General features: G+C 42.5%; 1 protein-coding gene across 1 annotated transcript; it reads right to left on the bottom strand.

The window, feature by feature from the left end:
• Positions 1–34,682: 34,682 nt before the first annotated feature.
• On the bottom strand, positions 34,683–53,124 carry dlc (deltaC). The gene is made up of 10 exons (XM_043681021.1): positions 52,824–53,124; positions 52,422–52,673; positions 52,020–52,077; positions 51,542–51,799; positions 50,330–50,390; positions 48,914–49,214; positions 36,203–36,419; positions 35,408–36,089; positions 35,163–35,280; positions 34,683–35,056 (listed from the first exon to the last, which is right to left on the bottom strand). The coding sequence occupies exons 1-10, from the start codon at positions 52,872–52,874 to the stop codon at positions 35,051–35,053; spliced, it is 2,004 nt and encodes a 667-aa protein (XP_043536956.1). The 5' UTR covers positions 52,875–53,124; the 3' UTR covers positions 34,683–35,050.
• Between the last annotated feature and the right edge of the window lie 18,965 nt (positions 53,125–72,089).

The following is a 72,089-nucleotide window of genomic DNA, read 5'->3' as shown; positions in this document are numbered from 1 at the left end:
GTAAATCTGGCATTATTCCAGACTCACTGCGAAGATAGTTTTCCTCATATCACTTTTGCTTCTTTCATTAATCACTTTAAATCCATGACCTCTCGCTTCTTGATTCACAAACAGAAATATTCTCTCCCTTTTAACACTGTCCTGAGCTCTTGAATTTGTATACTTCAATCGGATCTCCATCCACTTTCTCCAATGCATTCTAATACCTGCAATCTAATTCCTAGATCTGTTGTTGTAAACCTCTCCTGCATGCTTTCCAATTCACATCCTTAAAGTGTGGCCCCACTTTAACTGGACTTGTTCTTGGGATATAATCTAACTCATCATTGCACAGCATGAAACCATAATTCTGGTAACTATTCAGTATTATCCTGTTCTGCTAATTGCTAGTATTTATTTTATTGTACACCTGCCCCATTGGAAAGTAAGAACTTGTATTTATAAAGTGCCTTTAATGATCTCAGAACATTCAGAGGAGTTTTATACCAATTAAGTGGTCCTTTTTTGAAGTAGAGCCACTGTTGTAGCATAGAAAATGCAGCAGGCAATTTGCAAACAGCAAGGTCTCACAAACAGCTATGTGGATAATGTGTCGTAATTTGTCTCTCACGGCATTGGTCAAGGGCTAATTGCTGACAAGGACCCTGAGGAAAACTCCCCAGCTATTCTTCTTTGAATTATGCCATCAGACCTTTTGCATCCACCTAAGAGGATAGACAGGACCTCAATTTAGCATCTGAAAGATGCCACCTCCAGTACAACTCTTTCAGTACTGCAGTAGAACTGATAACTTAGATTATGTGCTTGAGTCTCAGGCTCAAAAGAATCGCATTACCATCCAGCATTACTTCACAGTAACTTGGTACTTCCCTTAAAGCAGTTTGAACAGGCTGAGTGGCTTATACTCTACAATTCTGTGACTGGGTGTCTGAGTTGGTGCAGGTGAATGAGCGTGTTGGAGAATGCACATATGTGACAGTGTGTGTCAGTGTTTGTGAGTGTGTGTAAGAGAATTTGCATGTAAGTGAGTGCAGCTTGAGAGTGGGATGTGTGAAAGAGATTAAGAGTGGGTGACTACACTGTGTGCCTGAGTGAATGTGTGTGTATGTGTTTGAGTGTGTTAGAGTACGTCAGTGTGAGTATGTGAGAATTTGTGTGTGTCAGTCTGAGAGTGAGTGCATGTGTGTGAAAGATGGAATGAGTGAAGTGTGAAAATGTGTAAGAGTGAGTGCGAAAGAGTGCGGTTGTGTGTCAGAGAAATTCAGAGTGAGTGAGTGCAATATATGACTGCCTGAGTGTGTGTTTGTGAGAACACGAGTGCCTGTGTATGACATTGAGTATGTGGGTTGGGAAGAATAGTCTGATCTCACCAGGTGGACTTTAATGAAACATTCCTTATTCCTTCATAAAATATTCATTAATGTAAATAGCTAGATTTAGCCAATTTGTTTCCTTATTCAGGAACTGTCAGCCTAATCTCTAGTAATTACTTGTGGTCTGTGCATCAGGAAGCACTTCTGTTTATTTCAACATACTCTGTCACTTCTTTCAGCAGCAAAGAAGTCCCATTTCCCTGAGCACAATTTCTCTGTCCTCCAACTGCCACAACATTCTTGATTGCTCTGTTTAAAATGCTGCTGCTTGCTGGGTTGCAAGGTCACAAGCACTCAGAGTTTTTGCCAGGTGTTGGTCTACAATAGGTGATCCCATGTGTCAAGCATTGAAAGGACACTGGACAGGAGATACAACTTAATTCCTACGAAGGAGACACTGGCTGTCCTCTCAGGCAGCCATCAGCCATTCCTCAACATTGTTTTAAAAAATAGCCATGAATTCTTCCCTGAGTCACGGCCAGTTGATCATTAATGATGGAAGTGTCATCAAAAGTACTATCAAGTGGCACATGCTCAGCAATAAAGCGCTCATTGAAGCCCAGGTTGTATTCCACCAGAGCCACTCAGTTCCTGATCTTTTAACAACCTTGATCCAAACCTGAAAAAAATAGCTGAACTCAAGAAGGAAAGTGTGGGTAACTGCCCTTGACATCGAAGCAGCATCTGATCAAGTGGACTATCAATGAACCCTGGCAAAACCAATGTCATTGAGATTCAGAAGATAAAGTTTCCATTTCTCTGAGTCATAGTTAGCTGAAGGAAAGATGGATATGGCTGATGGAGGTTAGTCTTCTCAGCTCCAGTACATCTTTGCAAGGGTTCCTCACAAGATATTTTCTAACAGACCTCTTCAGAGGTGTTAATACACATCGCTGAAGCATGCAGGACTTGAACCTGTGTCTCCTAGCCCAGAGACAGGAGCATGACCACTGCACCATGACAGCTTCACAGTGTTCATCACTGTAGTGTCCCAGGCCCCCAACTATCTGTGGTTGCTTCATCAGTGACCTTTACCTCTATCATAAAATCAGAGGTGGGCAATGCTCGCTGACAGCTGCACAATGTTCAGGACAATTTGTATTTCCTCAGATACCGAGGAATGTCCAAATGTACAGGACTTGGACAATTTCCAGGTCTGGGCTGGCAAGCGACATTCACACCACATAGGTGGCAAGCAATGACCATCTCCAACAAGACAGAATTTAACATAGCCCTCGACATTCATTGGCATTACCATCACTGAAATCACCCCTATCAATATCCTGGGGCTTCTCAGAAGCTTAACTGGATTTCTTATATAAATACTGTGGTTACAAGAGCAGATAAAGGCTAGAAATCTGGCAGTAACTTACCTCCTGACTTTTCAAAGCATGTTCACTATTTACGACGCACAAGTTAAGAGTGTGGTGGAATACTCTCTATCTTCCTGGATGTGGACAGCTCTAACAATAATCAAGAAGCTTGATACCATCAAGGCCATTACAGCTTGCTGATTAACACCACATCCAAAAACATTAACTCTCTCCACCAGTGGTGCACAGTAACCACAGTGCGTACTATCTAAGAGATGCATTGCAGAATTTCACCAAGGTTTCTTACAGCCTCTTTCAAACCCACAACAGGTACTGTCTAGAAGGACAAGGGCAGCAGATACATGAAAACACCACCATCATCATGTTCCCTTCCAAGACTCTCAAATTTATATCTGACTTGGAAATATATCGCTCTTCTTTTAGTGTCACTCCATAAAAATCCTCAAAATCCTTCCCTAAGAGCATTGTGAGAGGTATCTATACCAAATTCACGGCAGCGGTTCAAGAAGGCCTTGCTCATCGCCTTCCCCTGTTGATTAGGGATTGGCAATACATGCTGGCCTAATCAGTGACACCCATATCCCACATACGAATGAGACAAAAGATTATTACTTGGATAATTGCCCATCCCTAGCTGCCCTTGATGAGCTACCTTCTTGAACCACTGCAATCCATTTTGTTTACATAGATCCACAATGCTATTCTGAGGGGAGTTCCAGGACTTTGACCTAGCGACAGTGAAGGAACAGCAATTACTCTTGAAGTCAGGATGGTAAGTGACTTGGGATGGGAACTTGCAAATTGTGCTGTCCCACGTATCTGCTGCTCTTGTCCTTCTGGGTGGCAGTGGTCATGGGTTTGAAAAAGTACTATCTGAGGAGCTTTGGTGAGTTGCCACAATGGATCTTGTAGATGGTGCACACTGCTACTACTGAGCATGCAGCGCATAAAGACAGGCAGGCACAGACCAGATGGGCAGAATGACCTGCCCTATGCTGTTCATCATTGTCACTTGATGTAATTCAAGTGGCGGAATCTTGTTGTGTGTAAACTGCTAAGTTCTATCTGTATAACCAGGATATCCACACTTCAAAAGCAATTAGGCATGCGAGGTTTGCACGGAGAGGAATGACAGAAACGAGTACAAATTGTGAGGACTTTTTATTTTTCAGTAGGAAAAAATGTGAACAAAACTGACAGGGCCTTGTCAACAGGAACAGCAATTAAATATATACAAAGTTTTTTTTACAAATTTCACTATTGGCATAAACTTTTAGTGATCATACCAAAACTTTAAAACAAAACACACATATATAAAAAGGGGATGAAATAGGTTTGTGGATAATTCAGAAATGCACGAGGAGAACTGCAGCAGATGCCAGTGGTTGAAACAAAGATTAATGAATGATTTCTGGATGAATGGGAGGGGGAATTAGAATTGATAAGTAACTGTTGCAGACAAGAGGAGAAAAAAATATATAAATAAAAAAATAGCTGGGCAGAATGTGTTTAATTCGCCAATCACCTGTCACTGAGGAACAATTAGAATGAACAAGGTCACCGAGGTTGGCCTGTACGACTCCCAGCAGGTTGCCTATTCAATTTACCACCTGCCTGTCTCGAGAGACGGGTCAGACAGACTAGCTCCATTCAAGGGACTGCTAATAATTCCATTGAGGTCCTCCCTCCTCCCTAAATCCACTACAAAAGGAAGCTTCAAGCTGAAGGTACTGGGAAATAACCAGTTTATCCTATTAATAAATCTGAAGTTCGTTGATCTGCGGGAATGGAGAGGGATGTGAATACATAAAACATTCAGATTTTGCAGAGCAGTGAATTATATAGTGATGTTCCGAATGACAGGCAGAATTAAGCAAAGATACATGTTTTTTTCCGCCTCTGTTTGAAGCTTGGTCGACTTGGATTACCATCCTCATTCAACTTTTCTGTAACTTTAACTTAATTTGCTGAATAACATCCCGCAGTGGAAAACAATCAAACTGCAAATGTGTTCAAATTTTCTTTTCTCTTCTCTCCAATGCACTTAAGCAGACGACTGTAATTCGTCTCCAGCTGGTTTATCTCGAAGTCTGGGGCCAGAGTAATCCAGTGTCCCTTTCACACTGAGTCCTCATTAAAGGAGACGGGCTTAATCCATAATCATTTACCTGCCTGGTGTGAGTTTGTCGCAACTGTACTTTCTTGAGGAAAACATATTTTTCATACTAGCCCTCAAGTTTAGGACTGTCTCATTTCCACCATTCACAAAACATTGACCTTCTTTACATCTGTTGTAGATACACATGAGAAAGGAGCAGGAATTGGTCATTGGGCCCCTTCAGGATTGCTCTACCATTTAATAAGATCGTGACTGCTCACATTGTGGCCTCAACTCCTCATTCCTGCCCATCTTCCATACTCCTTGATTCCCTCACTTGTCACGCATTTATCCACCTCTGCTTTAAAACAGTCAATAATTCTGAGTCCACATCCTTCTAGGGAAGAGTTCCAAAGACTCAGTACCCTCAGAGGGAAAACAAATCCACCTCATCTCCATCTTAAATGGGAGACCCCTAATTTTGAAACTGCGTCCCTGCATTCCACAAGAGACCTTAGAGTGCAGGTTCATAGTTCCTTGAAAGTGGAGTCGCAGGTAGGTAGGATAGTGAAGAAAATGTTTGGTATGCTTTCCTTTAATGGTCAGAGTATTGAGTACAAGAGTTGGGAGGTCATGTTGCGGCTGTACAGGACATTGGTCAGGCCACTGTTGGAATATTGCGTGCAATTCTGGTCTCCTTCCTATCGGAAAGATGTTGTGAAACTTGAAAGGGTTCAGAATAGATTTACAAGGATGTTGCCAGGGTTGGAGGATTTGAGCTACAGGGAGAGGCTGAACAGGCTGGGGCTGTTTTCCCTGGAGCGTCGGAGGCTGAGGGGTGACCTTATAGAGTTTTACAACATTATGAGGAGCATAGATAGAATAAATAGACAAAGTCTTTTCCCTGGGGTCAGGGATTCCAGAACTAGAGGGCATAGGTTTAGGGTGAGAGGGGAAAGATATAAAAGAGACCTAAGAGGCAACGTTTTCACGCAGAGGGTGGTACATGTATGGAATGAGCTGCCAGAGGACGTGGTGGAGGCTGGTACAATTGCAACATTTAAGAGGCATTTGGATGGGTATATGAATAGGAAGGGTTTAGAGGGATATGGGCCAGGTGCTGGCAGGTGGGACAAGTTTGGGTTGGGATATCTGGTCGGCATGGATGTGTTGGACCAAAGGGTCTGTTTCCATGCTGTACGTCTCTGTGACTCTATGACTCTCTAAGTAGAAACATCCTTTCAGTATCCACCCTACCAATTCCTTTCAGGTTCTGAAAATGTATCTACTGTTAGATTGCTATACTGCTGTACATATCCTCTGGCTATTTATCATCTGGAGTCACTGAATGACAATAAACAATAAGTGTACACTGTATACACATCCCTTAATGTTCCCAAAGAAACCCAGCATGTTTGCTGCATTTATAAATTAATGAGCAATGACCTGAGGCAGCTTACTGAAAACTTGAGAGATATCAGAAATATTCTCAAAGCATTGTCAAAATAAATCATAACAGAAATCAGAGTTTTCAAGTAACTAGGGAAAATTGTTTCAATTGACAGGATGGTCAGTAACACAGAACTATGATGAAGAAGTAAGGTAATGAAAAGTAGGAGAATATTTTTGAATTTTTAAGATCTGGAATATGCAGTCTGAAATAGTGATAGAAGCAAATTCATTAACAACTTGCAAACGGGATTAGATAAATACTTGGGGGGGGGGGGGGGAGGACTCTGGAGAGCTTTAGGGGTAAGTGCTGGGCAAAAGGACAGATCTTCCAAAAAGACAGCACAGGCATGATGGGCTGAATGGCCTCCCAACGTGTGTTATGATTCCATAGTTCCGTGATTAGCCTTGGGCTGGAAAATTATGACTGTTTAAAGGCAACTACACTGTTTTGAATAAAATGTTTTCCTGAAAATAAAACTTTCAAAGCAGGTCAGATTTTTTTACATTTGGGTAAGAAGCTCAGTAGATGCAGGTAGACTGGTATTTTGATGTCATGATTTGGAGATACTGGTGTTAGACTGGAGTGTACAAAGTTAAAAATCACACAATACCAGGTTATAGTCCAACAGGTTTAATTGGAAACACACTAGCTTTCGGAGCGTCGCCTATCGAATTATCACCTGATGAAGGAGCGATGCTCTGAAAGCTAGTGTGCTTCCAATTAAACCTGTTGGACTATAACCTGGCGTTGTGTGATTTTTAATTTGGTATTTAGATGACAATCAATCATCCTATTTGTCAATTAATGTCAATTATTACTAATACAGATCATTAGTTAGGGCTCTGAAACTTAATCTGACCCTTATTGAGCAAAGATGTTTACAGTGTCTGAAACTTCATTGAAACTGCTTGTCCCTAAGTGGATTGTTGGCAAATCAGCACTGTATTCTGTCTGTCATTAACACTTGCCTACTCCCATACTGCATCATTGCCTTTCTCTGAATCCTGTCTCTGCTGTTGAAATGTACCCATGCGTTGACCTAACTTTACAAAGCCAGAGCTCATGCAAAGTTGGCAGTCACCTAATTCACACCCTAAGTTTCATTCTCGTATAAATATCCTGTTTGCTGACTTAGACTGGCTGCTGGTTCATCAGTGACTCCAATTCTACGTTTAATCTTTTGTTTTAAAATTCCTCCATGGAATCATCTTTCCTCATATTTGTAAATACCTCCACTTGATTGGTCTGTTCCCAATTCTGGCCTCTTGGGCCTTCTCCAATTTCCATTCTTAGAACATAGAAGGTAGAACATTACAGCGCAGTACAGGCCCTTCAGCCCTCAATGTTGCGCCGCCCTGCCATACTATTCTACTACCGATGCAGGCAAAGCATTCCATATCCTTACTATTCTGAGTATATTAGTCTCCTTCCAATTTAGGTGCAATCCGTCCTTCTTGTACAGGTTACTTCTTCCCCAAAAGAGATTCCAATGATCCAAAAATGAGAATCCTTTTCCCATACAACAGCTCCTCAGCCATGCATTTATCTGCTTTCCATCACTACTGGCCATGCCTTCAGCTGCCCAGGCCCCAGGCTCTGAAACCCCCTTTCCCTAAAACCTTCCACCCTCCTCCTTTAAGGCACTTCTTAAAACCTACCAAGCATTTTGTTACCTGTCCTAATATCTCCTTGTGTGTTAGACCTTAGCAGTTTGCACATGTGAAATACTTTGGGACACTGTTCGACATTCAAGGTGTTACATGAATGCAGCTTGTTGTAGTTCAAAATAATTGGTGTCCACTTAGGATACATCCACCAATGAGAAAGCAATGCCAAAAACTGCCCCCTCAGATCCTCCAGATTCATAAAATGTAAACAGTATAAATATTGAGAAAGGGAAACTAAGTGAAGTGAGATTACAGAATCTAATTGTAATTATTTGAGTGAAACACACTACCCTTGGAGTGGAAGGTTAACTGAGCAGGCACTAGTGTTTGCTAACTGTTTCTGAAGCACTAGTACTGCAGCATCGGGGCCCAACTTCCTTCCTTGCTACGTCAGGATGGAGAGGCTAAATGCCAAGTGTCCTAGATTTGGAGGAAACTAAGAAAATTAATTTCAAAGCAAAAGGCCACTGTGCAGAGAGGGCAGGTCTACTTATTGTCTTCAGTTCTGATCCTCTCTGCTGTCTAAAACTCTAGTTTTATTTGTGAATCTAAACTATAAGATCTTGGGTAGACCAAAAGTATATCCAAAGGCCCAGGCTAATGGTCACAACATTAGTTCAAATTCCACCACAAATTTGATTTTAATTAATTAAAATTAAAATTGAATTGAAAGCTAATTTCAATCAACTTTCCCGCTAAGCTGCTCAGCTGTGTACATGCAGCACTCCTATGTTCTGTGAGCGGCAATTGGCGTCAACTTCTGGTTTTGGAAGATGCTGCTACAGAGTAGCAGTAAAGATAATTAGAAGGACCACTGGTCTCAATCTGAACATCAAACTATTGTTGATTGCTAAAACAAAACCCTCCTGGTTCAAAAGGAAATCTGCAATCCCTATCTGGCCTGACGTACCAGACTAGGAGAAAGTGAGGACTGCAGATACTGGAGATCAGAACAGAAAAATGTGTTGCTGGAAAAGCGCAGCAGGTCAGGCAGCATCCAAGGAGCAGGAGAATCGACGTTTCGGGCATAAGCCTCCTGAAGAAGGGCTTATGCCCGAAACGTCGGTTCTCCTGCTCCTTGGATGCTGCCTGACTTGACCTACCAGGCTCCAGACCAATTTTAATCTGGTTGATTCTTAACCGTCCTCTGTAATGGCCTAGCAAGCTGCTCAGGTCAAGACAAGTAGGGACAAGCATTAAAAGCTGACCTTGCCAATCAAGCCCACATTCCATGTAAGAATTAGAAAAATTCAACAACAATTGAACCTAATAACTTCCTTCACTTTTCACAGCTGGACATTTTCTGACTCAGTGAATAAGGATCAGGAATCTTTGTTCAGCGACAATGTTGTCCTAATCAACATTCAGTGTAAACCTGGAATCTTCCTGGTCTGTACCAAAACTTTTGTGAGCATTAACCCACTGCACTTGTTATTTTTCCTCTCTCACCACCAATCTCTCCTCTCCAATCCCTTTGCAGCGTTAATTCCATCTCCATGTTCACTTACTGGAACCAGGCTGCAGGCATATTTTCAGGCTCTCATCTTATGCCTGGGAGATGCCAGTTGATGCCAAGGTATTTTAAGGGGGCACTGATGTAGCTTGGTCTTGAGAGAGACTTTCAAAGAGGAGGGTGAGAACAGACAAAATTGAGGCACTTAGGAAATGGTGTCCCAAGCATTACAGCATCAATAGTAGATCTGTGGGGCAAAATAATAGATACTAATGACTACTGCCTGGAAGTAACAAGAAAATCTTGTACTATTAGATAGTGTTTCTAACTCAGAACATTTCAAAGCATTTTACAGCCAGTAAAGAAATTTTGAAACGCATTCAGTAAGAAACACAGCAGTCAATTTTCATGTAGCAAGCTCCTACAAATAACAATATGATAAACACTGCATAACCAGTTTTCATGAGATTCTCAGAAAAAGAACTCAACAATTTGTACTTATGTAGCACGTCTTAACATTGTAGCGACTTTCAAGAGAGCTTCACAGAGCATAATCAAACAGCATTTAACACAGATATTAGAGCAGGTATCCAAAAGCTTGATCAAAGAATTTTAAGAAGCTTCCAAAAGTTAGAGAGAAGTTGAGAGGAGGACAGGTATAGGACCAGAATTCCTGAGCACAGCTGCCAATTTGTGGAACAGCAAGAGAAAGCTTTGCAGAATAGATGGAGCAGAGATATCTAAACAGGGTTGTTCAGAGGCATTTTAAAAAAATTTAGGCAGGGGTCTCAGCCATAAATTTCAACTCATGAGTATTATAAGCTGATCAGGGGCACATGTGCAGTAGAATTCTTTAGTTTCTAGCGATTTATTGAAATTGCATTTCCCATTACATAATATTTCACAGTCTATAATTTGTCTAAAGTTAAAAATCACACAGGTTTCATTGGAAGCACTAGCTTTCGGAGCGCTGCTCCTTCATCAGGTTGTCTATAACGTGAATTCAGGATGAGGGAATGGAATCCTACTTTCGCTGGGTTTCTGTGACACCGTGGTTGATCTCTTTCGCACATCAGTAACAGAATGGGACACAACTGCCCCACCCCAGGGGAGGTTAAGACATTCTGTTTAACACAGGCCCCTTCCTTCCTCACCCTCGATGGGACAAACGTGACGCCACACACACACGAACCGAGAAGAATGGCCTGTTTTCGGGCTGGTGACTTTTTCAAGGGTGAGGGGGGGGGGGTAAAGAGGTTGGATGCAAACCAACAGATGCCCCTTCCCCCGCCCTGTCCTCAGCCTGACGCCTGGCGGGGAGTCTGCAAGGCCCGGGATCCGATGGAAGCCACGTTCATGTTGTCGTCGTCGCCATCGGCCTCGGCAGATGGACACACAGCCCACGGAGACTTTTGTGACCATCAAACAGACATCTGTCAGCTGGAGCGTCAGCAACAGGCTCCGAGTGCGGCATTCTGCTGCATTAGGGAGTGCGGCCGGACCGAGCAAAGTGTGAGTTTTTGTTTGTGTTTTTTTGGCTTCTCTCTGAAAACCGCCTGAGGCCGTCTTCCCGCCCAGAGAGGAACATGGCCGAGGCTGAAGCTCCACAACAGCGCGCTCCTCCCAGCCCACACTCTACCTTCCAAACAAACAAAAACAACACTTCAATATGAACCAAATAAAGAGCCATTTAAAACAAAAAACAGATTAAAGCTATCCCTTGTGGCGCACGTGGTGGGGACTTGTTGCGCGGCAAGATCCCTGAATTTATTGTCCAGGTGGAGATTAAAATGTAGTTTTCATAAACGAACATACCGTTGCTTCATTTTGAAGAATACAAGTCGAGCTAGATCAGTGCATGAATTCTGCTTTTTGCTGAGTTTTTCCAGCAATCTCTTTTTCTTTTTGATTTTCAGCACCCGCAGTTCTTCGGGTTTTTCTCCCCCTTGTTATATTTTACTGTTCTTTGTCCTTCTGGGAATTGACGAAGATTTCAACATTTCACCTCCCAAACCCAACTTTCAACTCTCCAAGCAGCTGTGGACCATGCCTTCCACCTGCGCTTCTGGATTTTCAAGACCCTGTTTTGGAGAGGCCAGAAGAAAATGCCTGACTGATGGACATTCCAGGGTGGAGCTGAGGAGTGCAGCAGGGGCATGGTCATCCCAGATGAACTGCTGAACTGAGATCTCTTCAGGTGAGCAGAAAATCTGATCATTTGTTATTTCAAGGAATCTTGCTGTGTCCAAATTATTTCCCAGATTAACAACCGTGACTTCACTCCAAAAAAAACAGCAGTTTGTTGACTAAGAGTGCTTTGGGAAGTCTTGAGGTCATGAAGGACACGATATGCTGTGCATCCCTAAATCACTTAGACATGCTTACGGTCATGCAGCAAGAGAAAGGCAAAAAGTGGCTAACTGTTGGCCAATTAGCTTATCATCTATTGTTGGAAAAGTATTAGAATCAAGTTTCAAGGAAGTAATAGCAAAATATGTAGAAAATCATAATTTAACCAAGCAGAATTAGCATGGCTTCAGGGAAAGGGAAGTAGTCACTGAATAATTTATTAGAGTCATAGAGATATACAGCATGGAAACAGACCCTTCGGTCCAACTTGTCCATGCTGACCAGAAATCCCAACCCAATCCAGTCCCACATGCCAGCACCTGGGCCATATCCCTCCAAACCCTATCTATTCATATACCCATCCAAATGCCTTTTAAATGTTGCAGTCGTACTAGCCTTCACCACTTCCTCTGGCACCTCATTCCATACACATACCACCCTCTGTGTGAAAAAGTTGCCCCTTAGGCCTCTTTTATATCTTTCCTCTCTCACCCTAAACCTATGCCCTCTAGTTCTGAACTCCCCCACCCCAGGGAAAAGACTGTCCATTTATCCCATCCATGCCCCTCATGATTTTATAAACCTCTATAAGGTCACCCCTCAGCCTCTGACACTCCAGGCAAAACAGTCCTAGTCTATACATCTTCCTATAGCTCAAACCCTCCAACCTTAGCAACATCCTTGTAAATCTTTTCTGAACCCTTTCAAGTTTCACAACGTCCTTCCGATAGGAGGGAAACTAGAATTTACACAATATTCAAAAGTGGTCTAACCAATGGCCTGTACAGCTGCAATATGACTTCTTGACTCCTATACTCAATACTTCTATACTCTATTCCTGATGAAGGGCTTTTGCCCGAAACGTCGATTTTCCTGCTCCTCGGATGCTGCCTGATCTGCTGTGCTTTTCCAGCACCATTCTAATCTAGACTCCTATACTTAATACTCTGACCAATAAAGGAAAGTATGCTAAACGCCTTCTTCACTATCCTATCTATCTGTGACTCCACTTTCAAGGAACTATGAACCTGTCTTAGAGTTTTTCAAGGAAGTCTCAACTAAAGTGGATAGAAGGGATGCAGTAGATATGTTGTATTTGGACTTCCAGAAGGTATTTGACAAGGTACCTCGCAAAGGTTAAGTCATAACTGCCCATGGTGTTGTAGGTAGTATAATTCAATGGATAAAGAATTGGCAATGGGCAGAAAACAGTGAATGAGGATCAGGCTTATTCAGGTTGGTTCCACAGGGATCAGTGCTGGGACCATGACTGTTTACAATATACATGAATAACTTGGTGGAAGGAGGTGAATGTACTTTAGCCACAAAAACAGATGGAAAGACAGGTGGCAAGACGGACATAACAGTTTACAGAAATATAGAGAGAGGTTAAGTAAGCAAAAAAATTGGCAAATATGATCATTTTGGAAGGGAGAACAATATTATTTAAAGGGATTAAAATGCAGAAAGCTGCATCACGAAGGGAATTGTAAATATTTGTAATTAAACACAGAAAGCTACGACATAAGTGCAGCAGGTGTGCTAATGGATCATTGGCCCTTATTTCAAGGGATTGGATTATAAGATTAGGGAAGTCTTACTGCAAGGTGCTGGTGAGACCACATCTGAAGTACTGAGAGTAGTTTTGGTTCCCTTATTTAAGGAGAGATATTGAAATCAGTTCAGTGAGGGTTCACTAGGGTAATCCCTGGTATGGAGAAATTGCCTTATGAGAAAAAGCTAAATAGATTGGGACTCTACTCACTGGAGTCAGAAGAATCAGAGATGATTTCATTGAAACATACAGGATTCTTAGGGATCTTGACATGGTAAATATTGAGAGGATGTTCCCCTCATGGGAGTTTAGGGCAAGATGCATAGTCTCTGAATTTAAAACTGAGATATGGATGAATTTCTTCTGAGAGTTTAGAGTCTTTGGAATTACTTGCTATAGAGAGCTGAGGGGATAGAGTCCTTGTGCATATCTAAAGCTGAGATAGATTCATAATCAGTAGGAGGATCAAGTGTTAAGGGGGAAAATGCAGGAAAGTGGACTTGGGGAATGTCAGATCAGCCATGATCCTATTGACTGGCAGAAGAGGTTGACAGACCGAATGGCCTAACCCTGTTCCTATTTGTTATGATCTTATGTTGCTAATCTAAATGCCTAAGCTCATCATCTAAGGAGTGTGTTGAAATCCTCAAAATACCAGTCTGTACATTTAATTCAGTTGGAAAAGTAAATCTGGAAATAGAAGTTGTGTTTTTAGTAATAGTGACTTAGTGGTTTGTAACAAACCAAACCGGTTCACTAACTTCTTTTCGGGAAAGAAACCAACCAAATCCATCGATACCAGTTCCTCAAAACAACTGGGCATGAGCAGAACTTGCCATGTTTGTGGATGATGCCCTATCTATGAATCAACATTACAAGTATTCCGATTGGGATGTTTTACTGTTGAATCATAGGAGTATCTAATGTAAGCTTAAGCCCATCCTTGACCCTGTCTGTTACCCACATTGTGTACATTTTCAATCATACTACAAAGTAAGAACTTACATTTTTATGACAGTTTTGAGGTGCTCAGAACATCATAAGGCATGTTACAGTCTTTGCAAGTACTTTTGAAAAGTAGATCCTGTCTTAATGTGGGAAACCCATGAGCCAGTTTGTTCACAGCAAGCTCCCGCAAATAGCAATGTGATATCTTTTGTGTGGTTGGTTGAGAGATAAGTATGGCCTATGAGATGTTTTACATTCATCATAGAGGGTGGATGAGGGCTCTTTGTTTAATATCTCCTTCAAAAGACAGCACCCCTGACAGTGCAACGCTTCCTTACTAGTGCACTGGAGTGGCAGCCTGGATTTTTGTGCTGGGGTCTCTAGAACATGACAGGAACCTTCAGCCCTCAGATTCAGAAGGGGATTGAAACCAACCTCAGTTTGGGTTTTTAGGAAGTTTGATGGTAATTGTCATGATCACCATTACAGAAGCTTTTCAATCTCACTGTTGAGTGATTGGGATTGAACCCATGTCCCAGAGCATGAACCTTTTGGATGACTAGTTCAGTGATATTACCACAATGCCAGTGTCTCCTCCAGGGGATATATGGGTGAATTGGCATTGTGGGATCATTTGCATCCACCCAATTTAGGGAGATGAGGCCACAGTTTCACATCTCATCTGAAAGACTGAGCCTCTGATGCTACAGCTTCCCCTCAATAGTGTACTGGCTGTAAACTATTTGTGTGCAAGCCTTTGTTTGGGATTTGAATCCAGAATGTTGAGAACCAGTTGAACTGCAATTACAAGCATCACTTGAAGGACATGAGAGAGTTAAAGGAATAGGTAGTTGGTTTTGTAAAGTTAGTTGAAGGTGGGAAGAGACTTCTGTGAAGTGCCAAGTCTGATGAGGACCTGATTGGCAAACAGTTTCTGTGCTGTGAAATTCCATCTAGAAAGTTTGGTTTCACCCAATTCTTTTAACTTATTCATGGGGTAAGGGTATTGCTGGCTAGACCAGCACTTATTAACCATCCCAAATTGCCCAGAGGGCAGTGATGAGTTAACTATGTTTCTGTGGGTCTGGAGTTACATGTCAGCCAGACCAAGTAAGGATGGCAGTTTCCTCTTCTAAAGGACATTAGTGAACCAGATGGGTTTTTCCCAACAATCAGCAACAGTTTCATGATTACCATTAGATTTTTAATTCCAGATTCTAATTGAATTCAAATTCCATCATCCGTCAAGGCAGGGTTCGAACCTGAAGTCCCCAGAACATTATCTGGGTCTCTGGATGAACAGTCCAGCAATAATACCACGAGAAAATTGTCTCCCCATAAACAAAATTATTCAACATCAAGGGAAATGAAAATCTCAGAGTCATTTAACAAACAACTATATGCTGAAGGGAATTTTCGGGTTTTCTGAAAACAATTGACCTTTGAGCTGGTTGGTCTCCCACAGTCATGATGATCTTATCATCTTCAATGTCCTGTGACATTGTTTGTTAAAGGCCCAGGGAATCACCCAATGGGCCATCAACAATCCTCCTTCACGCATGTCATTAAAACAAAAGCAGTGAACACATCCTTCCCCACAGTGTGGGATCCTGCTGTGTACTACAGGCTTAGTGCTTCCATTATAAGGTCTTGTTCAGGCTACCCAAATTTTGTCTCCAATTGAAATGCCTAGCATCTGTGTGTTAACCACTCACTGTGATGGGAAACTGAATTAAAATCAACTTGGATTAGTAGTGATCCTTCTTAGCGTTTTCTCACGAAGGAAGTGTCACATGATATCAGTGCATTGAATGATACAGCTCAAAAGGAGGCTATTCAGCCTTCATACATGTGCTGGCTCTTTGAAAGGAGGAGAATGTGAGGTCTGCAGATGCTGGAGATCAGAGCTGGAAATGTGTTGCTGGAAAAGCGCAGCAGGTCAGGCAGCATCCAGGGAACAGGAGAATCGACGTTCCGGGCATAAGCCCTTCTTCAGGAAGGGCTTATGCCCGAAACGTCGATTCTCCTGTTCCCTGGATGATGCCTGACCTGCTGCGCTTTTCCAGCAACACATTTCTGGCTCTTTGAAAGCACAATCAAATTAGTTCCGTTCTTCCCATGTAGCCTGGCCTACTTTTCCTTTTCAAGTATTTAACACAGGGCTTCCCAAAATGTGGATTGTGACCCCAGTGGGATTGCGGATCAGGATTTTGGAGTTGTGACCATCAAGTCAGCTTGGACTCAGTTTTGACAACTGCAAGGCCCTATTAAACATGTGCAATTTCTTTCTGTCAATAGGTGGGATAATTTTCTATTCCATGCTGATGTGAGTGCAGCCTGTGAAATGAAAATGGGCCTTTTTTTTATGGCAAACCCAAGTATTTTAAAACCCTCAGCACTGGCAAACAAATATTTACTCCTCCCTGGTCAACAACTCAACCTTTCTGACCCAACCACTGCTCGGTAACATTTTTTGCGCCATTCCCAGATTTTCACTGCTGTCACGTAATTCAAGGCATGAAACTGGCGTGACATAAGTTTATTCAGTGTTTCTCTAAATTTTAGTTGAAGAATGTGCTGCTGGAAAAGTACAGCCGGTCAAGCAGCATCCAAGGAGCAGGAGAATCAATGTTTCGGGCATAAGCCCTTCATAGGAACGAGCTATAAGGAGCAGGAGAATCGATGTTTTGATTTTGATGAAGGGCTTATGCCCGAAATATGGATTCTCCTGCTCCTAGGATGCTGCCTGACTGGCTGTGTTTTTCCAGCACTACACTCTTCAATTCTGATCTCCAGTCCTCACTTTCTCTAAATTGTGTCCTATTTCATTTGAAAGTTATGATTCAACCTGGTTTTGTTTTAGTACGGGGTTCAACTCATCAGATAATCACAGGTCTGACCTCAAAGATTTTCTTCAAGCAGGATTGATTCATAATATATGCGCGCATAATGATTCAGCTGTTGGCATCTCTGCCTGAAACTGCTCCAGTTCTGACCTTCTGACCTTCTAGCAGGGTCTCTACCATTGAGGCTATAGTTATGTATGGCATCCCTCTGCATATTAATGACACCCTACTCCACAGTTTCCCATTGGGCTGTACACTGCAGGATGGAACAGCTCTCTGCTCATTATTCACCTCATCACCTTTGTGGAACGACGAGTAGGCAATTGGGAGGGCACAGAAAAGATTCACAGGAATGAGTGGTTTTGAGGATGAGGACCTTCACTTCCATGGATAGAAAGAAGAAGCTGAGACTGCTGCTCTCTGTTGTAAGGGACACTGTCTGCTGACTCCTAGTTCTGCAAAGGTCTTCTTTGGGTACATTTGCCTCCATGAGTTGTGTTGTATATTTATAGGGCTTACTAGAAGTGAATAGCGAAGGACTCGCAACAAGTACATCTTCAACCGAAAAGTCACGTACGTGAGTTACACTTGAGTTTGTTGTTTAACGGTAAGACAAGAGGTTGCTTAAATTGGGGATGGTTCACTACAATAATACTGGCTAAGAGACATTGTCATCTCCTAAGGGACGGTAATTGTGTCTATGCTACACTTCTGTTAGACTGGCTTAGAACTAATATAGATCTGACTGGTCCTTCCCCAAGACAGCCATTTATATATCAGTGGCTGGAGCTATTGTAAAGCTTCTGAGTTGACCCTTTCAGGCTAAATGCCTCTTCGAGTCATAGAGATGTACAGCATGGAAACAGACCCTTCAGTCCAACTCGTCTGTGCCGAGTGGATATCCCAACCCAATCTAGTTCCACCTGCCAGCACCTCGCCCATATCTCTCCAAATCCTTCCTGTTCATTTACCCATCCAGATGCCTTTTAAATGTTGCAATTGTACCAGCCTCCACCACTTCCTCTGACAGCGCATTCCATACACGCACCACCCTCTGTGTAAAATATTTGCCCCTTAGGTCCCTTTTATATCTTTCCCCTCTCACTCTAAACCTATGCCCTCTAGTTCTGTAATCCTCCACCCCAGGGAAGAAACTTGTCTATTTACCCTATCCAAGCCCTCACGATTTTATAAACCTCTATAATATCACCCCTCAACCTCCGATGCTGCAGGGAAAACAACTCCAGCCTGTTCAGCCTCTCCCTGGAGCTCAGATCCTCCAACCCTGGCAACATCCTCATAAATCTTTTCTGAACCCTTTCAAGTTTCACAACATCTTTGCGATAGGAAGGAGACCAGAATTGCATGCAATATTCCAAAAGTAGCCTAACCAATAGCCTGTACAGCCACAACATGACCTCCCAACTCCTGTACTCAATACTCTGACCAATAAAGGAAAGCAAACCAAACGCCTTCTTCACTAACCTATCTACCTGTGACCCTACTTTCAAAGGAGCTATGAACCTGCACTCCAAGGTCTCTTTGTTCAGCAGAACTCCCTAGAATCTTACCATTAAGTATATACGTCCTGCTAAGATTTGCTTTCCCAAAATGTAGCACCTCACGTTTATCTAAATTAAACTCCATCTGCCACTTCTCAGCCCATTGGCCCATCTGATCAAGATCCCATTGTAATCTGAGGTAACCTTCTTCACTGTCTACTACATCTCCAATTTTGGTGTCATCTGCAAACTTACTAATTATACCTTAGAGCTTCACTTGGAAAAGAGGAGATTGAGAAGATTTGACAGATATTCAAAGTCATGAGGGTCCTGCACAGAGTAGATAGGGAAATGTGTTCTCATTGGTGAAAGGATCAAGAGCAAGAAAACCAGATTAGAAAAAGAATAAATGGCCTCCAATGGTGACAAGAGAAAAAAAACATTTTATGCAATTGCTCTTGGTACCCGGTTTGCACTGCCTGAGAGGGTGGGGGAAGCAGAATCAATTGTGTTTAAGGACCTGAAGAGGAAAGATTTGCAGGATAACTGGCCGAGCATAGGGATGGGGGAATGCTGTCACCATTTTGTGATGCTGTTTTGTGAGCCATTCAGGCTCGACTGTCAATTCTGTTCAAATAAGAAAAAGAGTTTCAATTCCTGTAAATATTGATTGTGTTCCTATCTGGCATTCTTATCTTAATGCCTTTCAAAAGTAAACATTCTCAAATTTATCAGAAAGTTGAGAGTTTGAGCCTCACAGGGCAGTCCAAGCACAATTTAGACTAATATGGAATGCAGCATTATGAGTATTCTGAATTGCCTCAGGCATTGTTCTCTGGATAAGATATTAAACCAAGGCCCATACACACATTTATGGGAGTGTTAAGAATACCATAGCCCTAGACGAACAGGTTTGTTCTTTGTTAAACCAACACCACTGGAAATCAGCTGGGCAGGTTGCCATTTGTGAGAACTTCATGTGCACAAAGACCTGCCTATGTAGTACTGTCACTACACTGCAAGTTCAAATAATTTATTGCTCATGGAGTGTTAGGAGTGGTTATTAAGATACACTGTATGGGAGATCAGTTTACTGTGATCAGTGTGATCTAATATTATGCTAGCTATCTTGTTCTGTTTCATTAGTCGAAGAGTGCAATGCTGGAAAACCACAGCCGGTCAGGCAGCATCTGAGGAGCAGGAGAATCAACGTTTCAAACCTGAGCCCTTCATCTCCTGATGAAGGGCTTATGCTCAAAACATCGATTCTCCTGCTCCTCGGATGCTGCCTGACTGGCTGTGCTTTTCCAGCACCGCACTCTTTGACTGATCTCCAGCATCTGCAGTCTTCACTTTCCCTGTGTTTCATTAAAGGTTGGTACATGATGCTATCTCCTAACAATGATTGTTTTCCTGTTTCTTTCCTGTTCCCTTCTCCCTGCAGGCATTTGCACTGTGCTATGTTTTACCAGCTGTTACAATAACAAAGAGACAATAAAGCTGCAGATGCTAGAATCCAAAGTGCAAGGGGAGCTGCAGATCGGGGGAGCGTGGGTGGTGAGATAGGAATAGGTGAACACAAGTAGAGTGTACGACCTGGTTGGTGATGGCTGGATGTGGTGGGGAGAAGTGGGTGTGGGAGAGAAAGAAGATTGGGAGGAGGCTGAGCTGGGGAGTGGGGTGGGGGTGTGGGAAGGGGTGCGGGGGTATGAGGTGGTGAGGCAGAGGGAGAATTGGAGGGGTTCGGTGTATAGTGGCGATGGATGGGTGAGGAAGGAGAGCATCCTACACCCAGGCTGAACTGGAGCAGTTCATTAACTTCGCCCACAACTTCCACCTGCCCTCAAATTCACTTGGTCCATCCCTGACACCTCCCTCCCCTGACTTCTCCATTTCCATCTCCAGTGACAATCTCCAGACGGACGTTTACTATAAACCCACAGACTCTTACAATTATCTGGACTACACCCCTCCCACCCAAGTATCCTGCAAGAACTCCATCCCGTTCTCCCAATTCCTCTGCCTCTGCTGCATCTGCTCGGACAAAGAGACATTCCACACCCAAGCACCCCAGATTTCCACCTATTTTGAAAAATGTGCTTTTTCTCCCTCTGTCATCCAGACAGCGCTCTGCTCTGCTTCCTCCATTCTCCGCTCCATTGCTCTAAACCCTCCCCCCCGCTAAACACAATAAAGACAGGGTCCCCTTGTCCTCACCTACCACCCCATGTCCTCCCTACCCCCCCACCAGTCTCCACATCCAATGTATCATCCTTAAACACTTCCGCCAACTCCAATTAAACCCCACCACCAAGAATATCTTCCCCTCCCCACCCCTCTCTGACTTCCGCAAGGACCGTTCCCTTTGCCAGTCCTTGGTTTGTGCCACCCTCCTCACCAACCCCACCAAACCTCCACATACCTTCCCCTGCGACCGCAAAAGATGCATAACCTGCCGGTACACCACTCCCCTCACCTACATCCAGGACCCCAAACAGCCCTTCCAGGTGAAACGGAGGTCCACCTGCCACGCTTACAATCTAGTTTACTGCATCCAGTGCTCCCGATGTGGTCTTCTCTACATCAGGACGACCAAACCTACAGGAAAAAGTGAGGACTGCAAATGCTGGAGATCAGAGTCGAAGAGCTGGAAAAGCACAGACGGTCAGGCAGCATCCGAGGAGCAGGAGAGTCGACATTTCGGGCATAAACCCGATGAAGTGGACCTCCCAGTCATCGCCCATTTTAATTCCCCTTCCCACTCTCTTTCCGACATGACCATCCTTGGCCTTGTCCAGTGCCATACCGTATCAGATTGCAAATTGGAGGAACAACACCTCATCCTCCCCCTGGGCAGCCTCCAGCCCAGAGGACTCAACATTGAGTTCTCCAATTTCAAATAACTTAGAACTCAGAATCACTAGTGTGGAAACAGGCCCTTCAGCCCAACAAGTCTACACTGACTCTCCGAAGAGTAACCCACCCAGACCGATTCCCTTATTTCTCCACATTTTTCCCTGACTAATGCATCTAACACTATGGGACAATTTAGCATGGTCAATTCACCTAACCTGCATATCTTTGGATTGTAGGAGGAAACCAGAGCAGCCAGAGGAAACCCACGCAGACACGGGGAGAATGTGTAAGCTTCACACAGACAGTTGGCTGAGGCAGGCATCAAACCCGGATCTCTGGTGCAGTGAGGCTGCAGCGCTAACCACTGTGCCACTATCCCATCCCAAATAACCTCCTATCCCGTCCCATGACTCCCTTCCCAGTCCCTTCCCCTCCCTTCCATTCCTCTGATCGACCCTTCCTTCCAGCTACCAACTGGATTCATTCCTCCCATCGACCAACCAGGCTGTACCCTCTACCTGTGTTCACTCACCACCCTGCACCCCCCACCCCTTTATCTGCAACTCCCCCTACACCCACCCCCCAGTCCTGAAGAAGAGTTATACCCAAAACGTTGACTTCTTCACCTCTTAATGCTGTCTGTCTTGCAGTGTTCTTTGAGCCTCCTGTTTGTCTACTTTGGTTTCCAGTATCTGCAGTATTTTTTTGTCTCTAACTCTGTTAAAATAACAAAGGCATGTAAGTAGACTATATGATCTGTTGAGCCACCTCTGCCATTCAATATGATCATCTCTGGTTTGGGTCTGAACCCCATCGTCCGTTCTTGTATCCCTTGATTCCTTGAAAAGCAAAATCTGTCCGTCCCAGCTTTCAATATGATCAACAATAGAACATTCACAATCCTGTGTGGTAGAGAATTCCAAAGATTCACAACACTTTGAATGAAGAAATGTCTCTACATTTCAGTCCAAAACAATTGGCTCCTTATCCTGAGACTGTGGCCCCATATTTGTTTCTGCTACCCTGAAACCAACATTTACTTTAGCTACTTTCTTTTTTATGTACTTTTAAGAATCTTACAATCTTTTCTTATATTCCTGGCTAGTTTGCTCATTTTTTTTTACCTTTTTGTCAACTTTCATGTGGCGGTTGCTGGTTTCTAAAACACAATTGTTAGGCTTTCAACTGGTTTTTGCAGCCTTATTCAATACTATCTTAAAATAAAACAAGGAACTGCAGGTACTGCAAATCTGAAATGAAAACAGAAAGTGCTGGAGCAACTCAGCAGGCCTGGCTTTATCTGCATGGAGATAAATAGATAATTTTTTTGAGTCCAGTGGCAAAAGGTTACTGAAAGGTTACTGGACTCAACGTTAACTCTTTTCTCTCTCTTTCTCACTGTCTCGTTCTCTCTCTCTCTATTTCAGGTATGCGGTCCAAGTTATGTTTGCTGTAAGCCATTTGGCAACGAAGGGTTTATACAATGTGAGGCTGGAAAGGCACAGCAAGTCAGACAGCATTGGAGGAGAGGGAAAGTTGACATTTTGGATCAGGACAGTAGGGTTTGATCCTTCTCACAAGCCCTTAAACTCACAGGAAAGTTGTTTGTTGCTCTGGCAGCCTCCAATTTGAGAACACTTAACAAAGGGATTAAAACTGGGATCTACTGGGCTGCAAGTGTCTCTTTGCCATGACATGTTAGCTACCCTCTCCTTCCCCTGTGTCACTGTTTTTGGACCTGTAAACTTGATAAAAGTTAATCTGACCTTGTATCACTGGAGCTTGCAAAACTGGATCCAGCTCACAATATTTTGTCAATTGTCATCAGTCCTTGTCTTGACTGGCCTCCACTTAAATGTGGTCATAATTAAATGCGAATTCCTTTTTATCGCCTCCCACACCAGGTGTAGTCCACGTGGTACTGGTTGTCACTGTGTTTTTGATACTATTCTAACTCCAAACCTTCTAATCTTTAACTATTGTTGTGTCCTCGATCTGTGCCTTTGTTCCTCAATACTGTGTTTGCATTTTTAGTTGGCTCTGTCTTCTTGCCAGAACCCTAAAATGGTTAGAATCAAAGTCACTTGAATAGAATGCCTTATGACCATGGCAAGATTAGAGTGGTGCTGGAAAAGCACAGCAGGTCAGGCACCATCTGAGGAGCAGGAAAATGGACGTTTTGGGCAGGAGCCCTTCATCAGGAATGACTGTGGTATGCTATCCTTTCATTTCCTTCTCTCTGCAGCTTTTGAAATGATTGAAAACCTTGTCCTTCTCTGATGCTTCTTCCCTTGCTTCATGACTGTGCTGCAACCTTTAGTTCTACTCTTACATCTGTGTTGTTCCTGAACTATGAACAGGTTGGAAAGGGAACAAGATGGAGAGGGGTGGAGGAAGGACTGAGGTGAAAACAAGTTGAGAAAGAAGCAAGTTTGTTATTTCTCATTAGGCAGTTTCCATGAGAACCACTGACTCCAGTATGTAATCTTTGTCAGGACTGTTATTTGGCTTATCAGTGATGGAGGAGGTATCGGGCTAGATTTTACAAGGAATGGCAATCCGTCAGATCGTTGCTCTCCTACTTCTTTACATTAAGCAAGAGCTCTGTATTTAAAGGAGGAGATTCTGATCATGGACGTACACCATGTATCTTAAATCCAACTGTGTATTTCCTTCTAATGCAGGATGGTCAACGGTAGGCAAATTGTACCCTCTTTTCTGTGGCATTAGTTTTTATATTCTGTTAAATGCCCAGCAACGCAGCCAGCTATTTTGACAGTACCTGTGAAAAGGTATGTTATGTTTAAGGTTAGGGTGTCAGATAGGTAGAGTGCAAGGGCTCAAAATGGGAATGTGACTAGAAGAGTGACCGAATATTTAAGGTATGTTGGATGAAGAAGGGAGGTGTCATGTATTGCAAGGGTGAGGGCTCAGCACACCGATACAGAGGTGTTCTGTGTCCTGGGATATTGGAGGGTATTGTCTGATGGCAAGTGAGGTGGAAATATTGGAGGGAGAGTCATATTGGGTCTAGTGGGTGTCAAGTCTGGTAGCATGGGAGGTTGGGTGTCATGTTTAGTTTAGCAGTGGAGAGGAAGGGATGTAGGGTGCTGCAGAGGGAGTGCATGTCAGATACAGCAGTAGGAAAATGTGGGATAGAGTTGGGTCATGGGGAGAAGGTGGGTGTCCGGTCTAAGAGTGGGTAGAAGGATGTAAGAATTCTGGGAGCAATTCTGGTGTGTGATAGGTTGGGTGGTGAGTTTAATAATTGTCCAGGAGTCAGATAAATAAAAACTCTGTTAAACGTTTCCTGGGTAACCATTTTCTGCAGAGGATCTCTCTGAATTCTCCAATTTAAATGAATAATTTTGGAGGATTCCAGTATAAGGGATTACCCAATGGAATGTTCCATTTACCAGGCAATTCTGAGCCTGCTACAACAGTGTTTTGACTATCTATTTATTGGAAAATCTGGGCCATGGTTATTGAGCATCCAGTTGATGACTGTGTGATATTTGCACATGGTGATCAGTAGCCTGTTTGAATTTTACCTTCCTAACTATAGACCATGTTGTTGCAGTGTTCCTATTCCACTTTAGCTGAGAGATCAACTACATTGACATAGGCTGGGGATTCAAACAGAGACCTTGATGCTGTGTAAACTCAGAAATATTGGGAGCTGGAAATAAATATCCTTTTGCGTGAACCTTCACATTGAATGTACTGTGTGGGGAGAAGCTATTAAAGCACTTCATCATCTCCTTCAGCTCTCCCACCTGCAGTACAATAACATCTACAGGCTTAGGGCCAGGAGGAAGGTTCCAACTCCACACAATCAGAACAGGGATTGAATTTTTGTGTTTTTGACACCAAACTTGTCCACACTGGTTGTCCAGTCTTCTAAGGAGTCCAAATTGTTGTGGCATCACAGACTTCTACAAGCATGCTGTAGCCTGGACCCTGGGACAGCAATGGCAGAAGCTTCCAATTTCTTTACCATGGATGACCAGAGATCTTTCGGTCTCTGACCACCTGCTGTCAGAAAGATTTATAGGTTAGTACATTTTGGCTGCATTGTGTATGCACCTTCCTGAATTGTCAAGTCCTAGTGTTTGTGAACCTAGAACTTATGGTTCACAGGCAGATGCAATGCCCATTGTAATGGGGAGGTGGTGGCAATATTAGCAGTCTAGAACGTGAAGATATGCGTTCGAATCCCACCATGTCAAATGGTGAAATTTGAATTCAATAAAAGAAAATCTGTAATTAAAAACTAGTCTAACGACAACCATGCAACCACTGTCAATTGACTTAAAAACCATCTGGTTCTTGAATTCCCATCAGGAAAGGAAATTAGCCTTACCTGATCGGGCCTACATGTGACTCTAGCTCTACAGCAATGTGGTTGACTCTTAACTGTATTCTGGTAATTAGGGATGGGCAATAAATGCTGACGTAACCAACAGTACCCAAATCCCATTATTAAATCAAAAATGACAAGGTCTCCCCTGGATAAGCTAATGCTAACTGCTAAAACTTGGAGTTAGTCAATTCAAGAAGAAACTGAAAAAAACTGCCATTTTAAAAGGGGTATAAGGGGGTTTCATAGCACAATGGGTAGTGACCTGAATGCAAACTCCACATTTAGATCCCACTCTAGGGCATGATGGCCAAAGTAGGGGGAGGGGGGTGCATTCATAACGTGGCTAATCAGGTTAAGGATCAACTTGTAAATTCTTCCAACACATGGAAATGGCAGATAGTAAAGCAGAAAAAACTCTGGTAGCCGTGATAGTTAACACAGTGAAGCCTCTTTTCATCACTATTCACAGTTTCACATTTCGACATGCATGAATGCAAATGTGGGCTCCTTGTGTGCAGTGTAACAGTTCACACAGGAATATGGAGACAGAGAAACTTGGACTGAGGTCCAGAACATTTAAACTATGAGATGAGTGAACTGGTTTATCTCTTCTCTCCTTGCACCCCAAACAGCAAATACACTTAAAATATTTTACTGGCTGTAAATTGCTTCGAGACATCTCAAAGTCTCAAAGGGTGCTACTGAAAGGCAAATTTGTATTTAGAGTAATAAAGTCATAGAGATGTACAGCATGGAAACAGCCCCAGGGTCTAATTCGTCCATGCTGACGAGATATCCTAACCTAATCTAGTCCAATTTGCTAGTACTTGGCACATATCCCTCTAAGGTAAAAACAATGACTGCAGATGCTGGAAACCAGATTTTGGATTAGTGGTGCTGGAAGAGCACAGCAGTTCAGGCAGCATCTGAGGAGCAGTAAAATCGAATTTTCGGGCAAAAGCCCTCATCAGGAATAAAGGCAGAGAGCCTGAAGCGTGGAGAGATAAGCTAGAGGGGGGGGGGGGTGGGGAGAAAGTAGCATAGTGTACATCGCCAGACCACAACAACACGACGGTTGGAGGAAGAGCGCCTCATCTTCCGCCTAGGAACCCTCCAACCACAAGGGATGAACCCGGATTTCACCAGTTTCCTCATTTCCCCTCCTCCCACCTTGTCTCAGTCAAATCCATCGAACTCAGCACCGCCTTCCTAACCTGCAATCTTCTTCCTGACCTCTCCGCCCCCACCCCAGTCTGATCTATCACCCTCACCTTAACCTCTTTCCACCTATCGCATTTCCGACGCCCCTCCCCCAAGTCCCTCCTCCCTACCTTTTATCAGATTTAATTAACATTATGCATATCCCTTACAAGCTCCAGCAGTCATGCAATCGCCTGCAGCAGCTCGCTTGGCTGTTGTTAACCATTTCAGGGCTGGAAGTGTCACCCTCCCTAGCCCTACATTAAACACCGCAGTGAAATCTCCCCAACATTAGTGAAAAGGGAATGTCTCGCATGGTGCAGAGCAGACGTTTCAAGGGGAAAGTCTGGGTGCTTGGTGCTGAAGTTCTGCTGAATTTAGAACATCTGCTATCTCAGTGGATAATCTGTGACATCACTTATTTGCTCAGTCCAATGAATGTCACAACTCTTGCTGGTCTCAGACACAGATCCTTTTGCCCCGGTTGTCTGTGCTGGTACTGGTCGATGTGTTGGTGTTCCCTACTCCAGTGAACTACGCTGATTCAAGTGGAGGATCCATTAACTTTGAAAGTAGATCATTTTGTAGTTGCACCAATGGACCCAGTGTAGGGTTATCAATCCCAGGGAATGGTCTAAAAATGGAGCAGCCAGCTGGGGGGAGGGGGCTGGCTGTGCATGGGGAGTGCCATTGTTTTTATTCATTGAAGGCTTACCACCTTTCCCTAATCACCCAGAGGGTAGGTAGAGTCAACCAGGTTGTTGTTGGTCTGCAGTCCTATCTAGGCCAGACCAGGTAAAAATGGCAGATTACCCTCCATAAATGACATTAATGAATGAGAAGGATTTTTTCCCCTGACAATTGACAACTGTTTCATTGTCGTTATTAGACTCATTTAAATGGCACCATCTGCTGTGGTGAATGTGAACACAGCGCCCCAGAACATTACCTTAATCTCTAAATTAATCTCTAGTACCAAGACCGTCGGCTATTGTCTCAACAAGTCTTTGGTGTTGATCTGAATCTAAAGGGATTGATGATCACAAAGATTAGCATTATTGCCTCACAGTGCTAGGGCCCCGGGTTCAATTCCAGACTGTCTCTCTGGACTTTACACATCCTCCTGTGTCTGCCATGGTTAAAGATCACATCCATAGAGGTGGGGGCCTGGGTGGGATGCTCTTCTGAGGAATGATGCAGACTTGATGGGCTGAATGACCTCTTTCTGAACTTCATGGTTATGATGATCTGACCACGGAAGCAGTCTTTAATACCAAGCAGTGGTACAATTCTGTGGAGATTCCGAGCCCCATTGAATGCTGTGAATTGAGGAGGAGGATCTTCATTCACAAGGGGAGGGCCTGGGAGAACAGTTTGGGGGTGTGAACCTGGACATCAGGCAGGAGGCTTTGCTTAATCCCAGATAAACAGTCTGATTTCTAAACTGAACATTGCGATGACCAAAGCTGCATGGATTCAGGTTTTATTTAGGTGGGGGTGGGTATATCATCTTGGACAGGAGGGTGAGGGGTGGGGAATCTGTGCCAAATGTTGAAATTGATTGCTGTGAGTATCCAACCTGTGACATAGTGGTTGGCTTCACTGCTGAATACTTTCAGATTGTCGGGATGTTCAATCCTGTACAGGAAGCAGGGAAGACTGGTTAGCAATGTTAGGTCCCATGGAATACAGGGAGAATTAGCCATTTGAATACAGAACTGGTTCAAAGGTAGAAGACAGAGGGTGGTGGTGGAGGGTTGTCTTTCAGACTGGAGGCCTGTGACCAGTGGTGTGCCACAAGGATCAGTGCTGGGTCCACTACTTTTCATCATTTATATAAAAGATTTGGGTGTGGATATAGAAGGTATAATTAGTAAGTTTGCAGATGACACCAAAATTGGAGATGTCGTGGACTGCGAAGAAGGTTACCTCAGGGTACAACGGGATCTTGATCAGATGGGCCAATGGGCCGACGAGTGGCAGATGGTGTTTAATTTAGATAACAGTGAGATGCTGTATATTGGAAAGGCAAACTAGAACATGACTTATACATGGTAAGGTCCTGGGAGCTTTGCTGAATAAAGAGCTCTTGAGTGCAGGTTCATAGCTTCTTGAAAGTGGAGTCGCAGGTAGATAGGATAATGAAGAAGGCATTTGGTATGCTTTTCTTTATTGCTCAGAGCATTGAATATAGTACAAGACATTGGTTAGACCACTTCTGGAGGACAGTGCGCAATTCTGGTCTCCCTCCTAGCAGAAGAATAGGAAAGCTGTGAAAGTTGAAAGTGTTCAGAAAAGATTTACAAGGATGTTGCCAGGGTTGGAGGATTTGAACGAAAGGGAAAGGCAGAATCAGTTCTTTATTTTTTTAAAAGAATTTCTCTTCACAGGAGAATTACTGAATCATTGCTGCTGACTGATAATTGGAGAGGGAGGTTTGAACTTGAGGGGGAAAAGATTGTGCAATAACAGGGCCAGTACTTGTATCGAAAACTAAACTAGGGACTGTACATATTTTGAATAAATAAAAATAATCCCCCCACTTATTCCCTATTTGTCTATCCGAATCTGTCATCATTCATAAACTTCATAATCATAAAGATGCAATTTGTAAATAACCCCCAGGTTCCAGATCCCATCAAAACAGTTTTAGTTTCAGTTCCTCAAATTAATGATCAAACCTCAGTGTACAGTGACATTTCAAAATTTGTGGTTGCCAAGAAACGTGGAAGGATTGTAAACTGTGGGAAGAATGATACAGAACTTAAAAAGGATATGGACAAGTTGGTGGAGCAGGCAGGCAGTTGGCAGTTGAAGAATGATACCGTGAAATGTGAAGTAAAGAGGAAGAATGCAGAGCGACAAAACAAAAAGGTTACTATAGTAGGGAATCTGCAGGAGTAGAGGGACTTGGATCTTATCATGGGGGTCTGGGCAAATTGAATAGGGAGAAACTGTTCCCACTGTTGGAAGGCTCGAGAACCAAAGGGCATGCATTTAAGGTACAAAGAGTCATCTGGACTCAACGTTGACTTGCTGTCTCTCCATGGATCCACCTGACCTGCCGTGATCGCCAACATTTTTTGTTTCCAGTACCAATTCCAGCATCTGCAGTAATTTGCTCTTACATTGGATTTAAAGTAATTGATGAAAGAAACAATGGGGAGGTGAGGTGAATTGTTTGCACACAGTGAGTGGTTAGGATTTCAAATCTGTTGCTTAAGAGTGGGATGTAGTTCAGTTGAAGCATTTAGAGTCATACAGCACGAAAACAGACCCTTCAGTCCAACTCATCCATGCTGACCAACTTTCCCAAATTAAACTAGTCCCATTTCCCTGAGTTTGGCCCAATTCCATTTAAACCTTTTCTATTCATGTACCTGTCCATTTAAGTGTTGTAACTGTCATTCATCTACCACTTCCTCTGGCAGTTCATTCCACATACAAGCCAATTGGGTCATTCTCTGAAAAAGAAAAATCTGCAGGGCTTTGGGGAAAAGGTAGTGAAGTGGCATTAGGTGAATTGTTGTTTCGGAGGATCAGCACAAATACAATGGCCTCTTTTAGTATTGTAATTATTTTGACAATTCCATGATTCATTATAACTTAGCACTGATCTATTTCCCCAAATTCAGTGCTGGATTGTCAATCAGGGAGCAGGGACCAAAAATGGGTTCAATCTCTGGACTCCCAATCTAGACAGAAGCCTTATGCATGTTCACTGAAATTTTGAACACTGCATCCAATTAAAAGCCAAGGAAGGTCAGACCCTCCATCTGATCAGGTCTGATGAGAGGGACTGCTCCCACTCCTAGAGCATTAATAGACAAGCCAGGGTCACTAAGAGATTAGCAGCCTCACCAGCTAAGACTCCAAAAAGCTTAGAACCCCCCTAATTGACAACGTTTTGGGATTATGGCTGGGAACTGACTTCCAAACTAGAACCGACGCATTTAAAAATCCAGCTCAAGGCCTGCTCACCCATCATCAGTCTGCTGCCTTGGATTCAAGACCCCAAAGACTTTGTTCACATCCAAATCATTTGCCTAAATGACGAAAAGCAGTGGACCCAGCACTTATCCTTGTGGCACACCGCTTTTGGCACGCGATTTGTTGTGTGAATGTGCAAGGTGCTATTTTCAGAATGAAACCAAAGCCATATCTGCCCTCAAAACAGAAATTGCTGGAATACCTCAGCAGGTCTGGCAACATCTGGGGAGAGAAAGCAGAGTGAATGTTTTGAGTCCAATGACCCTTCTTTATATTTTTAGGAAGAGCATTGGGTTTCCCTGGTGGTCTGGCCCATATTTTAATCCCATCCAACATTTCTAGAATGGGGATATCTGGTTGTTAACGTGTGTTACCAGTTTTGTGGAAGCTTGTTATCTACGTACAAGGTGAATGCTGTTTTTCTATCCATTACAACAATGACCACACTTCAAATATTTCACTGGGTGTGAAACAATTTGGGACATTGAAATCATAAAAGGTGTTGTAAAAGTATGTCTTTTGCATTTCTTTGATTGCTATAGCAGTACCATCAGAACCATTTGAATGCAAACTGCAAATCCTATGCAAGTGTTCCCATTCACTGAAAAGATTTTTTATTTTATAGAGAAATTGCCAAGATAGTGTGACACATGGAAAACTTGATTTTCCTTAATTGGCTGTGAACTGCTTTGGGATGTCCCAAATTAGTGAAAGGGGCTATATAAATGCAAATCTACTCCTGGTTAACCATCTTTTATTATGCCCAAAGCAGATAATGTAGTATCACCAGCACCTCTGCATACTGTCCATTTGATCATGCTGCCCTTGGAACAACTGCTGATGCCTGTGCAAACTGATAATTTCACAATGCAGTAATGGTATGTACAATACAGGCTTTGAATAACCCTGATTTTTTTAAGTTAATATTGCAATCAACTCCCTCCCATCAGCCCATTCTAGCTGAAAGCTTATGAAAATGGTATATTGAACATCCAGAACTCCAATGGTTTGAGGAATATGGAATGAGCTGCCAGAAGAAGTTGTGGAGGCTGGTACAATTGTAACATTTAAAAGGCATGTGGATGGGTGTATGAATATAAAGGGCTTAGAGGCATATGGGCCAAATGCTGGTAAATGGAATTAGATTAGGTCAGGATAGCTGGTCGGCATGGACGAGTTGGACCAAAAGGTCTGTTTCCATGCTGTATATCTCTATGACTGCCTATAACAGGAATCAACCAATTTGGCTCTTCAAGTCTGCAGACCTTTTTTGAATTAACCATGGTTGTTATATCTTTTCAATCCAGATTCTGTAGAATTCTTTGTCTGTCCATTGTACCCATTAGTTTCCAACTTTAACCTTTTTCCTAATGTTCCACGTAATTTAGTTAATTGTGTATTTTTTGTCACTCGATTTCAGACATATTCCATTCAGTCATTTTCTTACCTCCTATTCACTACATATTAGTATATTAATTCACTGTTCAGTTAGTGATGGAACCTGATAGTGAGGGACAAAGCCAAACATTTGTGAGAATCATTCTTTACTATCTGCTAGATTAAGTATTTGTAATTGCATTGGCTGTGGGGAAATTTGCTAAAATGGACCTCATTATATCCGTGTCATGTGCCACAGTGACATTGTCCCTACCTCAGGGCCAGATATTCTGATTAGAGTCCCATCTGCACAGAGGTGTGATACAACATGTCCAAACGTGTAGATTAAAAACAGATTTAGGAGAGGATTAGGGAAACAAAGTGAGGTGGGATTACCCCTGCTCACCATTATACAGGCTGCAGGAAAGTGTTGTATTAGACTAGATACAGGACAGAATTAGTCTGATTGCACATTCGTCAAATGGCCATTCAAATGTACAAGTTAAAATATAAAAACAGGCCACTTTGTCCATTTAATCTGTCAGCCCTTACTTCCCATACAACTGAAAGTCTTCATCACATTTAGCTGCCCTGTTACAATTACCACACTTTTCTGGGTTTTCGTTTTTCGAATATTGGCATCATTGCCAAAGTCTGCATTTGTTACCCATCCCAACTGCTGTTGACTTGAGCAGCTAGATGTTTCAGACGGCATTTAAACGTCGACATTGTTGTGGGCCTAACTTCACGTGTAGGTCCAACCAGATAAGGATGGCAGATTTCCCTTGAGGGCATTAGTGAACCCGAGGGGCTTTTACAAGAATTGATGATAATGGTCATGGTCACCATTGCAAAGACTAGCTTTCAGTAATAGTTGTAAAGTCACCATAATCCCAGAAGGGTGCTCACTGATTAGAGGGACATGACTGGTGGTAGTTTTAACCTCAGTCACCTCGCCTTAGGTGAGGGGAGAGATTGAAAATGGAACTCATTTGTAGTAACCTCAGCTGGTGTGGGAATTAAACCCATGCTGTAGCCATCACTCTGCATCACAAACCAGCCATTCAAATCAACTGACCTAGCCAATCAGGATATGGGAAATGTGCAGCAAGGTTGAGTTGAAACCAAAGATCAGGCAGTGTGGATTGAATAGTCCACTCCTGCTCCTATTTCTTGTGTTCAATCCACATTTAATAATAGAAATTAATTTGGATTTCAGCAGCTGCTGTGGTGGGATTTGAACCCATGTTCACACACCATTAGCCTTGATCATGGCTTACCAGTCCAGTGACATGGCAGAGCTTGCCCCAAGGTCAGAATGGCCTATCCTGCTTCAACACCATATTGTACTATCTCCCCACTAGTTTACCTGTTCAATTGATTCTTTGTTTACATTGGAGGTGTCTTGACTATTGTAAGATTTCCAGCAGAATAGGTAAAATCAGGTAACAGAAATTGGCATCACCCATGCAGAAATATCCAGAGAAGGTCACTGTTTTGAGGAAATAGAGAGCAATAGGGAAAGGACAAAGTTTATGTATTGACAGCTGATGTCATGTGCATTAAATGACCTTATAAATATCCTAAATAAATTCACTAAATTCCCAGAATTAGAATTATTTTCATTTATTTTGGAAAAAAATAAATTTGAACTTCTCTTCAACAGAAAAGACATATATAAAACATAATAGATAAACATATGTACAATTCTCTTAAATATACACTATATACAAAATAAAATTAGAAAAAGTATATTTCATTTTGTATGTATATCAAAAATTCTTAAATTATAAAATATTAAAATAACATTGGCTTGACTTTGAAACAGAACTGCAATAATCTTTCATGTTTTGCTAATAAAAAGTCCTTCATAATGAGACACAATACATTCCCATATTTGACTATATATAGAATAATAAATGGGTCGGCAGCATTTTCCATTGACAAATGCAAAAGATGTCCTGGATCACAGTTTCTCAAACAGGATTTGTTAGTCTGAACTGTGAGAATGAAAAACTGCCTTCAGCTCAATTTTCCACAATTTTGTCATCTGTAATGTATAATGTGCTTGGCTGGTGTTCTACTGCAAGCTTTGTTGGTCATGTGGAGAAGACACTGGTCCAATGCAGAAAGAACAGCATTGACCTAAAGCATAACAGCCCTGCCAGACTAGGGGTGGACTGTTGTGATTCCTCTGCCACTTGGATTCACTGCTTCTTGCAGAGTGGAACAGCACACATTACAATATAGATCCTATGAAGAATTCTTCACCATAACTGGTTCAAAAGGTCCTGCCTTTTTTTCATTCCACCCACCCCATCTTCAGTCCTTGGCATGCAGATATTTTTCAGGATGACTTTGCTATTGAAAATAGTGCAAAGATTTCGCAGCTTTCAGAGAGATGTCAGCAGGCATTCTTCATTATCCAGAAGCCAGGTACAAAAATCTTTTTATACATATACACACACGCGCACAAGCGTGTGCGCGCGCGCACACACACACACACACATACACACATACTCTCTTAAAAAAAAAACACAATAAGAGGTTATCCATTCCAAAACAAAATAAAGAGCAGCATGAATAAATATTAAATACAGGAATATAAACCCCGTAATGTCCATTAAATCTGTAAACATTCAGAGACAGGGGAAGCTTGAATATCTACGTCTGAGGAGATGGAAGTTCATACCTGTGGAAGAGAAGGAAAAGATAAAATGATGAGACTGTGCAATGCTAGAGATTCTTGCTCGACCTCATGTCCCTTACCTCCAACTCCAGGAGCAGCTGAGACTTACCTCAGTTGCAAATATGCATGGTTCCACTCGTTCAGACATGATATACATTGGATGGTACAATCCCTCCTTCTGAAATGGTATTGATGGTTTGGAGATTGATAGGCATTCAGATTTCTTACTGAAATGGAAAGTGATTGGAAAAAATGGAGACTCATTAGATTTCCATTGGCTGGTACCGTACAAAACGTTTGACATTATCTAAGCATCAGGAACAATGTTGAAGTATACTTAAGCACAGAACTCACTTTACAATGTTCTTTCTGGAAGCCTCCTGCTCCTTCAGTTCCCCAGCCAGATTATAATCCATTGAATGAAGTTTCTGTTTGCAGTTAAATTTATCACTCAAACAATCGCTGCTGAGTTCAGCATCTTTGTTGGAGACCTTGAACTGTCCAGTGGAGATGATGAAGGCCTCCTTTTCTTTCTGGTAATCTGACAAGTTGTTGATGGTCTCCAGGTCATTGCGCACAGCATTCCGACTCTCCTGGCTTTTCCGGAGATGCTTCAGAATGACCACAGCAGCAAACACCACCAGGGTGAGGGTGACAAGGCCCAAAGCAAAAGAGATGGCAAGGGCCACAGAGAATGGATTCTCCTCATCGGACGGGCTGGTGGGCTTCACACGAAACTCACAGTTGGACCCCATAAATCCAGTTGGGCACTCACAGACATGGCCGGTGTAATGCGTGTAACAGATGCCTTTATTTCTACATGGGTTGCTGCTACAGGCATCCATTCGAATGCTGCAGTCCTTCCCACCATATCCAAGAGTGCAGCTACAATTGAAGGAGTTGACGCCGTCAATACAGGTGCCGCCATTGGCACATGGGTTCTTGGCGCAATCGTCCATGTTGATCTTGCACCTTGGGCCAGTGAACCCTGTCCGGCAGCGGCAGATGACACTCCGACCAATGTCCAAGCAGTATCCTTTTTAACAGGAAGTGTGAGTTAGAGCGACAAAAACATAAAGCAGGTAGATTTGGGTATGGCAAAGAGTACAGAGCAGGGATGGGAAACAAATGATCGATTCCATCACTTACCATTTCCACATGGATTGTTGATACAGCGGCCAATCTTCTTCTCGCAATTGGAGCCAGTGAAGCCAACCGGGCAATGGCAGCTATAGCCCCCATGTGATTTCTCAGTGCAGGAGCCACCATTAAAACACGGTGCATCAGCACATGTCATAGCACTGATCCCACAGTTCTTGCCATAGAATCCTTGGGGGCAGGTGCATGTATAATTGTTCTCTAGGTCCTACAAGATTTTCATAAACAGAGAAAGACAATATAACTAAGCCATTCGTTTCAAAATCCAAGATAATTGGGCAGGTGATTTCATTCCAATTCAGCAGTTGGGGAAAGAAAGAGGCAGCAAGCCATCTGATTCATGTTTAACTCAAGGATGCAAAGTGATCTTGATAGAAACACAAAACTACCACCTCTTGTCAATCTTAAGCCTACACCGTATGGCTTATTGGCAGAGTTGTTCATAGGACAATACAGAGCCAATGAGACCGAGAAGGTACTGAGTACAGTTGTAGGTCTGTGTTGAATTATTTGATTGATCATTAGAAATACTATATGGGAAGAGTTACTGTCCGTACAGCGGAATGAGAAATGGAGTGAACACTAGAGGAAGGAAAGATCATTTACATTTACAGAAGGCAAAAGAGAAGTGGAAATGGTTGGGTCCCAGTGATACTCCAGGTCGACTCTCACAAAGTGGTTGCTCTGAAATTTGAAGCAGAGTCTGATGTACACGTTTAGAAAAAACAGGTCCAGAATTTCAATATAAATAGAAAATACAGGAGATATTTCTCAATGTAAAAGTGGAGAACAGAGACCCAAAACATGCATTAACCACATGCTATACATTACCTGGGATCTTTCACTCATGTTGTAATCATCAACCTGTGGTCCTTTAACTGATCACAGATCCTTAGTTCATGGTATAGCCGAACGAGGGCTATTGCATTTCCTGTATCATAACCAACTAGGATCATTAGCTTTCCTTAACCATACCCAATCCCAGAAGATATCAACCATTCCTGGGCCTGATCCAAGGTTATTTAACCCTTCCCATAAATAATCTGGGATCATCAACCCTTCCTGTACTGTACAATGTTGTGGAAACATTAACACTCCCACTACCTAATGTGGAGCCTTTAAGCCTTCCTCTACCCAACGCAGGGTCATCAATCCTTCCAATGCCTGACTTGGGGTCAGCAACACTTTCTGTACCTGACCTGGGTCGCTAACCCTTCCTGTGCCTGACTTGGCATCATCACCCCCTTCCTGTGCTTGATTCATGTTAATTGACTTTTCCTGTACCTGACAAGAGGTCATTCACCTTTCCTATACCTGAGCCAGGCTCATTAACCCCCGTACCCCCTATACACCTTATTTGGGATCATTAAGACAGACCGTATCCAACCCAGGAATCATTAACCCACCCTGCACCCAATCTAAGTCCATTAACCCTTCCTGTATTTGACCCAAGATGCTTAACTCTGTCTTGTCCTTGCAATGGTGGTAGTGGACAATAGATGCCTACAGCAGGATCATATCCGCTTCCCATCAGCAATTTGCGTCATCTTGGCAGCCAAAACAAAAAGACAATAAGCAGACCTAAACAGACGGTGGTTAATAAGGGACCTGTGATCAGAAATCTGCAGCACGTTAAACATTCAGGAGACTTTATTCACACTGGTCACTGATTTTTGAACACAAGCTGCCCTTGATATTTTTGTTTGCATGAGGAGAGTGAGCAAGAATTTTTTCTTATGATTTACAAATCTCAATGAATTAGACATCGAACAATTAAGTCTGATGTTTTGATTAATAAACACACAAACCATTTTACTAAGCCACACAGAACTTAATAGTTGAGTCACTGCTGAATTAAGTGACCATTCCCAGATCAAAAGTAGGGTCTCCAAAATTAGTCTTGAAACCTCTACAATAGCAGAGGATGTCAAACTGGAGTGTAACTAAGAAAGGTAGCAAAATGGTTGTTTGCGGTATGTAAATCAGAAACCTAAGATACAAGTTCAAATCTCACCAGGGAGTTGGGAAATTTAAATTCATTTAATTAACTGAATCTGAAATCGAAGCCTATTATCAATGAATGAATTTATAACTAACCTATTGTAAAAATTGAAAGAAAATAGTGCAGGTGCAGGAAACCTGAAATAAAATCAAAGTGTGGTCGAGATTTGGCAGGTCTGGTAGCAATGGCGGACAGAGAAAAGAGAGCTAACATCTCAGTTAATGGAACGAAAGAGAGAGAGAGATGAAAATGTATGAAACCCATCAGATTTCCAATTTCCTTCAGTTCTAAAGAAGAGTCATTTAGATTTAACTGTAACTCTTTCTCTCCCCTGAGGCTGCTGGGCCTGCTTAGTTTCTCCAGCCCTTCCTGTCGCAAAAATGAACCTGGTTCATTGTGGAAGGAAATCTGCCATGCTTACCTAATCTTTGCCCTTTAACATGCCCTCTGAAATGACCTAGCAAGACACTGCCATATCTAATTGCTACAACATTATATCATTGTAATAAAACCATGTGAATCATCAAAAAACCAAAACATCACATTCAGACATGACAAAGGCGCACCATGTCTAGTCAACCCTGCAACATCCTCCTCATTAACAGTATAGAATCATAGAATGCTTACAGTAAACTAGGATGCCACTCAACTTAAGTCCATTCTCTACAAGAGATTAGCTGCTGACGTTACCTTTTCATCAGAGCCCTGTTTCTATTAAGGTAACAATCTTTTAAAAGCTGTAACTGAATCTGCCCCCACCACATTCTCAGTATCACACATTATCAATACACTGTGGAAAAAGAATTACCTGTCACTGATGGCTTTTTTTGCCATTAGCCTTGAATCCTTCAGTATTTCTCTCTTCTGTCCACCTGATGATTTTGAATACCTGTTAAATCTCCTCTCCACCTTTTCCAGAAAGAACAAAAACCTCAACTTCTCCAATCTATCAAAGTAACCGAATTCCCTCATCACTGGAACCATCTTTTTGCACACTCGATAATGCCTTTCCAACCATCCAAAAGTCAGTGCCAAAAACTAGACATAATACCACAGTTGAGGCTGAGACAATGCTCAGTACAGGTTCATCAAAAATTATTTACTTTTACAAACACTGTCTCTATTTGTAAGTCTTTGTTAACTGCTTTCTCAGTCTGACTTGCTTTCTTCAATGATTGGTACAATATACTCCCAAGATCCCACTTTTTAGAATTGTATCCTTTATTTTATGTTATTTCATTGTTCTTCCTACATACTGCACATATTTAAATTGTATCGGCCACACCTTTGCCAATTCTGCCAGTTTGTTTAAATCACCTCATCAACCTCTTCATAGTTCAAAATGCTTCCTTATTTTGTGTCATCAGCAGATTGTGAAATTGTGTTCTGTGCACCCAAGATGAGATTGTTAACATGGATCAAATACAGTATACTATATATTTGAGGACCTAAGCCTAACCTCCTAGAGTTGTCCTACAGACTAGTCAAGCAACAGCCCAACAGTCATACTCTCAGAAGCATAAATATCTGCAACACAGTCAAAACAACCACCTGACTATTATAATCTCATAATGGTCACCCATTCCCTTTCTGCATGTATGGTATGACCACCTCACTATCAACAATGCTGACCCAGACATCACCATCTTTGGGTTTGCTCTATCCCACAAGAGATGATGATACAGTGGTATGCAGTCTGGAGGAATTTCTTTGGGTGTCCACAACATTGACTCCACAGCAATGGCATCAGGCTGGCTTGGGCAAGGAAACCATCCTCCATGTATCACTACTTCTTCATGTTGAACATCATTTTGAAGATTAACTGACAGTGATAAGGTCACAGAATGCACTCAGGGTGAAGGAACATCATTCTTCATCACCAAGGTTGCTTAGTAGCAACACTACCAACCAAACCAGCCAGCTCCTGATGGACATAGCTGCTAGAATGGGCCTGTGGCAGATAGTGAGGAAACTGAGGAGAAAACCTACTTGTATTTACCAATTCATCCATTGCAGGTGCATCTGTCCATGAAAGTAATGGCAGGAGACAAAGTTCGATTCCATTTCATTTCTGAGGACCTTCTACATTATGTTGTAAGCTACTCTCACCAAACCAAATTGGATAGTTTTCAAGCAGATCTAGCATCTAAATACTAGGCATCTATGAGATACTGTGGGCCATCAGCAGCAGCAGAATGTATTCAATCTGTAACTTGATAGCCTGGAATATATCTCACTCCAAGCCAGGAAATCAACTGAGTGAAGGTATAACACAGGATTATGTATGTGCTAAATAGTGGAAGTAGCATGTGATGAACACCATAACCAATGGATTAAATCAGCACCCTGTAATTTTGCCACATTCAATGTTAGAGGTGCCCCATGTACAAGTTTGAAAGATAGGGCTGAAATGTTTGCATCCCTTTCAGCCAAACATGCCAAGTGGATGATCCGTCTGGAGTTGCCCACCATTATTGAAGCCAGACTTCAATAAATCTGATCCATTCCACATAATGTAGTACTGAGGAGTTATGCTACAGAACTAATCATGCCCATAGCTGAGTTGTTCCAGTACAGCTGCAATACTGATTAACCTGAAAATATGGAAAATTGCTCAGGCATGTCCTGTACACAAAATGCAGGACAAATCCGACAAGAGCCCAGAAGTCTATTCTCAGTCTAGGTGTTGTCTACAGTGCTATCAAGCAGCTCTTCCTCAGCAATAACCTAATGCTAGATTTGGTTTCTGTAGGTACCTGACCTCACTACTGATGTTTTTAATCTACCTGTTCAGAAGTGTTATTTTAAATCACCAGAGCTGACAGGACTGGGGACTCGTGCCTCCTGGCTCAGAAATAATGTACATTATCACTGTACCAGAAGAGACCCTCTGACCTCATTATGTTCTTAGTCCAAATATGGACAAAAGAACTGAACTCCAGAGGTGATCCAAGAGTGACTGTCTTGACATCAAGACAGTATTTGACCAAGTATGGTATCTAAAGGCCCTAGAAAAAGCTGGGGGGAGCTGTCCACTGGTTGGCACTATTCCTAGCACAAAGGGAAATGAAGGGCATCTCTGCAGGAGTTCGTCAGGATTGTGTTCCAGCTAACCATCTTCAGCAATTCATCAACGGCCTTCTACTCTCTGACATTGAAGCAGTGTCCCCACAGGCAGCAAGACCAAGCCCATAGTGTCAGGCAATGACCATCTCCAAAAGACATGGATTGCAGCAGGTCAGGACAGCAGCTCACCACCGCCTTCTCAGGGGCAGTTAGTGATGGGCAATAAATACAGGCACAGCTGGTGATGCCCACATCCCACAAGTGAATAATTAAAAAGGGACGGTGTTGTAATCAGCATTCCTTGACATTCAATTGCATGATCATAGGTGAACCGTCCATCAACATCCTAGGCATCACCACTGACCAGAAGGTTAACTGAACCAGCTATATAGTTACTATGGAAATAACAGCAGGTCACTGGCTTTGAATTCTGCAGTAAGTGACTCACCTCCTACCTCCCCAAAGATGTTCTCAAGTTGGGAGTGTAATAGAATACTTCCCACTTGACAGGATGAATATAACTGGGCGGCACGGTGGCAAAGTGGTTAGCACTGCTGTCTCACAGCGCCAGAGACCCGGGTTCAATTCCCGCCTCAGGCGACTGACTGTGTGGAGTTTGCACGTTCTCCCCGTGTCTGCGTGGGTTTCCTCCGGGTGCTCCGGTTTCCTCCCACCATCCAAAAGATGTGCAGGGTCAGGTGAATTGGCCATACTAAATTGCCTGTAGTGTTAGGTAAGGGGTAAATGTATGGGTGGGTTTCGCTTCGGCGGGTCGGTGTGGACTTGTTGGGCCGAAGGGCCTGTTTCCACACTGTAATATCTAATCTAATCTAATCTAATAACTCAAACAAAATTCAAGAATCTAAGCATTATCCACGACTAGGCATTCCACTTATTCAGCATCCCATCTGTTACCTTAAACATTCACTTTCTGCACTATTGGGCACAGTGGTAGGTTTGTGGACATCTACAAGACAAACTCATCAATCTCCTTTAACAGCACATTCCAAACCCACCACCTGTTGCCCTAATTAGAGATAGCAATAAATGCTGAACCATCCAGCAACACCCAATTCCATAAAAGATTTAAAACATTAAAATTCATGTTTACTTCTGGAAGTTTAATTCGTTGATCAGTACTTCAGTGCATCAATGTGTGAGCACAAGTCTGATCTTCTACTGCCACGGAGTTCCTGACCTAAGGTGCAGCTGAAAAAACTTCTCTGTAAGGAATGGTGATAAATTAGGTGAGTGGCAGACTGTTCTCCTGAGGGTCTTCCTAGGCTTGGGTCGTGAAGCAGAAGAGAAAGCTGAGAAAAGGTAAGGGAGCAGTAACATTAACCAGCTGAGAGCATGACATGTTATTAGAAGCATAAAGGGAGAGGCAGTATACCAATAGTTAGGAAAGAAGCAGAAATAGCAGGGGGCTTGAGCATCAAGATGGTCACATAGATAGAGAAAGGGGAATGACATCTTAGAAACATTCAAGAAGATGTTAAATTTATATCAGTGGAACACAGGTAAAGATATAGATTAATGGGAACATTGAATTTGGGTCAAGCATGGTATGGTGCAAGATTGGGTAGCACAGTTTTGGATAAATGGAAGGGTAAGAGTGGAGGTAGAGAGGCAAAGACTGCACTGGAATTGATGAATCCAGAGATGCAAAGGGATGGATGAGGATTTTGAGCAAAATCAAAAGCAGGAGTAAACCATTCAGCCCCTCCAGCCTGTACTGCCATTCAATAGGATCATGACTCATCAGACTATGGCCTCAACTCTGCATTCCTGCTGATGCTGATAAGCCTTTCACACCCTCATTTGTCAAGGATTCATTAATCCCTGCCTTACAAATATTCAGTGACCCTCTTTCTACTCCTCTTCCAGAAAGCGAGTCCCCCAGAAGGTAACTGGAGATAGGGGGAATATGAATGATGGGAATTGACAGTTTTTAGATGGAAAGAGTAAGATAAGTACAGTAACAAGATATAATGCCTCAGAGATTCAACCTTTGTTCTATCCTGAAGTCATTTTTTATGCTGTTAAATGCTGGAATGGTCACATGTATTACATATTCCCCAGTTAATCCATCAGTTGTACAACTTGGGCAGTTGTAAAGCCTCTAGTAAGTGTGAAGTTAACTGAATACCAGACCAGGTGGTAATAGTCAGTTCCCTTCCTTGAAAGCCAATGGTCAATCAAATAGATTCATGTGACAATCCAATAGTTTTTCCCTGAAGTCAGTGTCAGGTTTGAGGTCACAACTCCTGGGTTGCTAACCATCACCAACATCACTAGACATAAGGAGATCCCATTGCCCAATCACTGTGTGATAACCTGTGCTGGACATTGTGAGTAAGCACAGGAACAAGCTTAGGATGTTTCTCACCCCTTAGGCTAGGTACTTGCCAACATTCACTTTCCTGGCTCAAGGTGCAGAGCTTGTGGAATCTAAATTTTCTCGTGGGAAAATCAAAAGCACTTATAGCAGTCTTAAAATTAGAACAATGCCATTCAAACCCAAAGTTAGGAAGCACTTTTATTTATGTGGGAGGTATTGGATATCTTCAAAGGAAGCCAATTGGAACTTTCAAGAATGAGATTGATAGATTTTTGTTGCATAAAAATATTGGCAGATATGGAGTTAAGGAGGGGAAGTGAAATAGAGATTCAGATCTCTTAGGATCTGATTTAAAGGCAGAGCAACCTCCACAGTTGGACTGATCCATTTCTATACTTTTACTTTATTCTCTCATGTGATATCGGCATAGCTGGCGAGGTTAGCATTTATTCCCCTGCATCTGAATGGCTTGCCAGACCATTTCAAAGGGCACTTAGGAGTCAACCACATCGCAGTCACATGTCAGCCAGACCAGATAAGGGTCCTTCCCGAAAGGTCATTAGTGAAACACATGGTTTTTAACAACGATCAACAATGATTTCATATTCATTTTACATTATTATGTAGAAACGAAGAAAATAGGAGTAGGAGTGGCCCATTGAGCCTTCTTTACTATTCAATGTGATTGTAGCTGTTCCTATATCTCAACACCAAGCTCAGTTCTTAAAGACCCTAGTGGAGGAGAGGCCAAGAGTAAAGGTGAGAAAATAATTGAAAAAATATCACAAATGGTGATTGTGGATCAAAGCAAAGTTGATTTTTCACGAAATTTAGTTAGTTGTGTCTTTCAGTGTTGTTATTTTATATTTTACTGTTGTTCTGCAATTTGGTAATATAGTGTTTGTGTTTTTGGATTAATAATTTCTAGTCCATGTCTCTGGATACTAGTCCATAGGCATGGACTAGAAATACAACCATCTGAAATCCCACCACAACATCTTGAGAACCAAATTCAGTAATGCAACCAAAAGCTAGGATCAGTAATGATGACCGTAACACTATGGACTGTCACACAGGCTTATTTATGTCCTTTAGGGAATGAAATCTGCCTAACTCTGTCTGGCCCACAGGTGAACCCACACCAATGTGCAACTCTTAACTGCCCTCTAAAATGGCCTCAAAAATAATTTGAAGAAGGGCTTATGCCCGAAACGTCGATTCTCCTGTTCCCTGGATGCTGCCTGACCTGCTGCGCTTTTCCAGCAACACATTTTCAGCTCAAAAATAATTTGGTCATACTCAAGATTCACCACTACCTTCTTAATGGCAATTAGGGATGGGCAACAGGTATTCAGGTTATGGAGTTACAGTCACAGTCAGATCAGCCATGACTTTATCGAATGGCAGCGCAGGCTTAAGGAGCTAAATGACCTGCTCTTGCTCTAAATCACACGCTCATGTGTATATGCAAACCTCATTAATAATGGCACCTTATACCTGTATAGTGTCCTTAATGCAGAGGAGGTCCCAATGTGCTTCTCAGTCACAAGAACAGATATAAAAAGGCACCAAACCAAAGAAGGGGACAACAAGAGGAATGACCAGAACTTTGGTTGGTCTCAAGGAGCAACTTACATAGACGAACAAGAGGTGGAGAAGTTTAGGGAAGCAATTCTAGAGCTTACAAAATGCCATAGCCAGCAATAGTGAGGCAAAGAAAGTGAGACATGCACAAAAGGCCAGAGTCAGGTGTTCCTAAAGGGTTGCAGGACTGGAGGTGGTTCTGTGAACCAAGGGAGTGGTGAATGGATTTGAATTTGTGAATGACACAGCTTTCAATTGCATGTGTCATTTAACCAGGTGAAATGTAGATCAGTGAGCATAGGGTAATGTGGAACTTGGTAAAAGGAAGAGTAAGAGGAATAAGGGGTTGGCTAACGAGCCCCTAAACCCTGTTCTGCCCAGTTCAAAGAGATCAAGGCTGATCTGTCACTTGATTTCATACTTACTTTTGCCACTTATCTCTTCATTTCTTTAATTAACACAACTATCACTGTTTGATTTAAAATTAATAATTGATCAAGAGTTAATTGGCATTTGTGGAAGAGAGTTCCAAATATCTATCATCATTGTATGCAAAAAGGTTTCCTGACTTTATTTCTGATAGGTGTGGTTCTACATAAATTTTTCCAATCATGTCCTCTAGTCCTAGCCTTTCCAAGCAACATAAATGGTTCCTAATCTCTGTTCTTCTTGACATTGCAATAAAATCACACTTGAATCTTCTACATTTCAGAGGGCACTAACTTGTTTGTGTAATTTCACCTCAAATTAACTTCTGAAGTTCAAATATCATTGTAGTGAATCTACACTGCATTCCCTCCAAAGGTGTAAATACCCTTGCAAGCATGGTGCCCAGAATGCTGTCACTTCTCTAGTTGTGGTGCATCCACGGCTTTGCATTGTGGAAGCATTAATTCTATCCTCTTATGATCTTATACTCCAGAACCACCTGATGAAGGAGCAGCGCTCCGAAAGCTAGTGCTTCTGAATATACCTGTTGGACCATAATCTGGTGTTGTGTGACTTTTAACTTTGTCCATCCCAATCCAACACTAGCACCTCCAAATCATTCTATTCTCTTGTGTTCTAATCTCCTACAATTCAATTAACCTTTTTTTCATTATTTTCGGAAGCTCTTCCTTAAATTTTATAACCCGTGCACTGAGACTGAATCTCTTGTTTTTTCTCTGCTGGTTCTAGATTTTCCTAGTATCCTGTTCTATCATTTTTAAGGTTCAAAGTGAACAGAAGCAGCAGAGATTTGGATGAGCCGAAGTTTAGAAATACACTGGAATAGTTGAGTCAGGATCACAAAAGGAAATATGGGATCAGTAGCTCAGCTAGGCGTCAAATAAGATACCAGTAAAGAATTGTATCTTTCAGAGAATGACGATTTGGAGATGCCGGTGTTGGACTGGGGTGTACAAATTTTAAAATCACAACACCAGGTTATAATCCAACAGGTTTATTTGGAAGCACTAGCTTTTGGAGCACTGCTCCTTCATCAGGTGGTTGTGGAGTATAAGATCAAAGATTCTGTAAATCCATTTTTTAGATTAGAATCAGTGTGAACAAAGGGGGAACAGACATTCTCACGCAGGGCACCTCACACCTTCAATGCATTATCTGGGCCAACATGAAACCAATTGTTAAAGTTCACTTGAGAATGTAACTTCAAAAAAAGGTTTTACGATTTACATATGAACGAACTGAAACCAACATGTTCATTTTAAAAGATGACAGACCTAACAAACTATCCAGGTCTTTTTCAATATATAATTTCAGTTACATCACACTGTAAACTTTTGCTATAAATTCTGTGTCTTATGATCTTATTCTCCACAACCACCTGATGAAGGAGCAGCGCTCCGACAGCTCGTGCTTCCAAATAAACCTGTTGGACTGTAACCTAGTGTTGTGTGGTTTTTAACTTCAGAGAAGTGAATTCCAAGAGAAGCAGAGGCCAGAAAGGGGATGGAATCAGTGATGAAGGTGGAGGTCGAGTTATTGATCTTCCTGACGCCTAACGAAAAAATTTCACTGGAGAATGTGGACACAAGAAATGTAGATTTTGTCAAACTAAAATAACTTGCCAGAAATAAAGAAATAATTTGCTTTTTAACTTGATAACAGTTCATTTATTTTATAAGGTAATTGACTTTATCTTCTGATCTCATCTGGGAGTTGGTGGGCAAACCAGGATTGCCAATCAGTCAACCAAATTGCATTTCAAGAGGAGAAAAAAGGCTTTGGCTTCCTGTGAAACTTGTGGTCATTAATATGTCAATCAGAAAGCCCAAGGTTTGAGTTTGAGCTCTGATATGCTGAGTTGCCTGATTTCAGCCAGAGTGGCAAAAGCCAAGCTACATATTACATTACATTACATTACTTACAGTGTGGAAACAGGCCCTTCGGCCCAACAAGTCCACACCGACCCGCCGAAGCGCAACCCACTCATTCCCCTACATTTACCCCTTTACCTAACACTACGGGCAATTTAGCATGGCCAATTCACCTGACCTGCACATCTTTGGATTGTGGGAGGAAACCGGAGCACCCGGAGGAAACCCACGCAGTCACGGGGAGAATGTGCAAACTCCACACCCGAGTCGGGAATTGAACCCGGGTCTCTGCCGCTGTGAGGCAGCAGTGCTAACCACTGTGCCACCGTGCCGCCCACCAAAGATTATCTTCTCTCTTTTTTTGGTAATCTTTCCCAAACTTGTGGTTTACCACTACTCTTTGCCACATTACATATATTGTCTTTCAATTTGATCATAACCTTAACTTCCATGGTCAACCATAGCTTATCCTTTTCTTCGAATCCTTCTTTCTCACTAGGATATATGAAGTTACTGTGAGCCATTTGTTTTTTTAAAAGATGTGCCATTGCATCTTTGCTTCTAAACCTGGATATATGGAAGCATCTTTGCTTCTATATATGTAAAGACATACATAGAATATGAAGTTTCGTTTCACTTCCTGCAAGCACATGTTCAGTTCCACAGGTGACAATCAAACTCTTAACACCTTGGTGAGGTTTGACTACATGAACAGTTTGATGCAACCTAATCTGACATCCACACCCCTATTTTCAGAAAACAGTGATTGAGCCAAGATGACCATGGCCAAGGTTGCCCTCATTCTACCAGGGGTGTGGATGACAACGGTATCACTATCCAGCTTCAATCTCAAGTCTGAATTGTTGAAGGTTAAAGTTAGACTTTCCCTGACCTTAACTAACCAAAACCTCAATGTGTCTTCAAGAGACCCTTCATGACTTATGCTTAGTGGAAACCCAGAACTAGACTTGCACTGAGATCAGTTGCAAACTGTGGGAGTCCAGTACTAGAGAAAAGGGAGTCAAATACTGAACTATTGCATGCCTAGTAAGGAATTATATCAGATGTGGTCATAGCAAAAGGAAAGGTACACTTGCATTTCCATAAGCTTTCAGAACCTCAGAATAGCTCATAACACTTCACAGCAAAATGAAGTGGGAATCTAGTCATTGTAGTAATGTAGACAAATGTGGCAGCTAATTTGCAGAAAGCAAGCTTCCGTGAACAGCAAAGTGACAATGAGGGTGTGTTTTCAAACAACATCACAGCATATTAGGGAGAATTAACAGAACTGAAGGGGGGATAAAAAACAAATCAAAGGAATTAATTATGGGGGAAGATTGAACACTGAACCAGAGAGAGTGAGAACTCTTTCAATGGACACATACCGTGCAGCTCCCTCCATTTTTACAAGGATTGCTCTCACACTCATTGACTTCAGTCTCACAGTTGGTCCCACCGAAACCAGGTTTGCAGGTGCAGGTGTAGCTGCCTTGACCAGTGTTGGTACACGTGGCTCCATTCTTGCACGGCTTGTGGTTGGTGCAGTAGTTGAGATCCTGGTTGCAGAAGAGGCCACCCCAGCCCTCCTGGCAATTGCACTGCCAAGGCTGTTGGCATGTGCCATGAAGACAACCTGGGTAATGAATACACTGATCGCAGAAACGGCCCTGCCAACCAATACGACACCTGAAAGCAAAATAAACAACATTATTTTAGAACTATTAAAAAATTAAAGCAATATCTAACCAGTTTAGGGAACATGGCAGTACGATAAAGAAACATTTTTCTTAAAAATTGGAAATACACCATCACTGGTGAAGAATAATGTGAAGTATGAAGGGCACTGTTAAAACCTGTACAGCTTTAAGGAGGATATATCATGTCTTCCAACAAGACTAGGGTGACTTAATGCTTAGGTTGATTTGTAAACTGGATTTATGATCCAGAGAATGAATTGTATAAGACACTGGTTAGACCTCAGTTGGGGTATTGTGAACATTTGTGAGTACCACATACAGGAAGGATGTAAACATATAGAAGGAAGTGCAGAAGTTTATGAGAATAGTTCTAGACTTGAGAAACTTCAGTTGTGAAGAGCGATTGGAGAAGTTGAGATTGTTTGCTGCGGAGAGGTGTCTAAAAGGAGATTTGATAGATGTTTAAAAATCATAAGGGGTCTGGACAGAGTAAGTTAGGGAAAGCAAGTATGAGACGAGAGAAAACATTTTCACACAGCCAGTAGTTGTGGTGTTGAACATATTGTATAGGATTGTGGTGGGGGTAGACTCAGAGTTTGAGTCAAAGACAGTATTAGATGTTTATTTAATTAAGAGAAAAACACGGTGGGGAAAAGGGAGAAGAAGGGAAAAAGTCATAATGCTCATTCAGAGAACCATTGCAGACACATTGGGCCAAACAGCCTCTTCTGCTGTAACAATTCTTTGATTCTGTGTTTCATGAATCTGAATTCCATCTTAAACATTTGGAAGTTGAAAAATCAGCAAAACTGATCATGCCGTTGTTAGGCTGCACCCAGGAAAACTGTTCACTCATGTCTTTCAGGAAAGGAAATCAGTCATCCTTACCCCAATCTGGGCTCATCTATGACTCCAGTCCCAAACCGTGCGTGGTTGCCACTTTAACTGCCCCCTGAATGTACCCAGAAAGTCAATCAGTTGTATCAAGTTGAGGGCTATTAGGGATAGGCTGTAAATGCTGGACTTGCCTGTGATGTCCACACCCCAAGACTAATTTGTTTTTAGTTAAATAAAGAGAAAGTTACCAATTCAATCTTAACTCACTTGCATTCCCCTGGTCTTTCACAGTATCCGTAATTATCGTTGCACTGCGGCAAACAAATCGCTGTGAAACATTTTTTTGTTGCAGCAGGTAAGGGAGAGAGAAAAAGAAGATAACTTTTTAAACACAGAGACACATAAATGCATTACTTGTCAAGTTCTTTGGCATTTTAAGGGCAGCTGGCACCACCCAGACAGTGATCCTGAACAATAACAGCACATGGTAGCTGTCTGACTGCCTGCAAGTGTAAAGACTTTGGGACGCGTGTCCCTATTAAACCCACTCTCTCCCTCTGTGTGTGTGGACACTGAGTAACAGAGAATAATAAAAGACCTTAAACAAGAGAGACACCGAAGCAAAGTCAAAGCCCCTGTGCTAACAACTGCGACTGAGGAGTTAAGTTTCTATGGCAACATATCCTTCCACTCGCGTGTTTCCCTGTGCAATAAGACCCTTTCAGAAGTGCTGAAATTTATTCAAATTTTATTCCTCAGCTGCCGGCTGTCAGATGGCTTTGTGTAGCCCAACAAGAGGAGGGTTGGGTCTGTGTTAACACACTTGAGCAAGTTAACCAGGCCTACCATATGCTTGCTTTCAAATCGATTCACCCCCTCCTGCACCCATTCTATCGTCCCAACTTCCCACAAACCCATCATTAACGTTTCCCAAACCCGAACAGAAATCGCCGGAGAAACTCAGCAGGTCCTCGCAGCATCTTTGGAGAGAAAGAGGAGCAGATTTAACACTTCAAGTATGACCTTTTTCGAACACGAGGAAAAGTCATGTAGGACTGAAAACATAAACCCTGTTTCTCTCCCTGCCGATTACTGCTGAATTTCTCCAGTTTTTTAAAAATATTTCAGATCTCCAATACATTATTGTTATTTTCCAAACACAACTTGGAGCTAAATTTAATCTTAAATATCAAAGGTCCGCCTTGCCAACGAATTTTAAAAACAGGGATGACAGTTACAAAGAATCTCACTTCGAATGGATAAAGCGAAATACTTCAAATGATATTTTAATAAGTATCCAAATGTCATTTGCAACAATTTGATTTTTTTCATAAAAAAAGGAAACTTATTGTTTGATTTACATGAATAGCCCTTATGCTCCCAACTCAATCTAAGACAAATCAGAACTATCGGCTATAGAGAGAGAGAGAAGGGGGGTGGGGAGCGTTCCCCTGGGGCTGGGGGTGTGTCCAGTCTTACGTTCCGAGCAGTAGCTGCCTTTCCAGCCGGCCAGGCAGACTCTGCGGCCGCTCTCATCACAGCTGAAGTGCCCGAAGGTATCGTCCCGGGGCCGGCAGTAGTCAGAGCAGCCCTCTCCGTAGTAATGCTCCTCACAGACCACATGGTAGGAGTATCGCAGCTCACTGAGGCCGCCGGCCTGCACATCCTGTGACCAGTCTTCCCCAATGGCCAAGCGGCGGCCGGTGGCCAGGCGGCTGATCAGATTCCGGGGGTCATCTGCAGAGGGGAGGGGGGAGGCGGAGAATAAAGAGCGATGATTTGGAGATGCCTGGTGTTGTGTGACTTTTAATAAAGAGGGAGTGAGTGTGGGGTATTGCTGATCAAACATTACATTGCCCACCAGCAGCAGTCCACTGGAGTTAAATACATCGCTGGCTACTATTTTATTTTTCAATACACTGCGCCCTCTAGTATAAAGATTCAGAACTGAGATTACCAATACTGGTCTCGTCGGATTCTGCATTCCAAACCTCGATAATGAGCGAGAAAGTGCCCTACAGAGACAGAGAAAAAAAATTCTCACCTTAACACAGGTAATTCAGAACAAAATATTCCCCCCCCACACACACACAGAGTCATGTACATCACAATAATTGCTAAAACAAAGTTGCATCTTCTGCACACACATAACTTTGCAAATAAAAGTTGCAATTTGAAACTAATTTCTCTGAAATAAAAGCTTCCCAATCCTACTTACTTAACAAAAACAATTTCAAACATTTTAATTTTTCCGCCTAAAATAATTTCGGTTTTATTACTTTCTTTGCAACCAATAATTTGCAGAAGTCGTCCCCTCCCAAACCGGTCCCTTTTCATGTTTGGAATTTTTGATACTTGCCGGCCAGGTGAAGTGGAAGGGGATGCGGATGGGTTCGCTGTCCCGCACCGAGTCGCTGCCTGGTCTCAGTACCGGGGTGGTACCAGCGCCGTACGTGCAGGGGGGTTCCGAAGAGATGTTCACCTGGTAATGCTTGAGGCACACCCGGAAGAAGCGGCCACACGCCCGCTCCCTCTGGCAGCCCTGAGCCAATTCCGGCTGGCGGCTGCTGAACGAGTGGACCTTCAGCTCAAAAATACCAGTCGAGGAGATCTGGGGGGGGGGGGGGAACAGAAGAAGAGAAACAAGGACGGGGAGAAAAGAGAGAAAAAAAATGACACGTTAAAACGGAGAGGGGGAGAAGGCAAGAGACATGGGCAAGTCACAAACACAGAGGTGGAATCAATCAGGTGATTGACTTACCTGGGCAAAAGGCAGCAGACAAACGATGCAAAACAGCAGGGTTGAAACCATCCTGACTGAAAATCCCGAGCGTCCAACGATGGTAGGCAGGAGACAGGGAAATAATATCCAAAGCGGTCTGGGATTTAGAGAAAATAACACACACACACTGATTTTATTAAGGAATACTCCAAAGCGTCTAGAAAATGAGACTCGTCTTCTCTTCCTGATATTTCTTGCGCTTTTTTAAAAAAAAATTGAAATTCCCTCTTTTCGTCCTGTTGCTGACTCCGGGAACTAACATAAGCTTCTTTCTCTCTCTCTCTCTGCTGTGTATGAATGAAGCTCAGTTCAGTTTTTTCGCCTTTATATACTTCCGCGGTGTGTTGAGTTTCCGTCAATCACAGTGACAAGGGGCCTCTCTGATCCCAGTCGACAAAAGCTCCTGACACCTTCAGAGCGAGCAAATGGGTCCAGGAGAGACAGAGAATAAAAGCAAGCAGTGAAGTAGCATAACGTTACATCCTGAAACTTTTTGTTCTGACTGATGCAGTTTGTTTAAATTGCTTCAGTCCAGTAGCTGACATATTGCATTAATTTTGTCGAAAACTGTTCCACTTGCAAACAGGTTTCCCTTATTCTCCACAACCTTTGTATCTCTGCACCTCAATATTTACGTTTTAGCAAATTCAAATAATTATCATTTCCATCATTGATCATTTTAACAGCGACCGCCAGTCATTTTCGTGTCAACCTTTTTATTTGTGCGGACGAATTCAAGATTTTTTTTCACAATCATCGAAATTCGTTTCCCATGATCTGATAAATCGGGGGTAAATCTCAGATTTAGGGACGAAATCTTTCAAACCTTAATAAAAGGCGCCTGCACCAAAATTGAACCAGATCTCAGTTATGCGCAAACTGAGATAAATCACTTGTTTATTTTAAAGAGCTTTTCTTTGACTTTTCCCTGTAATCTGTTCAAAGCTGACGCGTGTGACTCGGGTTTTTTTTTTGTCCAGAGGATAAGCGAGGTGGTTTAGAAAAAAAATCAAGTGGATTGTTGAGACGCGTGTCCCCTGATTCCGCCCCACTGCCTGTGTGTGTGTTTTGTTGAGAGGGGGATTATTGTGGGGACACTAGGGGTATTTTTGTGTCTCTAGAGGGAGGGAGGAGAGGGTGGGGGTTGGTAGTTTAGGTAATTGTCATGCTCCTGCCCCGAGTCAGCTGTATGTTAATCCTGAAACACCTGCCCCATCCAAGGAATAAACAGTTCTTTCTCTGGCAGACTCCTCTCCCTCCCTCTGCCACCCTCATCAAACCCTGTAGTGTGTCCGAACATCGCCTTTAGCATCTGCGCCGATTTAACAACATTGCAACGCATCGGCCCGCACATTGGAACGAGTCTCAGTGTTACAGACCCCCGCCCCTCTTCACCTGTCTGCTCGATTCGTTTCAAAAAACTGTGTTTTACTTTTGCTGGGGAGATGCTGTTGGATTTGTCCTCTCCTGGCACAAGTGGGTGGCTAGGCCGTTCCGAGTCCAGCTCGCTTGGAGCCAAACCTGCTCGGAAATACGGAAAAGGGTTTATCAGCCTGTGGCAATGAGCAGCGATTCAAACAGGAGGCCAGCCATCTGCCTGGCCCTCTCCCCTCACCACCACTTACACACTCTCCTCAAATAGACCCTGCTCTTCCCCATAGCAATTTTTCTCTCTCTCTCTATAAATGATTTCAAAACTTTCAAGCATCAGGCTGGAAACAATGGGATGTTGAACACGTATCTGACCTCAGAGGATGGTGTTCCACCACCAGCTTCTCAAACATCCCAAAAGTACCTGTATCCCCCAACTGATTCGTTTTAACGTTTCTTTCACTGCTTAAGGTATTTCATCTCACTCTAAACCTCTCTGGGAGCGATTTATCCCGAACAGTACTCCCCTCATCCCAACTTTCTGGAAAGTGAAGGGGAAAGAGGGAATTTAATCAAAGCCCTGGGAAAATATCCCGTAAACAAATCGACACGAGACTGAATTACTCCAATATATCGGAAGAAACAATTTAACTTTTGAAAGTCGACTTGTTAAATGAACCACAATTTGAGCAATTTTCGAAGGTGTCTTTTGTTTTTCTTGAATGTGTTGGTATCGCCAGCTTTAAGACTTGACTAAATCTTTGACGTTCGGAACGGAGTCTTAAAGAATTATTGATTCTGGCATGGTGTTTTTTTTGAATGGGAGGGGGAGCGTTTGGTGGTCGCCACATGTTCCGTCAGATAGACTGGGACATGACAGAGGGAGCAGATTTGCAAACTGTTGCTCTCCCTCTCCCTCTCTCTCTCCCTCTCGGCCCCTCTGGCATTGTCATTGTAATGAGGCAGACGCGTGCCTCATCTGCCGCTCTGCTTCACATATTTCCATGGACTGATTGGGGGGGGGGTTATCTCTGTCTCGCATCTCAGCCCAGGAGATGGGCTCCACGTGTCCAAGCAGAAGTCGGGGGGAGGGGGGTATTCAGCCCAAATAGGCCAACTGCTGCCTTTTTTTTGAGACAACATTGGGACATACAGTCCATTTCAGAAGCGGTGAGATGTTCATTGCACCTGGACCCGCACCTATTTGTGGGCGGGAGGTTACGGTGTAAGAATAATAGAACTGACGGCTTCTTTCTCTAAAAAAAAGCTTAAAATTTCACATTTCCAACTATGGAATATCTAATCATAGTTAATGGATTGACAGGCAGAGGATTTTATTTAAAGCGGGATTCCAACAGACAATGAAAACACGTACACAGGATACGAGAGAGGGCTCAAAACTGTTATATGTTTAATGAAGTTGGCACCGACAGGTAGCTATTTACAAATAATCTTGTTACGAATGTAGGGCAGAATACATGACTGCACACCGTTATATTTCACCCTGAAGATTTCTCATTAAAAAAAATCAAAGTAACGTTAATAGCGGATTAATTCTGAGGAGTTATTGAAATTTATAATGTTAGTGCAAATTTCAGGCTTGCAGTGAGAAAATGGTAGTTTCTTTCTGTCTAATGGCTCCAGGCTGTATTTTCTTTAATTATATTATTGCTTTGTTAATGAGTTTTTAACACTTGCGGCGTCTCGCCCGTTTATTGCGGATGGTATGCATTTCTTCCTGTGAGTGGTGGCCCCTGTAAATAACCATTTGTGCTTTAAGCCTGTCGATCCACTGTTTCAGTATCAGCGCCTCCGGTATTTTAACATCCTGTCAGCAAATGTTTGGGTCCTTCCCCTGGCCCCGGGACATGGGCTTCTGCCCAAATGGTCCCCTGACTCCCACGAGCGGGAAGGATTGTACTGGAAAATTCCGAGCGGCAATTCCCCGAATTCAGGAGCCTTTGCAAATCCACCCGCACCTTCTCAAATCGCCCAGCAAATAGTGTTAATGCGGGTATCACTGAACACGAAACATCACTTAACAGTTGGCTGCATGGATAGATGGCTGGATGGCTGGCTGGATGGATGGATGGATGGATGGATAGATGGATGGATGGATAGATAGATAGATGGATAGATAGATAGATAGATAGATAGATAGATAGATAGATAGATAGATAGATAGATAGATAGAGATTGAATTTGAATTTTAGGTGGGCACAAATACATTCTAAGGTATGATGTGTAGAAACGTACGGAGGCCTTTATAGATGCCAGGAGCATGTGAAGGCATGGATAGTGATGGTCATGGGTGTGATTCCCATTCCATTGAATGTCAGACATGGTGACAAGCCAGTCTGTTTTGAAAGATAATGTGAAAGACAGGGTGGGGGAAGAGAGGAGGTAGAGAGGAGAAGGGACTGACAGAGAGGGGAGGTGAGAGTCAGTGCAAGTGGAGTAAAGGGACGAGATGGAAAGCACAGAGGAGAGGAGGGAGGATGGTGAAGGGGTAAAAAAGAGGAGGGGTCAGTCTGTGAGGCTGCAACTGTGTGGCTTGGGTCAGTAGCTGGCACTGGGGCAGAGCTGGGCACTGAGGAACCTGCAGCCTGGCACTGATACATCTATTTGATTTCCCAGTGAAGATAGATGGGACTGCGGAAACTAGAACAGCTACTGGGAGTGTCTAGAAGCACCGAGCATCCTCTAACCAATTAAACAATGGAGCAAAGTGAAAAATCTCCTCAAACAGGATTATTTTTAAATGCTGATCTTCCCAGCAAGTGCTTAATATAAAGCAGCACTAGTTCAGGATGTGTCAGTGTAGGGAAAGGGTAGAGGGAGATATACAGAAGTCAATAGATTTTTAAAAAACACAGGTTATCCTAACTAGCAATAAGAAAGAACTCTGAGATGGAAACGGATGTACAAACAGAGATAAATAATACTTAGACCCTAACTGGAGGACCTATCATCAAGGGAGAATAGTTTGGACAGAGGATTGGAGGTCACTCAGATTCATGGCATCACTGAAACAATAACATAACAAAATACATCTATTCTAGTTCATAAAGTTGTTTTTTTGTGGATAAATCAAGAGCAGAAAGTCTGTGGAGAGATATTGTAGTAATACAAGTAGTGAGGTTGACACATGTAGTTTCTCACTTTCTCCCACATGTAGTGAAGAGCTATAGACAGGTTACAAGAATGGGTAAATACTTGGTAGATGGACTATAATGTGGGAAAATATGGAGTTATTCACTTCAGTAGGAAGAATAGAGGAGCTGACTACTATTTAAATGGAGAATGACTATAGAAAGCTACAACACCAAAGAATTTGGGGGTCCTCATGCATGAATCAAAAACAAAAAGCTAGCATCCGAGTTCAGCAGGTGCTAGGGAAGGCAACTGTGCAGTTGGTCATTATGTCAAAGGGAATAGAGTGTAAAAATAGGGAAGTTTTGCTTAAATGTGTGTATATAGAGTTAATGTATCATGTGATTATAGCTATGTGCATATTATATTCATCATGTCCAGCAAAGTAAGTCATGGAGGTGGGTGGAGGGTAGATGGAGGAGGAAGATAAGATTCCACTGCTACAAGCAACTATAATCCAGTCAAGTAGTTCACTTTGTCTTTGCAGAGACACCTTGTCCACAACATTTCAGCAACATGGTGGCTGTAGAGGACCGAGCAGGAGTGATTAACTCCCATGAAGCAGCCAAGGTGAATATGAGATACCCCTCCCTCAGGGCCAAAGGCAGCAGAGAACACCACAGCTGCAGAGCACAAAGGCTCAATATCCCAGGCTGATCTGACATAACATCTGGGAGTCCCTCTGATTTCTCATTTGTAGATTCTCTCAGGGCAATGGGAATAGATGAAGTGCTAATTAATCTCAGAACAAATGTGGTACTTCATACCTCAGAAAGAACAGCAAAAAGAGAGAATTTGAGGCTTTTTAAAAACAGCACTATATATGCAGAAAACTGAGCAAATTCAAGGCTCAGATAGATTTCTAATGTACAAGAAGGTCAAATATTATGGGAGAAGCAGACTGGAAATTGAAAATTATTCTCAGTAATAGTGACGATGGAACTATCATCAATTGTGAAAACTCATCCGGCTCACTAATGTCCTTTAGGAAGTCAAATGTCCTTACCCAACCTGCCCAATATGTGACTCTAGGCCCGCAGCAATGTGTTTGACTCTTAACTGCTGTCTGAACTGGCCTTGCAAGCTACTCATAGAATCATACAGCATGAAAATAGACCCTTCAGCCCAACTCGTCCATGCCAAGCAGACATCCCAAATTGACCTAGCCCCACTTGCCAGCATTTGGCCTATATCCCTCTAAACCCTTCTTTTTAATATACCCATCCAGATGCCTTTCAAATATAATTGTACCCACCTCTATCACTTCCTCTGGCAGCATCCATACATGTATCACCCTCTGCGTGAAAAAGTTATTCCTCAGGAAGTCTAAATCTAAACCTTTCCCTCTCACCTTAAACCCTCTAGTTAACAATTTAAAGACAGTTAGGGTTGGGCACCTGGCAGTCACAGCCATGTCCCATGAAAGAATAAAAATAAACAGCATAATTTTAAGGCCTGTACATTCGAGATACATTTTGCCAAATAGCTCTGCTGAAATATACTGGCCATTTCCCAATTTCTTTGTCTTATTTTGACATTGCTTAATACAATTTGTAAGACAATAGATTGATTTTTTAACTGGAAATGACTGCGGCAAATGTGTAAAATATAAGCCCGCCATTGCAAACAGATTTTGGATGATTGTAGAATTAATAGTTCATATGTTGCCTAACATTTCCAAACAGTGGCACATTGCTGTCAATATTCGCAGATAGGTGTATTTTCCTGCCTCTGTGCGTATTGCTTTTAATTTTTCTTTTACCAGAGATAGGCACAGGTCTGAGCCTAAAATGTTGCCCTTGCCCAGATTCCAAGGGGCATTAACTGAACCTTTCAACCACCTATTCCAGCCACAGGTCTGCTGTTCACACAATGGAACACCCTTAACTAATGTGTTAATGATTTTACTAATAATTCTGACATGATTTTCATTGTAAACTTAACTTACCTTTAAACATGGGAATTCTAATCTCATATCCAGCATGTGTGTCTCTCTTTGTAAAATTGTAACACAACAGTTAGTGAGTGAAGATTACAATTGCATTAATGTGTTAAGTAATTGAGAGGGACTGCACATGTGGTTTTATATTTATGGAGTTGAGGATAGACAGACAGCCACCTATAAGTGCAGATACATACATGCACACTGATGCCCACATGCATACACATGCTTTCACATACACTCACATACACACGCTTTCACATACACTCACACAAACACACCCCCATGCCCAATCACACACTGACACTCACATATACACATACTCCCACACTCTCACACACATAAAAACGCAATCACGTTTAAAGGTTGACACATACACACTACACAGAGATACAGACAAATATAAATGCAGATACACACCTATTAAGCCTGATGTATGTATATATACATACACGCACGAACACAGACTCACTCATATAAATGCATGTATAATGAGACCAAGACGCCATTTGTATTCGAAGAAATTACTTTCTCTGCATGCTAATTTTCTGTGTTCCTTGGGTGTACATATATAGAATTATAGCGTGGTTTCCACACAAAGACGGCCATTCAGTTTGTTTTGGCTGTGCAAGGGGAATTCACCTAACCTCCCACTAGCCTTTTCCCTCTAGTCCTGCATTATTTTTTTCATTAGGGTGCATAAGACGGGGATGAGATTTTTTTGAAACAAATCAGCTTCTGAGGAGGCTTGACAGTGTAGACTGTGAGAGGATGTTTCTCATCGTGAAGGACCTGGAACTAAGGGGCTCAGTTTGAAAATAAGAGATCTTTATTATCAGGAGAAATGTCTTCTCGTACACGGTTATTAGTATGTGAAATTCACTTCACTAAAGAACAATAGAGGCTCCGCCATTGTATATATTTAAATCTGAGTTAGATTAGTTATCGATAACGGAGTCAAGGGTTTTGAGGAACAGACACGAGATTGGAATTGAGACTAAAAGTAAATTATAAATGGTGGAACATGCTCGACGGGCCAAATGGCCCACTCCTTCTCTTCCTTTGTTATGTTTTAAAGCAGTCATCGTTTTTATGTTTTTAATTCCCATGTTTTAAGAATGCAGTATTGGAGGTGGTGTCTCGAAGTACGTACGACTTTGCTTCTGTGTTCGAGCGATAATGTGGAGGTGCCGGTGTTGGGCTGTGGTGGACAAAGTTAAAAACCGCGCAACACCAGGTTCCAGTCCCAACAGGTTTATTTGGAAGCACTAGCTTTCGAAGCGCTGTTCTTTCATAAGGTGTGCTTCGACAACTAGTGCTTCCAAATAACCCTATTGGACTATAACCTGGTGTTGCGCGATTTTTAACTGTGTTCGAGCGAGGAATTACAGAGTCCCTGCTTCAGTCAATGAACTGCTAGTTGTTATCTGGGTAGACAGCATGGCTGAAGTTGATACAAGGACAGCTTTTCTTCTTTGAATGAAGAAGTTTCTAGGCTTTTACCTTGATTCTGGTTCTCATCAGGGAGTGACTTGTGATCCTCCTGTTATCTGCATCATATCAGTGATGTGGTAGCTGTGCATATTGACAAAGCTGTTCTGAAAGTCATAGGTGATGAGTGAATACAATTGGCACCAGTGCCCTGATCTTGAATGTCCCCAGGGTATCTTGTGGCTATGGTTTCTTCTGAGGGATGTAACAGCAAAACTCAAGCGGTTTCTGTCCATTTTAGATGATCATGCCAGGATGTCTAAGAGAATCATGCCTCACTGTCCATACTTACATTTGCAATGAATTTCCTTTGGGGTTATGTCATGTGTTAGGGACTTGTTCCTCTATATCCTTTCTAATAATTGGTAGCCCATATAAACTTAACAATCCAGAAGCCCACACGGTGATGGTATGGTTTCAAATCCCCCCACAATTAGCTAATAGAATTGAAAGTTTAGTTTCCGCAAGGATATTTTTAAAAATTCATTCATGAGATGACGGTGTTACTGGCCAGGCCAGCATTTATTGCCCATCCCTATTTGCCCAGAGAACAGTTAAGAGTCAACCACATTGCTGTGGTCTGGAGTCACATCAGGCCAGACCAGGTGGCAGTTTCCTTCCCTCAAGGACATTAGTGAACCAGATGGGTTTTTCCAACAATCGACAATGGATTCCTGGTCATCATAAACTCTAAATTCCAGATACTTATTGAATTGAAATTCTACCATCTGCCATGGGGGGGGGGGGTTCAAACCTGGACCCCAGAACATTTCCTGGGTCTCTGAATTAAGAATCCAGTAGTAATACCTCTAGGCCATTCCTCCCCTTAAGTATATGAAACTATCATAGATTTTTCTAAAAAGCCATCTCGTTCACCAATGGAGAGAAATCTACCATCTTTACCCAATCTGACCTACCTATGACTCCAGACTCGCTGTAATATGATTGACTCCTAACTGTTCTCTGAAATGGCTCAGTAAGTGATTCAAAGCAAGGGCAATTAGGAATGGGCAATAAATGATGGCCTTGCCAGTAACAGCCACATCCCACAAAAGAATAAAGAAAATTAATATATGTTACCCCAATGCAATAATAGTTACTTGACTGTTCCTTATTTCTAAATCAATTAGATTCTGCCATGACCCGGAGAGGGCGTCCTCTTTCTTCATTACTATAATGTTCTCCTTTTATTCCTTCATTTCTCTCCTGAATATCTTGTATGCAGTAATATTTAGAATCCAGCCCTATCTTTCTTTGGGCCAGTTCTACGTTATCACTTTGACATCATATTTCCTGAAGACTGCCTGAGTCTGGAGCTCACCAATCTGATTAACAATCTCTGTTCATTCATACACATGCATGGTAACCTTAGTTCCGAATTTACTACATCACTTCCTTATTCTGACTCACAACATAGCTTATATTTCCTACCCTAGTGCTATTTGAGACTGCCAAAATTACCTCGGGGTTCCCACACCTTTGCCAAATTAATTTAAACTTTACACATAGGATCAATATCTCACACGGACATTGATCCCAAAAGTGTAGAGGTGCAACCTATTTGATTCATAAAGTTTCCATTCTCGAACAGAATTGGTCCCAATTGCCCAGGAATCTAAAATTGTCCAGGTATGTCCTGCACATAATAGCTGGATACATCCAACCTGACCAATTACGGCCTCATCAGTTTATCTTGATCATCAGTAAAGTGAAGGAAAGCATCATCAATAACCTGCCACTACACTCAGTTTGGACTCTGCCAGGTCCACTCAGCTCCTGACCTCATTCCAGCCTTGGTTTAAATATGGATAAAAAAGCTGAATTCCAGATTTGAGGTGAGAGTGACTGCCCTTGATCGCATTTGATAAATGTGGCATCAAGGACCCCTAACAAAACTAGAGTCAATTTTCGAGGGAAAATTCTCTGTTGGTTGGAGTCATGCATTATCCAAACAAAGTTATGGTTTTTGGAGATTGGTCATGTCAACTCCAGGACAGCTTTGCAAGAGTTTTTCAGGGTAGTTTCCAAGGCTCAATCAACTTCAATTGCTTCATCAATTACCTTCTTAGATTAGATTACTTACAGGGTGGAAACAGGCCCTTCGGCCCAACAAGTCCACACTGACCCGCCGAAGCGCAACCCACCCATACCCCTACCCCTACATTTACCCCTTTAACCTAACACTATGGGCAATTTAGCGTGGCCAATTCACCTGACCCTGCACATCTTTGGACTGTGGGAGGAAACCGGAGCACCCGGAGGAAACCCACGCAGACACGGGGAGAACGTGCAAACTCCACACAGTCAGTCGCCTGAGTCGGGAATTCAACCCGGGTCTCTGGCGCTGTGAGGCAGCAGTGCTAACCACTGTGCCACCGTGCCGCCCACTATTAGGTTCTCTATTAGGTCAGATGGTGATTGCACAATGTTCAGCAGCATTTTCAACTCATCTGATACTGAAGCAGCCCAAGTCCAAATCCAACAATACCATGAGTTGTAGATATTTCATCATTGAGTATAGTCAAGCTGGAACAGACAGAATTTTGATCTCTTTGGGAATCAAAGGCTGCTGGGAGCAGGCAGGAAAGTAGAGTTGGATTCAAAGATTGAATGATTTGAGGAGTCTACCTCAGCTCATATTTTCTATATTCTCGGGAGCATGCACATACACACATTTAGCTGTGGATTTATAAGAGCAAGTGACATTGACATTTGATAGGTAATGACCATCTCCAACAAGAGTGAATCTAACCTTCATTGGCATTACCATCGCTAGCCACCTTTAATATTCTGAGGTTTACCATTGACCATCCGTATTTAATTTACCTCCTGACTCTCAAAAGGTGTCCACAAAGTACAAGTCAGAAATGTGATGGAATACTGCATAAGAACATAAGGTGTAGGAGCAGAATTAGGCCAATTGACCCATCAGGTCTGCTCCACCATTTGCCCATGGCTGATATGTTTGCCAATCTCATTCTTCTGCCTTCTCCCCATTACACTTGATCCACTTACTAATCAAGAACCTATCAATCTCTGTTTTAAATACACTGAACAATTTAGCCTCCACAGCCTTCTACATCAATGAGTTCCACAGATTCACCACCCTCTGGCTGAAGAAATTCCTCCTCATCTCAGTTCAAAAGGGTCGTCCTTTCACTCTGAAGCTGTGCCCTCGGTCCTAGTCTCGCTTACTAGTGGCAACAACTTCTCCATGTCCACTCTGTCCAGGCTACTTACTGTTCTATAAGTTTGAATCAGATCCCCCCCCCCTCATCATTTGAAACTCCTTGGCGAACAGGCCCAGATCACTCAACTGCCCCTCCAACATCAGGACATCCTCATATGAAAAGTCCTTCATCACAGGGAACATTCTTGTAAACCTCCTCTGAACCTCATCCAACATTAGACACAAGGTTCAAAACTGGTCACAATATTCCAAATATGATCTGACCAGATCATTGTACAGCCTCAACAGTACACCTCTCCTCTTGAATTCTAGCCACCTTGAAATGAATGCTCACATTGCATTTGCCTTCCTAACTGCCAACTAAACCTGCAGGTTCACCTGAAGAGAATCCTGAACTAGGCCTCCCAAGTCTCTTTGTGCTTCAGATTTCTGAAGCCTTTCCCCATTTAGAAAATATTCCATTCCTATATTTTTTCTTCCCTATTCTCCCTAACCCTTACCCTTACCCTAACCCCCCACTTTCTTGGATGAATGCCACTCCAACAACACTCAAGAAGCTCAATCACAGCCAAGACAAGGAAACCTGACTGATCAACACAAAATACATTACCTTCAATATTCACTCCCTCCATCACCGCTGCACCATGGCAGCAATGTGTACCATCTACACAATGTATCTTTTTCTTTATTCTTTATTTGGGTCCAGATGTCACTCACAAGATCAGTATTTTTTGTCCATCCCTAATTGCAGTTGAACTGAGTGGCTTGTTCAGCCAATGCAGAGAGCAGTTAAGAGTCGAAATCTTTGCTGTGAATCTGGAGTCACATGTAGGCTAGACTGGATAAGGACAGCAGAGTTTCCTTCCTAGAAGACATTAGTGGACCAAATGGGTTTCTAAAAACAATGGTTACACAGTCAATATTAAATTAGCATTAATTCCAGATTTTATTTCGAGCAGCAATTTGTTTATGGCATCGCTGGCTGGATCAACATTTATTGCCCTTGCTCCATTTGCCCTTGTGAAGCTAGTGGTAAGCTGCCATAGTGGGAATTCAGTCCATATCTCCAAAGCATTATTCCGGAATTTGGAGTACTAGTCCACTGACACTATTAGTACACCACTGCCTCCCTCAATAGTTCATCAAGCCTCTTTCCACAGTACTTTTGAAACTCATGACCTCTGCCACCTAGAAGAACAAGGACAACAAATACTGAAAACAAATAATGCTGAAAATCACAGCGGGTCAGGCAGCATCACGTAGAGAGAGCAAGCTAATGTTTTGAGTCTAGCAACTCTTCATCAAAACTTTTGGTTAATAGGGTAGGTGCAATTAAGAAGTCCGATAAGAAAAAGAAGGAGACAGGAATAGTGTATTAATTTTAAATCAACCTGTTCAGTCATGAACAGGTGGGATTCAAACACAGATCTTGTGGCCTAGAGGTAGGGACACCATCACTGTGCCCCAAAGATATGAGATAAAGGTGGGTGGGAACTCGTGCAGAACAAAAACACTAGAATGGACTGGCTGAGCCAAGTGGCCTGACCCTAAGCTGTAGATTTGGTGTAATAAGTAATTGTGGCTTTGGGCAGAGGAGGTGGAACGTTGATTCAGTTCCATGTGAACTGCTGTGAGGATATTCGTTACAAGTAAAGATAGTACATAAGAAAACACATTACTAACAGGTTATTGACTTCAGCCGGAATTAATTACACTGCACTGGGAGAAATGATGCAAGCTGTTATTTAATGGCATTTGTTCAGATCTGCTGCAGACCAGTAAATCAGGCAGAATGGTTTGTAACACGATGAAGTCATCGAAAGCAGTGAGATTCCGTGTATTATGCACAGTCCTGCAACTGGCCGGGCTCCCACACTGACCTCATGCCCCCCACTCCAGGAAGCTCAAAATACCCCCTTCCCCCTTCTCTCTCTCTCTCTCAGGCACAATTCTATGTTTTAATTAACAATAAAATAGTGGGGGAAAAGTCTGCCCAATCTAAGCAACAATCAGGCACACGTTTTCAAATACAATGGAACAATGGAGGTCTGGTTCATGGAATTCACCAAACTTCAACAAGTGCTATTTCCTTCAGTGCTCCGAAGAACACTGACTCAATTAAAGCACTAAAATAATGAGAAGCGTCTATTCACCTTCCTCAAAATTGCAGCTGTTTAAAGCACAATGCATTTTGCTCATATTTTCTTCAGGAATTCTAAGTGAAGTATTTAAGCAAAAAGATATGGAATTACTGCTTGTTTCACAAGTGTGACTTCTTGTCAACTATAGGGGCTTTCTGATTGTCTTATGAATGAGTGCTGTGCTTCTCAGCTAAACTAGTATTTCTACAGCACCTTTTGTCACCTCAGAATAAACTTTACGAAGAATGGTTGAAGTACAGTCACTGTTGTGATGTAGGAATCACAACAGCCAATTTGAGTGCAGTACAATGCCACAAATCATCTGCTATTTTTCCTTGACCAGGCGAAAGGGAGGGTTGCAGATCCTGGAGGTTAGAGTCGAGAGTGTGGTGCTAGAAGGGCTTTTGCCTGGAATGTTGATTTTCCTGTTCCTCAGATGCTGCCTGATGTGCTGTGCTTTTCCAGCACCACACTCTCGACTCAATTTTTTCCTTGATGCTGTTTGAGTGGTATATATTAGCCAGAACAGTGGGCTTATCTTCTCTCTGCCCTGCTGTTCTTCAACATAGTGCCAGAGGATGTGTTACATCCACCCAAGAGCACTGGTGGTGTCTTGGTCTAATATTTTAAACAAAGGTTTGCAGTCTCAACAGTACTGCACTCCCCCAGGACTGTACTACAAGTGTCCAACTAAAGTTTGTGTTCCTCAAACAGCACCTTCCAAACTCACAACTGTCGAGAAGGACATGGACTGCTATTCAAGGGAACATCGCCACCTGCAACTTCCCTTGCAAGCCACTTCCATCCTGACCTGGAAGTATATTGATGTGTTTCACTGTTGCAATATCAAAATCCTGGAACTCCCTCCCTAAAAGCATTGTGGACATTCCCACACCACATGTTCTGTAGTTGTTCAAAAAGCAAGCTTAGCACTGCTTTCTTGAGGGCAACTAAGGATGGGAATAAAATAGTGGCCCAGCCAGCAGTGCCACATCCTATCAATGAGTAAGGAAATATTGGATTGGCTGCTAACTTTTATGGCCAAGTCTCACACATGACTAGTATACACTTTAAGTAAATGCAGAGCCTGTGAAGCTGGACCCAAACAAGGAATATACCATCAGCCTATCTACACTTCAGCAATTCACCGAGGCTCATTAGACAGTACTCTCCAATATCATAACATCTGCCATCTAGAAAGGCAAAGGCAACAGATACCACAACATGCAAGGTTCCTCCAAGCCACACACCATGTTGACTTGTACATGTATCACCATTCCCTTCATTGTCACTGGGTCAAAATTGTGGAACTCCCTCCCTAACAGCATTGTAAATGATCCTACACTACCAGGGTTGCATTGGTTCAAGAAGACTAATCACCACATTCTTCTCCAGGACAATCAGATAAACATTTCCTGGGCAACATTTGCTGGCCCAATTAGCATTACCTACACCCCATGCATGATATTTTTATTTTAAAATGTCTCTGGTGTGAGAGTTGAACTTTACTGAGAGGCAAGAAACACACACCACAGTGTGTGCTCCAGGTGGTGTGTTACTGTGACTGCTACCTGTCCCTTGCTGATCCTATCCATGATGGGAAGAATGGGAGTTTCTAAGGTGGATTGCTGAGGGTCTGGGAGATGTCATATAGCTCCAGCTACATCCAGTAGTGGAAGTTGCACTTATGCTATTTGAGGGAATGATAGGAATGGGATTGGTTGCGATGTCTTCCACAGTCAGATAGCCTCTGAAATCTCATTGTCTAGCACCATTAACAGGGATTTAATTACCAGATGACCGAGCAATTGTGTCAGTGATATATTTATTCTTTAATGGAATGTGGGTCACTATTAAAGCCAACATTTGGTGCTGCTTCATTATTGGTCTTGAACTGAGTGGCTGACTGACCATTTCATAGGGCAGATAGCTTTCAAACACATTGCAGTGGATTTGGAATCATACATAGGCCGGGTGAAACTAGATAAGGATGGCAGATTTCCTTCCCCAAAGAACATCAGTAAACAACTTAGTCTTTATGACAATTTAAAATTGTTGTCACCATTAGTGAGACTAGATTTCAATTCCAGATTTATTAAACAAATTTAAATTCTACTAGTTGCTGTACTGAGATTTGAACTCGTGTGAAGATTCAACAGAAGATTCATCTGGTCTCCTCAATGACTACTATTTCCCCATATATTGAGTAAATGCGAGTGGAAGAGAACAAAGTATTCTGAAATGATTATACCCAGAAGAAGGTCTCTTAGCTTGTCATGTCTGCGTCAGCTCTCTGAGACTTGGTCAGTGCCACTCTCCAACCCTTAACATCATAACTCTGCAATTGTTTTCAGATAGTCATCTTTTCAAAGCCTTGTCATGAGTTGTGTCGAGCTTCTTGACTATTGCTGGAGCTGCACTCATCCAGTCAAGTGGGGAATATTCCATTACACTCCTGCGTTATGCTTTGTAGATGGTGGACAGGCTTTAGGAGACAGGAGGTGAGTTACCTGCTGCAGGATGACTAGCCTCTAACCATTTCTTGCAGCTATAGTATTGATATAGGCAATTCAGTTCTGGCTCAATGGTAAACCCCAGGATTTTGATACTGGGTGATTATTTTGTTTTTCTATCCACTCATGGGATGCGGGCGTTACTGGTTGGCCAGCATTTTATTGCCCGTCCCTAGTTATCTTTGAGAATGAGATGGTGAGTTGCTACCTTGAACCACTGCAGTCCACATGCTGTAGGTTTACCCACAATGCCATTAGGAAGGGAATTCCAAGATTTTGTCCCAGCAACAGTAAAGGAATGGCGATATATTTCCAAGTCAGGATGGTGAGTGGCTTGGAGGGGAACTGCGGTTGGTGATGTTTTCCCATGCATCTGCCACCCTTGACCTTCTAGATGGAAACAGTCGCGGGTTTCGAAGGTGCTGTGTTTGATGAATTTCTGTAGTGTAGATAATAGATAGTGCACTGCTGCTGCTGAGTGTCAGTGGTGGAGGGAGTGGATGCTTATGAATGTGGTGCCAATCAAGCGGGCTACTTTGTTCTGGATGGTGCCAAGTTTCTTGAGTCTCGTTGGAGCTGCACCCATCCAGGCAAATGGTGAGTACGCCATCCCACTCCTGATTTGTGCCTTGTAGATGGTGGATAGACTCTGGGCAGTGAGGAGATGTGTTACTCACTGCAGTATTCCTAATCTCTGACCTGCTCTATTAGCCATTATATTTTAGTGATGGTAATGCCATTGAATGTCAAGGGGCGACAGATTCTTTCCTACTGGAGATGCTCTTTGCTACTTGTCACTTGTCAACATTAGCCTGGATGTTGTCCAGATCTTGCTGCATTTGGACACAGACTGTTTCAGTATCGTGGAGTTATGGATGGTGCTGTGCGAACATCCCAGTGGAGTGTTACTGTGACTGCTACCTGTGCCTTGCTGAATCTATCCATGATGGGAAGAATGGGGGTTTCTAAAACGGCTTGCTGAGGGTATGGGAGATGTCATGACAGCTCCAGCTACATCCAGTGATGGAGGGAAGGTCATTGATGAAGCAGCTGAAGATGTTTGAGTTTCGAGCACATCTCCTAAGGAACCCCTTGAGCTGAGATGTCTGACCTCCAGCCACCACAACCATCTTCCTTTGTATGAAACATTTTGCGTGAACAGCATTGGTACTAAAACCTGTCTTTTGATTTGGTCAATCCACCAGCCCATCGACAGCCATCGTTTCCAGTGTGCACCCTTTCATTTGAGTCTCAGAAAAGTCAAATCTCCACTGAGGCTTAGATTTCAGGCTGGATTCTGGGTCTTTGTCTAAACCCGGAGTTTGGGAGGTACAACTGTGCTTAATATCTAAACAAATCAGAAATTGTTGGAAAATTCCAGCAGGTCTAGCAGCATCTGTACGGAGAAATCAGAGTCAATGTTTCAGGTCCAGTGACCCTTCCTCAGAACTTTGATCCTGGTGGGTTCAAAAGACAAAGGATGAAACTTGAGTTGGAATCCTTGTCGTTTGATTCTGAGCCAGAGGCAATCACTGAGGAAGGTGATGTCTCTGCAGAAACCAGTTTTACCAAATACCTGGTCAAACACCAGGAGGGGCAGTGAATTAATGACAGTGAACAAGAGAAAAGATTAGAATGGAAATCCTGTTGGAGAGAGGAGCAGAACGTCTTCAAGGTGGATGTGCCTGGAAGAGATGTAGCAGTGAGCTAGACACTAAATAAAAAAAAACCAAAAGAACTGTGAACATTGGAAATCAGAAACAAAAACAGAAATTGCTGGAAAATCTCAGTAGGTCTGGCAGCATCTGTGGAGAGAAATCAGAGTTAATGTTTCAGGTCCAATGACCCTTCTTCAGCACTAAACCTGACAATGTGTTGATCACATCTTATGCACGGTAATTTAAAATTATATTTAATAACAATTATAAAAAGAAACACAACTTTATTTAATTAAAAGTTGCCCTGGGACCAGTTGGTCTCTCCCTATCTCTCTCCCCCCACTCAATTCAATTATGAATTTAATTATGAAATCACTTTGAGTGTATTCATCAAAGTTGCTATTATTTGGATCGTGCTGAAAACCTTTGACTTAGCTAATGGCGATGAGACAGGATCCTACAATCAATTGACCTTGAACACAAAGTGAGTGATTGTAGAGCTTCTAAATGAATGTTGAGTTCACTAAGCTTTTACAGTATTATAAGATTTAGCAGGTTGCAGGTTTGATCACTGTCCTAGTTCTAAGACAGGTGGCCCTGGATGAATGACTCAAATGGTCTCATTGTCACTCAGTTAAGACTGGTTCATGGTTTACTAGGTCCTGATCCATTGACATCTCTTTTCCCCACACCCTTCTCTCATATTCACTGAAAATGACAATGGACCTCAGCTGGGGCATAAGACTTAATTGTGGTGCATCCTATAGTTGGATAGTCAGCAGTGCTATCCAATCTCCCTCAGCAGTTGCATGTGACCCTAGATGACAACCACAAATCAGCAACCCAATAAGGTGCTGATATGTGAATAGCTAACATGGGAAAACATGGATAGAAGGAAAATGTATGATACTGGAAATTTAGTCTGTATGTTAATGTAACGTGACTATTATCCCAGAGACATGTTCAAATCTCATCACAGCAAGTTGCTAAATTTAAATTCAATCAATAAATACCTGGAATTAAAAGCTAGTCTCAGTGATACTGACCATCAATTATTGAAAAACCCATCTGGTTCACTGATATCCTTTTCGAAAGAAAATCTGCCATCCTTAACTAGCCTACTTTTTTTCACTAGGGTCCCTACAATGTGGAAGCAGCTATTTGGTCCACTGAGTCTACACTGACCGTCTGTAAAGTATCTCACACAGACCTACTCCATTCTTGTTACCCCACATTCCCCAAGGCCAAGCCACCTAATCTGCACATCCTTGGACTGTGGAAGGAAAATGGAGCACCCAGAGTTAACCCACGCAGATGCAGGGAGAATGTGCAAACAGTTGCCTGAGGCTGCAACCAAACCTGGGTGCCTAGTGCTAAGACTGCTCTGCTAGCCACTGAGCGACCGTGACGCTAGAACCACAGTGATGTGGTTAACGCTTAACTACCCTTGAAATAACTTCACAAACCACTCAGTACAAAGGTAACTAGAGAAGGACAGCAAAAGTGACCTGGCCAGTGACTCTCATATTCCATGAAAGAGTAAAGAAAAGTCTACTCAGTCAATGGTTGCACTCACAGAAAACAGGATGAATTGTAGGATTGAGAATGAACATCAAAAGGTAAATTATGGTAATTCCTATGTGATGTAAAATATGTGACTTATACATATCAATATCATTTATTTTAGAGTTTGGATTTTGAATTAATCTCAAGTCAGTTTTGATCTATACAGTCTAATTTTTATCAGTCTTTCTGGAGCAATGATTTTAGATCAAATGTGCCAGAC

Source organism: Chiloscyllium plagiosum, chromosome 41 (assembly GCF_004010195.1).
Source record: "Chiloscyllium plagiosum isolate BGI_BamShark_2017 chromosome 41, ASM401019v2, whole genome shotgun sequence".
NCBI classification, from domain to species: Eukaryota; Metazoa; Chordata; class Chondrichthyes; order Orectolobiformes; family Hemiscylliidae; genus Chiloscyllium; species Chiloscyllium plagiosum.
The sequence above is the reverse complement of the archived record's forward strand: the minus strand, read 5'-3'. Positions and strand labels throughout refer to the sequence as shown.

What these genes read in the sequence shown, in the direction of transcription:
- dlc (XM_043681021.1), bottom strand. Translation starts at nt 52,874, where the DNA reads ATGGTTTCAACCCTGCTGTTTTGCATCGTTTGTCTGCTGCCTTTTGCC. An exon ending in GTCTGCTGCCTTTTGCCCAG is followed by an intron (nt 52,674 to 52,823) that starts GTAAGTCAATCA and finishes CCCCCCCCCCAG; the next exon opens with ATCTCCTCGACTGGTATTTT. An exon ending in CCTTCCACTTCACCTGGCCG is followed by an intron (nt 52,078 to 52,421) that starts GCAAGTATCAAA and finishes CTGTCTCTGTAG; the next exon opens with GGCACTTTCTCGCTCATTAT.